This window comes from Haliotis rufescens, unplaced genomic scaffold (assembly GCF_023055435.1).
Source record: "Haliotis rufescens isolate VD_foot unplaced genomic scaffold, xgHalRufe1.0.p SCAF_1, whole genome shotgun sequence".
NCBI classification, from domain to species: Eukaryota; Metazoa; Mollusca; class Gastropoda; order Lepetellida; family Haliotidae; genus Haliotis; species Haliotis rufescens.
Window position 1 is genome coordinate 70613983 of NW_025963779.1, and position 72089 is coordinate 70686071.

The 72089-nt window shown below is 39.8% G+C and overlaps 2 protein-coding genes and 1 long non-coding RNA gene across 3 annotated transcripts; 1 reads left to right on the top strand and 2 right to left on the bottom strand.

Moving 5' to 3' along the window:
* The first annotated feature begins 768 nt into the window (after positions 1-768).
* LOC124119473 (multiple epidermal growth factor-like domains protein 6) lies at positions 769-39814 on the top strand. The gene is made up of 25 exons (XM_048381001.1): positions 769-888; positions 1167-1224; positions 1508-1612; positions 14600-14704; positions 15294-15398; positions 15712-17067; positions 19608-19695; positions 20799-21015; positions 26293-26373; positions 27586-27661; positions 27918-28022; positions 28320-29675; positions 29879-29966; positions 30148-30257; positions 30439-30770; positions 30987-31074; positions 32277-32353; positions 33049-33085; positions 33331-33428; positions 33974-34099; positions 35269-35420; positions 36015-36150; positions 36512-36625; positions 37133-37249; positions 37508-39814. Exons 1-25 carry the CDS (start codon positions 883-885, stop codon positions 37520-37522), a joined length of 5148 nt encoding a protein of 1715 aa, XP_048236958.1. The 5' UTR covers positions 769-882; the 3' UTR covers positions 37523-39814.
* Positions 39815-45828: 6014 nt separating this feature from the next.
* LOC124110743 lies at positions 45829-47032 on the bottom strand. Its single transcript, XR_007222335.1, has 3 exons — positions 46941-47032; positions 46242-46322; positions 45829-45958 (listed from the first exon to the last, which is right to left on the bottom strand). It is a non-coding gene; the product is annotated as an uncharacterized LOC124110743 (long non-coding RNA).
* A 2227-nt stretch (positions 47033-49259) lies between these two features.
* Positions 49260-51105, bottom strand: LOC125372072. The gene is made up of 4 exons (XM_048381008.1): positions 51062-51105; positions 50285-50429; positions 49956-50013; positions 49260-49489 (listed from the first exon to the last, which is right to left on the bottom strand). The coding sequence occupies exons 1-4, from the start codon at positions 51103-51105 to the stop codon at positions 49434-49436; spliced, it is 303 nt and encodes a 100-aa protein (XP_048236965.1). The 3' UTR covers positions 49260-49433.
* Between the last annotated feature and the right edge of the window lie 20984 nt (positions 51106-72089).

Here is a 72089-nt window from a genome sequence, read left to right on the forward strand (position 1 = left end):
AACACAAACGAAAAAGATGCGAAGTAAAAATATGTGAAATTAAGGTGCCCTTTAACAATCCAAGGTTCCGTTGAGTAATGTTAACGAGTCTTTCATTGGTAAATATTTGTCATTTAGCGAGACACCTGTTTAACTGGAATTCGAGCATTCACGTGAGTACACACAAGTGAAAGTAGAAATGTTTCCTTACGCTCGCAAGCTTGGATATTTCACTGAGATCTGACCACAACTGTCCATGTTGCCCTTGTCAAATACCTCAGACTAAATTAAACTTATTCCCTCTACGTATCTGTGTTTCAGTTTGATATGAACTATCTCTTCCTTCTGAACAACCTAGACTGAATTACACACACAAACAATCCGTCGGACACCAACTGTGATCCTTTTTATGTGTTACATTAGACTGAGGTAATATTATCAATTGTTAGAAAAATTTAAAGAAAAATTGTAAAGAAAATGTAAGGAAAAGCAAACTGTCAATGTGTTATAGCTGCTAATACTGCAGTAGGAAGCTTATGTATGGTATGGACCCCGACTGTTTATACAGACATTTTAACATGCGAGATGTATTCTTTTGATATTGTATATTACGAAGCGTTGACGATCCATCAAGTTGGTGCATATTTTGATGTATTTCATATGTACACACGCATGGCTATAAATAGTTTGGGTAAACCCATCATATTTCCGGGTACAGAGGTGGTTCTATTGTCGAATCTAAGTGAACAGGGAAATAGAATTATGAATCATCCTGACGGCTGTGTTGCAATGTGATGTACACACCATGAGGGAAGGCTGTTTCTAAACCAACATAATCACAGTGACGACTTAATTCACAAGAGAGGCAGAGAGGCTACATGTGATTTCAACAGGAGAAGAAACATGGAGGTAATATATAGTTAAGTTTATAACATCATCTAATGGATATTAATTATCTGAATGCAAAAAATAACAATTGGAATGGACAATTTTCAATCAAACCGTAGCATGTCAGTTAGACTAACATATAATCCCTGAAATAAATATACGCGACAAAAATATTATAATAAAAGGAGAAAGAAGTTCATTGCACGCGTTTATGAATCATTGTCAAATATAGTGATGATACCAGGTGATTGCGAAAGGGTAAGCGTATCGTTATTTCCTGTACTGTTTCTCTATTCCAGACACGGCTGCTTGCATATTGCTGGATCGTGATCATTGCAACATTCATAGCAGGATCTGGTACGTCTGCATTTTATCGTATCTGAGTCACTTGTTTATGACCTCTGCCCACCCTGATGTACACTAATATAGCAATTAATTAGAATCATTGATACCAAAAAGTTAAAACTTAATCAAGGGCCATAATTTGCCATTAACGGCGTCGTCATTGTAAACCAGAGAATGTTCCACAAAATTGTAACCCAGGACACCTCTGGTGATACAGTTGATACAGATGATATTTCTTTGTAACAGTACATGTGTACACCGCACTAGTATCTTCTTATATTTTGCCTTTGGCTAGAATCTTGTGTGGACACATTGGGGGATCAGTGCAAGAAATTGGATTGTTCACAACCAGGAATAGATGTCAGCTGTGCGAAGACGTGTGCCACTTGCCGAGAAGAAGGTTTGTCATAGAACTATGATTCCTTTATCTGTTTCTCGTTCCTTAAGTTAACCTTAACTTTGGTTAACATGCACAACTTAACCAAATGTTATGTATACAGAGTACACAATTCGGATAAGATCTTGATTGCTGTTGTTGTTTCGTATTTCTATATATGTTAACTTCTAAACACAATATATTGATGATATTCGTTGATATACAATATCTGCCGAAAACAGAGTTTAATAAGTATTCAATGCAAATGTCAATTACAGTTTCTTCATAATACTTTCCTAATAATACGACATTAATTGTGCAGGTTGTGCAAAAGGTTACTACAGGACAGCTGAGAGTATCTGTGAATCCTGTGCCAATCCGCCGCTATCGGTATCAAATCGTACTCACTCATACAACAGTTCCTGTCTGGAAGAGTGTCCCGATGGCAAGTGGGGACTTGACTGTAATACAAACTGCGGCATTGGGTGTACGTCTACTTGTTGCAGGTGGACTGGTCTATGCCATGGTGAATGTAAACGCTGCTACTGGGGTCCTAAATGTAATCATATACATGACGGGTGTAACTGTGACCAAACCACCGGGGAATGTATGTGTAAAAAAGGACGTTATGGAGAAACGTGTTACTCACAGTGCTCATCTCAATGTGGAGGCGATGTATGCGATACCACAGGTACGTGTTCGAGCGGATGCAAGGAAGGTTGGTCTGGCAAGATGTGCGATCACTCCTGTGTAAACTGTTTACTGAGCAAGTGCATGGCTGATGGAACCTGTACACATGGTTGCAAGGCTGGTTTCTATGGTAACTTGTGTCAGGTCGCATGTAATGAACACTGTAACAATATTATATGTAGATGGAACACAGGCGAGTGTGACGAGGGATGTACTGCTGGGTGGTATAGTGGCAGATGTGACATCAGATGTCCAGGAAACTGTGCTTCAGAATTGTGTAACAGAACTGATGGTGCATGTTCACACTGTAAGAATAGTTTCATGGGTTCTAACTGTAACACACCATGTCCACATAATTGTGGTACGAAGACATGCAAACAAAAGGACGGTTCGTGTGTCAAGTGTAAAGTTGGCTACAGCGGATCTCACTGTAACACACCTTGTCCAGACCAGTGTGCCACAGATGCCTGTGAACAACATGGAGCTTCCTGCACAGGATGCAAACCTGGCTATAAAGGTCCACACTGCGACACCCGGTGTCCAGATAAATGTTCGAGTTGTCACCAATCTGAAAATACATGTATCTCATGCAATGCTAACTGGTACGGGGGAACATGTGGCAAATCTTGCAACACATGTCTGAATGGTACATGCAACATAAATGATGGAGCCTGCCTATATGGATGTAAACCTGGTAGCTATGGACACCGCTGTAATAGAACCTGTAATGAAAACTGCTTAAAGACAGAATGTTTCCGTGACTCGGGAAACTGTACACACGGATGTAAGGACGGCTGGTGGGGGCCTCAGTGTAACAGCAGATGTCCGTCACACTGTGCCAGGTGTGATAGAGTTGATGCTGCATGTCTGGAATGTGAGGAGAACTACTATGGAGAGAACTGTAGCAGCAGGTGTTCACCCAGGTGCGGCAGCTGTAACAGAACAGGACACTGTCTTACCTGTGCTGAAGGCTGGGAGGGAGACAACTGTCATGGTAACGTTCCTTTTGTTAGCTCACCTGACAGAAGGAAACGGCGTTTGGGCCGAGACACCATTTCCCTCCACTGTGTTGCAAAACTAACGTATTTCTTAAGTATGTGTCTTTATGTGTAAGCTGCGGAAGTAATTCAAAGGTAACCTATCATTTATAGTTTCAACAAAATCATGAACGAGCTCCTGTGTTACTGGATTGCCTAGCAAAGATTCAACCGTCGCATAGCATTAGTATTGTTGTGCGGCGTTAACAACAAACAAACACTAACATTTTTATGTTGTGTAAGTTGCGGCTGCTACATACCTTTTAACTAACCCCTGGTGAATTTTTCAGTGATCAATTGTCATAATGTTCCTTAAATGTTGTAGGTGGCACGGGTGGCCCAGTCGTCTAAGGCGCCGCGATTCGCTGTGCAGAGGTGCGTCCCTTGGGCACGCCAGAAACCTATGATTGTGGGTTCGAATCCCGGTTCGCCCCGATTATGTTTCTAGGTTTGTCAGCACCATACCCGTGCTCGTGGGTTTCACCGAAGTGGTAAACGTCTGAGACCTGCATCACTTCGGGCTTTCCTCCCACATTAAGCTGACACGCCGCGATATAACTGGAATATTGTTAATGCGGCGTTAAACCCAACTCACTCACTCACTTAAATGTTGTAATCTTGATCAAACATTTTTTCAGCAAGAGTCGTATGAGGCCCTTTTAAATCTTGCTTGATCAAGGTTACAACATTCAAAGCCTTCTCGGGATAAGAGGATAAGCATTACTAAGTATAGATTCGATCCCCCGGGTGCGTCATACCAAAAGATAATACACTTGTTGTTACCCTGCATGGAGCTCGTCTCGGGATAAAACAAAAACTGGTAGGCATGGTGCCAGTATACTGTGTCTGAGTGGGATATTCATGTTAAAACCGCGGTATAATATCTCAGTGGGTAGTATTAGCAGCAACACACACACTTACATGGTCGTTGCAATAATCTTGAAAGCGAAGTTCCTTCCTGTTTCACACCACCACTAGCTATTTCTATGGAGGAACAAAACACAATATTATACGTTATCAGTCTTGACTGTCAGAAAATATGATTATTGATAAGATGATAGAGTTTCTAGAAGAGAATATATCTGTGTATAAATCACTCACGCCATAGGGCCACAATATATACCAACGGAAAAAGTAACTGTGCTTCATATAAAGCCGTGTAAATGTCATGTAATTAAACAAATATTTGGTCATTCGTCTGATCAATGTTTTGTCATAACAAATTCATTGACAAAACTCATACATGGTAACAGGAGACAGAGCGCCACGCCCAACGAGAGGGGTTGTGTAACAACTCAATTAACCAAGTCAGTTATCGGATGTGACAACTGTTTCCCTTGATACAGGGGAGTCAGCGGCGGCGCATAAAAAACACCAGGTGATTGAAAAAAAGCCTTTGGGATGTTGTTCTAAATGTCAACCAAAAAATTTTCCCAAATGATCAAGCATTACCGGCTGGTTTTGATCCCTTCGTCGCCGTCGTTTCACCACACCCGAGAGGTGTTCTGTGTGGAAGAGGTCAGGGGAAACAGTCGGCCATGGCAGTACAGCAGTGTTATACTGCCTCAACGTCTGTTGCATTACGTTGGCGGGCATTATCCTCCTGCAACATGACGTTATGTCAATGCATTTGCACAAAGGTCCTTACGCCATTCAGAGTTGACTTGTGTTCTCCCATGAGTTGTGATGCCACTCCATACCATTACAATTCTAAAACTGACGACGTTGAGTAACGCAAGCGTTGCTAAAACGTTCTCCTGGACGCCTGCAGACCCTTGCACGACCATCATAGCTGTCCAGATGAAACATGGACTCCGCTGTGAACAGTATGCTGTCCCAGTCCTGTCTTATGAAGCTTTTGAGGCTGTCTACACTAAGCAAGACGTGCCTGACGGTGACGTGAATCCACAATTTGGCTGTTTCTGGGACGTCGGAGCAGGATGTTGTGATCCCTCAACGGGTTGCGCACAGTTCTGCCACTAATTGGTCTCAATCCAGGAATTGTCGGAGTTGTTAAAGTGGCAGTTTGGTATCGATTCCGAAAACGCACCAATCGAATATGGTTATCTTTGTGACGTGACGTCATACCTGGTCGACCGGCCCGTGGCAAGTTGCCCCGCAGTAGATTACGTCTCCAAAGAGAATATATTGTGTTTCGATGTTAAAATGCCTGGCAGCAAACCCACGCCGCGTTGACGTTAGTTTTAAACAAGTATTGGCATTGCGTAAACGTTATTTACAGTAAACAAAAGTTGTTGTTTTTTAGCACCTGACAGCTAAACCATCACTGTATGCTGTTCACATTAAAAATCCACGTGTGAGAGTATCTTGCTCCCAACAAATACGCAAACATCGAAATTGTGCGCCGTGCATGAACATGTACGTGCAAATTAGGAATCACGACCTTAAAGTCGAGGAGATGTCTTCTATGTAATAAGAGAAGCATTATCTAATATCAGAATAAATATATTTTCATTAAACGTTATATGAAACACAGTTATTTTGATCGATTACAATACACACAAGGGGGACATCATGATTGTACAAGTCAATAAATGACGTTAGAATTATGACATATGAAATGAATTATTATTTACCGGCGGAATAAATCTTAAAAAGCATAGAATAACTCACTAAACGTAGACCTTCGACATAATAGGCAAAGACAAACAGTTAGACATTTTGACAACATTTCCCAGTGAAAAATCATAGTTTCAAATACATCTTAATATATGAACATGAATAGAACTTTTGTAAGTTCCGTGCCATTGATCTATCTCTTTTGTATCATATTTCAGCGTCGAAGAGTCTGCAGCCATCAACACTAATATGGACCTCTGTAGTTGCAATTCTGCTGCTTATCATTGTGGCCATGACCATTAAGATGTAAGTCCGGATCCTTACAGTGACAATATAGGATTAATATCTGAATTAACATCCTCTATTGTCCAATTTAAGAAATAAACAACGACCACAATATATATGAGATATTCCATGGCTGTTTCTAAAATCTGATTGGACGGCTATTATTAGCAGCGTGTCTCTCGAATGCCCTTCAAAACGAAGCCATGTTGGCGAAAGTGAGTGAGTATGGTTTTACGCCGCTTTTAGCAATATTCCAGCAATATCACGGCGGGGGACACCAGAAATGGGCTTCACACATTGTACCCATGTCGGGAATCGAACCCGGGTCTTCGGCGTGACGAACAAACGCTTTAACCACAAGGTTACCCGACCGCCCCTGCTGGCGAAAGGGTCCAAGGGATTTATCATACATATAATATAGTGGATACTTGAGGATGCTGTTGGGAAAAAGAAACTGAAAGCATGTGAATGATAACAGTTAAGGCATCCAAAGGCAACGGCGATTGGGTTAATGTTAAATATATCCTCAACGAAACAGATGAACTATATTTGTGTTCGTTCATTACACCAATATCGCTGTGTTGCGGTGCGGTCACATACATATACTATTTTGACTTGACGATTCCCTACCGACTGAGTAATTGTTATGGTGTTCATTATGTTGTAATTGGTATGTTTGTCAGTTGTTAATTGTATCGCCTCGTGTGCTCTATCATTAACATTGCTCTATAAAACGTTTTCTCATTCAAGACATGATTTAATCATGTTTGTTCATAACAAGGAATCTTGTTTTTAAACTATTACTGTTTCCCCTGAAAATGATGAACTGCTTATATTCGCGTTACTGTTTCAGGGCAATAGTTTGTCACATCCGATTTAATGAACACCCTCCAATTAATATATCCTGATACGACTGTTGAAGAACTTAGTACGCCAATATTTGCATAATAAAGTGTTTATCGCGCCTGTATCTTAGGGTAATTCATCGTCGACATGATTAAGGTTGAACCCTTTTCCAAATGTTTCAAAAATTTCAATTTAGACAATATTTGATGATATGCCAAAATAAGTTTTAAAATTTCGATATTTTTTTCAGCGTTTCTAAAAGGACAAGAGTGGTGTTCCTCTCCCCCCGTTTTGAGGACAATATTTACTCATCAGTTGATGATGTGTCACTGCATGAGTTGGCTGAACCACGAGACAGTACTGGATCTCAGTATGCAACAATCCCAGATGCTGCAGTATCGTTGGAAGACAGAGGCTACGAGCAGCTGAGACAGGCTTCCCCTTGCACGGGTTACACGTCTCTGTACTGAGGAGAGACAGTCTGATCAATTACATCATGTTCTTCTGGAAAATCTTACCATTTCAGTGCAGTTACATACGCGTATTATGGAAAGAAGCGTAATTGACTGTTAGAAGTCATGATTAATACATTTAATCCTCCATCTGTGTAGCCTAGTAGTAAAAGGTTTCGCCCGTCCCTGCAAATGCCTGGGTTTAATTCCCTACATGGGACAATCTGTGCAAAGCCCTGAGTAAGAAACTGACGAGCTAGACTCAAGTTGTTTATTATATTTCCAATTCTGGTGGATACATGAAAGGATGACACTGTTCTTTGAAATTATGTTTCTAAATTTGTCAGCACCATATCAGTGTTCATGGGTTTCACCAATGTGGTAAACGTCTTAGACCTGCATCACTTCGATCTTTTCTCCCACATGAAGCTGACATCATGATATAATTGAAAGACGTATCAAAACAGCGTTAAACCCAGCTTCGCTTACTCAGTCATTCATAAACATTTACAGTAAATTAAAGGAGCGCTGTTAATGTGAATATCTGTACATAAAATATGTAGTTTATTTACTCACTTATAGCTTTCTGTGTTATTGTTTGAGTGATTCAAGAGAATAAACATTTTGCTTCGTCTTCATTTTACTTTGTCAAACTTTATTATAATTTCGAATGGTTAAACAAATTAACATCTATACAGGCGAGCATGGCAATTTGTTAAGAGTATCGTGGCGTGATTTGACCACATGCATGGATTTACAAAACGTGGAACAAACGATTATTGTTGATATAAATGAAAACACGTTCCAAAAATATTAACAATCAACATTACTACTTCACTGTTAAACACACACTTGCACATCCTGTTGTGCAGTGTCGAGGAAGATTTGTCATATCAAACATCTATCATGTTACAAATGTGGTGACCTTGCCAGTTGACTTGAAGAAGTAATACACGTGCGTTATAATCGATTACTTCATTAAGTGATGCTGGGTATTTAAATACCTATATAAAGTTTAGTTAAGTATATTTCCGTACTCCTCCATAACTAAATGTACATCGGACAAGAGGTTCATGTTGGAAGGGAATAACATAATATTCAAATTAAGAGACACGATTATTGCCGGTTTCCAGGTCCATAATGGACATGTAGTCCACCCTGTGTATATGTATTGTGCGTTTTCAACGTGAAATATAGAAGCTTTAGCCAATCTAAATGTGTGGATTCTTCAGGAAAGGATGGGATGACGTCATTCTCTCCAGTTGGGACAAGTAACGGATGCCGTTTATGACTTAACGATAAGAAATAATGCTTGAGTGACTATTTCATTCAGATATTCCATTAAAGTTTAACTATGATTCATACATGTGCTGTGCCCTGTATTCGAACCGTTTGGTTTGGTTGAAGTCAGCTCAGCAATCTACCTATGTTGAGGGGATGACCTCTCGGTTACCAAAAGGCAAATACATCTTCACCATGATACACTACATCATAGTAATGTCGACACTAACTCGACACTGCCATGGAAACAAGATGCTATAACGTCTCTCTGGAAGAGCTTGGTGGGTCACGTGATTGTGGTTACCGACATTATGAAAGGATTCAGGACGAAGCTGACCCAACGGCTGGTGCAGATGAAGGTGACGGGTGGTATGATACAGTTGATGTTACAGACCAGAGACGCTGTGAGACGGGGCCAGCCGGGGAAGCCGTATGGTATACACAGCTAATATCTACATCTATATCTTATACCTGAAGTTTATATTAGGATTTGATTAAAATATGTTTCAGCACTGCTGTATGTAAACTTTGAATTAGTAAAACTCTAAAACATATTTGATTGCATTGAATTACAATATGTGTTTTCTTTCTTCTTAATGTGTTGTGTCAAATGTGAAAGACAGCATTGTATGCTTCATTACGTGGTATGTATACAGTTATCTCCCTTACATTGTATTTCCATTCAGCATGGCTGTGTCTGTGGTGTTGACTTCCTTTTCACCGTGATCTATTTTTACACGTGATATCAAATGGAAATACTTTAGAAAAAACCTTCATACCAACTGTCCTCAATTCTAAAGGATGCCTAATCTGTAAACAAAACGATATTTTGTACCAAATGACAGTGGTTTGAACAGGGGGTTGAAAAGATCCTAGTTTTTACCGAGAACTGTTCAAACCCCATTTGTTGTCAGCACACCATAACTGATCCATGACTATATGTCACTTTCTGTTATTTGTTAGTTGTTACTCACATGTAAATACTATTACATGAATATCTATTCTGACCAATGACATCCATCCATCCAGGAATAATGTGTCAGCTTTGAATTCTTTATCAGATGAAGGAGGCAGTCTCGACTTCCGTGTTACTCAGGCAAAGCGATCGACTTAAAGTTATGTGTAAATGTACCTCACACTCAGTTACTATATGGAAGTGGCATATATATATACATGATAAACATTGGTATAACAGTATGGGTTTGTTATAGTACAGTATTTCTCTCCTTCCTCTTACATATTTGTCAAAGAGATTATATTTGAAACAATTTGTATTTTGTAATATTCACATTTGTTATATTTTAACTTCATGTCTGTTTTTCTCAACCCTGCACTTATATAGAGATATTATACCTTTATGTAAAATAAAATACTTTCCGGCTGATAAACATCTAATTCAAACAACACACAACAGTAATTATCATGCAAGGCTTTACTCAGACAACAACAAACAGTCATTCATGATTTTGGATCTTGTGCGGTTCTCTCCCTTACACTGCTTGTGCATTAACAATGAGCGGTACTGTCTCCCTCTTATTATTGCTGTAAACTTCCAAACAAATGTCATGCATTACACGGTGTAAATAAAACACAAACTGAACAACCAACAAGATATTTTGATAACAAGTGGGCCAAATGTTACATGTTAACCCATAAGTCCCATAGCCAGTTTAGATAACTATTACAAACAGACCACGGAATAATTCGGTCTGGCTTTATATGGGTCTCAGCGAGGCTGTTTGTATATTATCAACTATTATTATTGTTTTGGGAGGGGAGGTGGGGGTGGGGGTCTTCTTTTTCATCAAATGCTACATGATATTTGCCTCAAATACTTCCCGTGAATATGCAGACTCTATTGGAGTATAAGGTTGGCATGCGTGTCGAGGACATGTTGAATCCGGTGTAAGAACGAGAAGCCGACATTGAAAAATGGCGCTGAATGGTATATACAAATTCGATACTAGTTCATGTGATGTCGCTCCAGGAACAGATTCATTGAGCTGATTTCTACATCTGAGACAGACATCCACATGTTTTTACATTTCCTGAGACAAAAACTAATGGGTAATATAAAAAACTGAAATCTTAAAGCTTATCTGTACATTGTGAAATATTTTTGAAAACACCTCACCAAGATCTACAAACTTAAGTCATAAGTAATTTGTAGTTATTCGTGTCTCATAGGTTAATCGCTGAGCACTCAGTCACCTGCACGTATCGTTGGATAAACAAACAGTTCTATTATCTACTGCTGCTCAAAAACATCTATCTTGCTGTATCTTTGTAAAGTGTTTAATGCTTTTATTTGTTTACTATTGTTGTTATTTTATGTTGTTTCTAATAATATTAATTGAATTGGTGACTAAATTCCATCAAATTGTGTGGACTCGTAAGTTTATTATAAAATATGACGACAATTTGTCCAAATATAAATTTGGCAAGAATATCGAAACATATTGTATCATAGCATTTCTGACAGTGTTGTACGTTATCCGTTTTCTTTAATACCCTAGAATATACATACATTTGTTTGTGAGACCGCCTCCGTGGCCTATAGTTTTGAGCCACCAAATGTCTGTTGAGTTTGCCCCAGTAGTCTGATAGCGAAGTATTTAGATTCCTTCGACTGCGAATAGTGTCACTCTCTAACTTTCGGCGGCATTCGACCGCATCCGTGGACGATTTTGCGGACAGAACGTTTTCCCGGAGGACGTAAGGTCGGTGGTTTGATCATGCCAAAAGACGTAAAAATGGTACTTGTTACCCTCTATGGTGTATGGTATGTAGGTATATGCGCGTGCGTGCGCGCGTTAGTGTGTACGTAGAAAAGGCAAAATGTTAATTTGTTGTACCTGCTAATACTGCAGTATGAAGTTTAAGGATTGTTGGGGCCTTGACTGTTTATACAGACAGTGTAACGTACGACATGTGTGTTATAATTATTGTATATAGCAAAGCATTAAAGTTCGATCTCATTGTTTCATGTAAATTACTAACAGGTGCATATAAACATGTATTTCAGAGGTAATATGTTAAACGGAATTATAACGCATGCGTAGCTATAAATAGTTGGGGTAAACCCATATTATGTCCGGGTACAGATGTGGTTCTATTACCGAATCTGAGTGAACAGGAAATAGAAATTATGATTCATTCTAACGACTGTAGTGCAGTGTGATGTACACACCATGAGGGGAGACTGTTTCTAAACCGACCTAGTCACAGTGACGACTAAACTCACAAGAGAGGGAGAGGATACACGTGATCTCGGACGGAGAGGGACCATGGAGGTAATATATAGTCACGTATATAACATAATCATATAGATATGAATTATATAAATGCAAACAATAGCAATTTGAATGTATAGAAACAGTGTTGAAATCTACGTTTCACAACAAAAGGAACCCTCACACTGTTTGGTGTTTCGTACATTGAGAAACAGTAGAATGTCAGTTAGATTAACATATAAATAAATATACGCGACAAAACCATTGTTATAATAAGGGGAAAAGAGTTAATTGTACGATTCCGACGATATCATAAGCATGATTTATGAATCACTGTGAAATATAGTGAAGATACAAGGTGTTTGCGAAAGGGTAACTATCCAACCACACCGAAGGGGATTGCATTTGACATATATGTACCAAAGATTAAATAAAACAACTCTGTAACAGAAACCTCAGAGCCTTCATATCTCCTAATTTTGAGTTGAGAATGAGATGAGTTAAGGATGATAGAGCTGAGAAGGGGAAGGTCTGTGGAATGTAATAGGGGTAATTGTCGTATGAGATATACGCTCTAGAGTGAGTGAGTGAGTGAGTGAGTGAGTGAGTGAGTTGGGTTTAACGCGGCTTTTAACAGTAATCCAGTTATATCACGGCGTGTCAGCTTAATGTGGGAGGAAAGCCCGAAGTGATGCAGGTCTCAGACGTTTACCACTTCGGTGAAACCCACGAGCACGGGTATGGTGCTGACAAACCTAGAAACATAATCATAGGTTTCTGGTGTGCCCAAAGGACGCAACTCTGCACAGCGAATCGCGGCGCCTTAGACGACTGGGCCACCCGTGCCCCCACGCTCTAGAGTACAAATCAATATGTTGAAAGGAAGTTGTATGAAGGCTGGCTGTTTTTCATCATTTGCCATTCTAAATTGACATATTCCTCATGCGATTTGTGTATACAAAGCAGAGACAAAACTTGGTGATGGAACAAACTATGACAGTTCTATTCCTAATGAATAACATTATAAATCCAAACTAGCTTTGTATCCATTTATTTTTAACACAGCTCCTTGGTCATGTTACCAGCATTTTATATAAATTAAAAATTAAAAATATAGGAAAACAAGCTTCCATCATCACAATCATCACGTTTTCATATAGACGAGAACATTTTCAGCTGTACTAGAAGGGAGCGGTTATTCAATTCAGCAGTGTGGTTACTGTCATGTGACCTTATTTCCCGCATTGTCTCTCTGTTCCAGACACGGCTGCTTGCATATTGCTGGATCGTGATCATTCCAACACTCAGAGCAGGATCTGGTACGTCTGCATTTTATCGTATCCGAGTCACTTGTCTACCCACCTTAATGTAAACCAACATAGCAATTAATCGGAATGAATGATACCAAAAAGTTAAAACTTAATCAAGGGCCATAATTTGCCATTAACGGCGGCGTTATTGTAAACCAGAGAATGTTCCACAAAAATGTAACCCAGGACACCTCTGGTGATACAGTTGATACAGATGATATTTCTTTGTAACAGTACACGTGTACACCGCACTAGTATCTTCTTTTATCATATAATGGGTAGGTTTCTCGGCAGGATAAAGCCAACGGATAAAAACGATATCCGTTGGGGTCATATGCGGATAGAGATGCAAATATCAAAGGTCAAGTAGGACTACTTTCACTGTTTATAAACAAACATGGCGTCGCCCTCGTCATTCGGCGATCGAGTCAGAATTAACCATCGTGAATCTGGATAAACTACAGGGATAATTGCTTTCATTATCCAACGAACAGTCTAATATAATAAATCAGTGTCTAACCGTGACGTAGCTAAGGCATTTTATAAGTTTTGGCAACTTTCGAGATATAAATTTCGAAACAATTTTGCGAGGGCACGAGGCCTAGCCAAGCGGGATCAGTAGCCAAATCTGTGCTTGTAGACCTCTGTGGCTTGAAACCTTCTCCACAAATCAAAATGGTTGGATTCGGCCGAAATATGTTTGAACTGTTACCTTGTTTCGATTTGTCGCTGTGTGTACATCCGACTACACTTCTAAACGTTATGAAAGGACAGACCGACTGTCAACAACGTCTGACCGTGGCCGTGACTCATAGACTAGGGTTAGAGTAGCTTCCCTTTGACAAAGGGCAGTTACTCTAGCGGACAGACCGATGGATTGCCACGAAAGGCAATTAAAAACAACTGTTGTTTTGCGTATAAGTTGCTTCGCCACTGTATATGAAACAGATTTCAGTTGGAACTATATTGGCTACTATCACAGACCTACTGACACATCACTTACCCTGTGACGTAATAAATATTAATGCGCCCATTCCAGGAAAACTCGCAATGTTTCGGTAATGTTTGTGAGAGAGGGAAAGCGATTTTAAAGCACAGAATTAAAGAATGACATTATATGATAAAGAGGTTATCACGCTTGTGTGTTTGGGGATGGTAAATATCCTGTATTAGGAATAAACACTATGTATTTAGCTCGCCAAGGCTCGCTAAATACAATGTTTATTCCTAATGCAGGATATTTACCATCCCCAAACACACTCGCGTGATAACCTCTATATATATTGCCTTTGGCTAGAATCTTGTGTGGACACGTTGGGGGATCACTGCAAGACAGTGGATTGTTCACAACCAGGAATTGATGTCGTCTGTGCGAAGACGTGTGCCACTTGCCGAGAAGAAGGTTTGTCATAGAACTATTATTCCTTTATCTGTTTCTCGTTCCTTAAGTTAACCTTAACTTTGGTTAACATGCACAACTTAACCAAATGTTATGTATACAGAGAACACAATTCGGATAAGATCTTGAATGCTGTTGTTGTTTCTTATTTCTATATATTTTAACTTCTAAACACAATATATTGATGATATTCGTTGATATACAATATCTGCCCGGAACAGAGTTTAATAAGTATTCAATGCAAATGTCAATTACGGTTTCTTCATAATACTTTTCTAATGATCATTGCAACATTCAGAGCAGGATATGGTACGTCTGCATTTTATCGTATCCGAGTCACTTGTTTATGATCTCTGCCCACCCTGATGTACACTAATATTGCAATTAATTAGAATCATTGATACCAAAAAGTTAAAACTTAATCAAGGGCCATAATTTGCCATTAACGGCGGCGTTATTGTAAACCAGAGAATGTTCCACAAAATTGTAACCCAGGACACCTCTGGTGATACAGTTGATACAGATAATATTTCTTTGTAACAGTACATGTGTACACCGCACTAGTATCTTCTTATATATTGCCTTTGGTTAGAATCTTGTGTGGACACATTTGGGGATCAGTGCAAGAAATTGGATTGTTCACAACCAGGAATTGATGTCGTCTGTGAGAAGACGTGTGCCACTTGCAGAGAAGAAGGTTTGTCATAGAACTATTATTCCTTTATCTGTTTCTCGTTCCTAAAGCTAACCTTAACTTTTGTTAACATGCAAAACTTAATCAAATGTTATGTATACAGAGTACATAATTTGGATAAGATCTTGATTGCTGTTGTTGTTTCGTATTTCTATTATGTTAACTTCTAAACACAATATATTGATGATATTCGTTGATATAAAATATCTGCCCAAAACAGAGTTTGATAAGTATACACAAACAGTCTCTCGAAATGCAAATGTCAATTACAGTGGCTTCATAATACTTTCCTAATAATACGACATTAATTGTGCAGGTTGTGCAAACGGTTACTACAGCACAGCTGAGAGAATCTGTGAATCCTGTGCCAAACCGCCGGTATCACATCGTACTGACTCATACAACAGTTCCTGTGTGCAAGAGTGTCCCGATGGCAAGTGGGGACTTGACTGTAATACGAACTGCGGCATTGGGTGTAAGTCTACTTGTCGCAGGTGGACTGGTCTATGCCATGGTGGATGTAAACGCTGCTACTGGGGTCCTAAATGTAATCATATACATGACGGGTGTATTTGTAACCAAACCGCCGGGGAATGTATGTGTAAAGAAGGACATTATGGAGAAACGTGTGACACAAAGTGCTCACCTAAATGTGAAGGTGGTGTATGCGATACCACGGGTACGTGTTCGAGGGGATGCAAGGAAGGTTGGTCTGGCAAGATGTGCGATCACTCCTGTATAAACTGTTTACTGAGCAAGTGCATGGCTAATGGAACCTGTACAGAAGGTTGCAAGGCTGGTTTCTATGGTAACTTGTGTCAGGTCGCATGTAACAAACAATGTCACAATAGTACATGTAGATGGAACACAGGCGAGTGTGACGAGGGATGTACTGGTGGGTGGTATGGTGGCAGATGTGACATCAGATGTCCCGGAAACTGTGCTTCAGAATTGTGTGACAGAACTAATGGTGCATGTTCACACTGTCAGAATAGTTCCATGGGTTCTAACTGTACCACACCATGTCCACGTAATTGTGATTCGAAGACATGCGAACAAAATGATGGTAGATGTGTCAAGTGTACAGTTGGCTACAGCGGATCTAACTGTGACACACCATGTCCACACCATTGTGCCACAGATGCCTGTGAACAACATGGAGCTAACTGTACAGGATGCAAACCTGGCTATAAAGGTCCACACTGCGACACCCGGTGTCCAGATAAATGTTCGAGTTGTCACCAATCTGAAAATACATGTATCTCATGCAATGCTAACTGGTACGGGGGAACATGTGGCAAATCTTGCAACACATGTCTGAATGGTACATGCAACATAACTGATGGAGCCTGCCTATATGGATGTAAACCGGGTAGCTATGGACACCGCTGTAATCGAACCTGTAATGAAAACTGCTTAAAGACAGAATGTTTCCGTGACTCGGGAAACTGTACACACGGATGTAAGGACGGCTGGTGGGGGCCTCAGTGTAACAGCAGATGTCCGTCACACTGTGCCAGGTGTGATAGAGTTGATGCTGCATGTCTGGAATGTGAGGAGAACTACTATGGAGAGAACTGTAGCAGCAGGTGTTCCCCCAGGTGCGGCAGCTGTGACGGAACAGGACACTGTCTTACCTGTGCTGAAGGCTGGGAGGGAGACAACTGTCATGGTAACGTTCCTTTTGTTAGCTCACCTGACAGAAAGAAACGGCGTTTTGGCCGAGACACCATTTCCCTCCACTGTGTTGCGAAACTAACGTATTTCTTAAGTATGTAAGCTGAGGAAGTAATTCAAAGGTAACCTATCATTTATAGTTTCAACAAAATCATAAACGAGCTCCTGTGTTACTGGATTGCCAGTAAAGATTCAACCGTCGCATAGCATTAGTATTGTTGTGCGGCGTTAACAACAAACACATATATATTAATGTTGTGTAAGTTGTGGCTGCTACATACTTAACCTTTTAACTAACCCCTAGTGAAATTTTCAGTGATCCATTGTTATAATTTTCCTTAAATGATGTAACCTTGATCAAACAACTTTTGAGCTAGAGTCGTATGAGGCCCTTTAAAATCTTGCTTGATCAAGGTTACAACATTCAAAGCCTTCTCGGGATAAGAGGATAAGCATCACTAGGTATAGATTCGATCCCCGGGTGCGTCATACCAAAAGATAATACACTTGTTGTTACCTTGCATGGAGCTCTTCTCGGGATAAAACAAAAACTGGTAGGCATGGTGCCAGTATACTGTGTCTGAGTGGGATATTCATGTTAAAACCGCGGTATAGTATCTCAGTGGGTAGTTAGCAGCAACACACACACTTGCATGCTCGTTGCATAATCTTGAAAGCGAAGTTACTTCCTGTTTCACATCACCACCAGCTATTTCTATGACTGTCAGAAAATATGATTATTGATAAGATGATAGAGTTTCTAGAAAAGAATATATCTGTGTATAAATCACTCTCACTCACTCACTCACTCACTCCCTCACGCACTCACTCACTCACTCACTCACGCCATAGGCCCATGACATATACTAACGGAAAAAGTAACTGTGCTTCACATAAAGCAGTGTAAATGTCATGCTATTAAATAAATTGGTCATTCGTCTGATCAATGTTTTGTCATAACAAATTCATTGACAAAACTCATACATGGTAACAGGAGACAGAGCGCCACGCCCAACGAGAGGGGTTGTGTAACAACTCAATTAACAAAGTCAGTTATCGGGTGTGACAACCATTTCCCTTGATACAGGGGAGTCAGCGGCGGCGCATAAAAGACACCAGGTGATTGAAAAAAGCCTTTGGGATGTTGTTCTAAATGTCAACCAAAAGATTTTCCCAAATGAGCAAGCTTAACCGGCTGGTTTTGATCCCTTCGTTGTCGTCGTTTCACCTCACCCGAGAGGTGTTCTGTGTGGAAGAGGTCAGGGGAAACAGTCGACCATGGCAGTACAGCAGTGTTATATTGCCTCAGCGTCTGTTGCTTTATGTTGGCGGGCATTATCGTCCTGCAACATGCATTGCACAAAGGTCCTTACGCCATTCAGAGTTGACTTGTGTTCTCCCATGAGTTGTGATGCCACTCCATACCATTACAATTCCAAAACTGACGACGTTGAGTAACGCAAGCGTTGCTAAAACGTTCTCTTGGACGCCTGCAGACCCTTGCACGACCATCATAGCTGTCCAGATGAAACATGGACTCCGCTGTGAACAGTATGATGTCCCAGTCCTGTCTTATGAAGCTTTTGAGGCTGTCTACACCAAGCAAGACGTGCCTGACGGTGACGTGAAACCAAGATTTGGCTATTACTGGGACGCCGGAGCAGGATGTTGTGCTCCCTCAACGGGTTGCGTACAGTTCTGCCTCAAATTGGTCTCAATCCAGGAATTGTCGGAGTTGTTAAAGTGGCAGTTTGGTATCGATTCCGAAAACGCACCAATCGAATATGGTTATCTTTGTGACGTGACGTCATACGTGGTCGGACCGGCCTGTGGCAAGTTGCCCCGCAGTAGATTACGTCTCCAAAGAGAATATATTGTGTTTCGATGTTAAAATGCCTGGCAGCAAACCCACGCCGCGTAGACGTTAATTTTCAACAAACATTGGCATTGCGTAAACGTTATTTACGGTAAACAAAAGTTGTTGTTTTTTAGCACCTGACAGCTAAACCATCACTGTATGCTGTTCACATTAAAAATCCACGTGTGAGAGTATCTTGCTCCCAACAAATACGCAAACATCGGAATGGTGCGCCGTGCATGAACATGTACGTGCAAATTAGGAATCGCGACCTTAAAGTCGAGGAGATGTCTTCACGACTTAGTCTATGTATTAAGAGAAGCATTATCTAATTTCAGAATAAATATATTTTCATTAAACGTTATATGAAACACATTTATTCTGATCGATTACAATACACACAAGGTGGACATATGGATTGTACAAGTCAATAAATGACGTTAGAATTATGACATGTGAAATGAATTATTATTTACCGGCGGAATAAATCTCAAAAAGCATAGAATAACTCACTAAACGTAGATCTTCGACATAATAGGCAAAGACAAACAGTTAGACATTTTGACAACATTTCCCAGTGAAAAATCATAGTTTCAAATACATCTTAATATATGAACATGAATAGAACTTTTGTAAGTTCCGTGCCATTGATCTATCTCTTTTGTATCATATTTCAGCGTCGAAGAGTCTGCAGCCATCAACACTAATATGGACCTCTGTAGTTGCAATTCTGCTGCTTATCATTGTGGCCATGACCATTAAGATGTAAGTCCGGATCCTTACAGTGACAATATAGGATTAATATCTGAATTAACATCCTCTATTGTCCAATTTAAGAAATATACAACGACCACAATATATATGAGATATTCCATGGCTGTTTCTAAAATCTGATTGGACGGCTATTATTAGCAGCGTGTCTCTCGAATGCCCTTCAAAACGAAGCCATGTTGGCGAAAGTGAGTGAGTATGGTTTTACGCCGCTTTTAGCAATATTCCAGCAATATCACGGCGGGGGACACCAGAAATGGGCTTCACACATTGTACCCATGTCGGGAATCGAATCCGGGTCTTTGGCGTGACGAACAAACGCTTTAACCACAAGGCTACCCGACCGCCCCTGCTGGCGAAAGGGCCCAAGGGATTTATCATAGATATAATACAGTGGATACTTGAGGATGCTGTTGGGAAAAAGAAACTGAAAGCATGTGAATGATAACAGTTAAGGCATCCAAAGGCAACGGCGATTGGGTTAATGTTAAATATATCCTCAACGAAACAGATGAACTATATTTGTGTTCGTTCATTACACCAATATCGCTGTGTTGCGGTGTGGGTACCCCTCGGACGTCACACACATATATACTATTTTGACTTCTCTTAAACGATTCCCTACCGACTTAGTAATTTTTATGTTGTTTATTATGCTGTAATTGTTATGTTTGTCAGTTCTTAATTGTATCCCCTCGTGTGCTCTATCATTAACGTTGCTCTATAAAACGTTTTCTCATTCAAGACACACATATGATTTAATCATGTTTGTTCATTACAAGGAATCTTGTTTTTAAACTATTACTGTTTCCCCTGAAAATGATTAACTGCTTATATTCGCGTTACTGTTTCAGGGCAATAGTTTGCCATATCCAATTTAATGAACATCATCCAATTAATATATCCTGATACGACTGTTGAAAAAATTATTACGCCAATATTTGCATAATAAAGTGTTTATCGCGCCTGTATCTTAGGGTAATTCATGGTCGACATGATTAAGGTTGAACCCTTTTCCAAATGTTTCAAACATTTCAATTTAGACAATATTTGGTGAAATGCCAAAATAAGTTTTAAAATTTCGATATTTTTTTCAGCGTTTCTAAAAGGAGAAAAGCGGTGTACCTCTCCCCCCGTTTTGAGGACAATGTTTACTCATCAGTTGATGACGTGTCACTGTATGAGTTGGCTGAACCACGAGACAGTACTGGATCTCAGTATGCAACAATTCCAGATGCTGCAGTATCGTTGGAAGACAGAGGCTACGAGCAGCTGAGACAGGCTTCCCCTTGCACGGGTTACACGTCTCTGTACTGAGAAGAGACAGTCAGATCAATTACATCATGTTCTTCTGGAAAATCTTACCATTTCAGTGCAGTTACATACGCTTATTATGGAAAGAAGCGTAATTGACTGTTAGAAGTCATGATTAATACATTTAATCCTCCATCTGTGTAGCCTAGTAGTAAAAGGTTTCGCCCGTCCCTGCAAATGCCTGAGTTTAATTCCCTACATGGGACAATCTGTGCAACGCCCGGAGTAAGAAACTGACGAGCTAGACTCAAGTTGTTTATTATATTTCCAATTCTGGTGGATACATGAAAGGATGACACTGTTCTTTGAAATTATGTTTCTAAATTTGTCAGCAACATATCAGTGTTCATGGGTTTCACCAATGTGATAAACGTCGTAGACCTGCATCACTTCGATCTTTTCTCCCACATGAAGCTGACATCATGATATAATTGAAAGACGTATCAAAACAGCGTTAAACCCAGCTTCGCTTACTCAGTCACTCATAAACATTTACAGTAAATTAAAGGAGCGCTGTTAATGTGAATATCTGTATATAAAATATGTAGTTTATTTACTCACTTATAGCTTTCTGTGTTATTGTTTGAGTGATTCAAGAGAATAAACATTTTGCTTCGTCTTCATTTTACTTTGTCAAACTTCATTATAATTTCGAATGGTTAAACAAATTAACATCTATACAGGCGAGCATGGCAATTTGTTAAGAGTGTCGTGGCGTGATTTGACCACATCCATGGATTTACAAACGTGGAACAAACGATTATTGTTGATATAAATAAAAACACGTTCCAAAAATATTAACAATCAACATTACTACTTCACTGTTAAACACACACTTGCACATCCTTTTGTGCAGTGTCGAGGAAGATTTGTCATATCAAACATCTATCATGTTACAAATGTGCCCGTGGTCACCTTGCCAGTTGACTTGAAGAAGTAATGCGTTATAATCGATTACTTCATTAAGTGATGATGGGTATTTAAATACCTATATAAAGTTTAGTTAAGTATATTTCCGTACTCCTCCATAACTAAATGTACATCGGACAAGAGGTTCACGTTGGAAGGGAATAACATAATATTCAAAATTAAGAGACACGATTATTGCCAGTTTCCAGGTCCATAAAGTCCACCCTGAGTATATGTATAGTGCGTTTTCAACGTGAAATATAGAAGCTTTAGCCAATCTTAATGTGTGGATTCTTCAGGAAAGGATGGGATGACGTCATACTCTCCAGTTGGGACAAGTAACGGATGCCGTTTATGACTTAACGATAAGAAATAATGCTTGAGTGACTATTTCATTCAGATATTCCATTAAAGTTTAACTATGATTCATACATGTGCTGTGCCCTGTATTCGAACCGTTTGGTTTGGTTGAAGTCAGCTCAGTAATCTACCTATGTTGAGGGGATGTCCTCTCGGTTACTAAAAGGCAAATACATCTTCACCATGATACACGATATCATAGTAATGTCGACGCTAACTATTGGAGTCATGACATTCAGGTGCCTTGAGGTCTCAATGCAAAATGTCATAGGCATTTTCTTGTTATATAACTTACTTTAATATTAAGCCAAATAAGAAGACACTAGAATAACGAAATCATATATTTTAAAACAAATTGATCTCTTTTATTTTTGGGAGAAGAATTTGAGAACAATATTGCTAGAGAGTTTCTATGAAATTACTAATCATGGAGTTACTTTACCTTGATTTCACATATCGATTCTGTTTAAGGTGCCCAGCGAGAAGAAAAGAAACTGGCCTTATTCATTCAACATTTGTTAATCCGTTGATTCAAATATACATATAAATTGTCAATGCAAAAGAATAATCATTATAGATTATCTGCCGCAGAATCGCGTTAAAACTCAATTGCATGTTCATTATTTGACCGAGTTTTTTTTAATGTTTCTGTATAATTTAATATCTTGTTAACCAGATCATCAAATGAACACTATGTTTATGTGTGACATTGCGCTTCTGAAACATATTATTTCATTGTCATCTGAATCACGTACATAGGTAGTGTTCTGTTCAGGTGGGGTATGCCTACCACCTGTACAAAACGATCTGGCCGTGGAATCAAGATGCTATAATGTCTCTCTGGAAGAGCTTGGTGGGTCACGTGATTGTGATTACCGATATTATGAAATGATTCAGGACGAAGCTGACCCAACGGCTGGTGCAGATGAAGGTGACGGGTGGTATGATAAGTTGATGTTACAGACCAGAGACGCTATGAGACACCGGGGCCAGCCGGGGAGGCCGTATGGTATACACAGCTAATATCTACATCTGTATCTTATATCTGATGTTTATATTCGGGTTTGATTAAATATGTTTCAGCACTGCTGTATGTAAACTTTGAATTTGTAAAATTCTAAAACATATTTGATTGCATTGAATTAGAATATGTTTTTCTTTCTTCTTAATGTGTTGTGTCAAATGTAAAAGACAGCATTGTATGCTTCATTACGTAGTATGTATACAGTTATCTCCCTTACATTGTATTTCCATTCAGCATGGCTGTGTCTGTGGTGTTGACTTCCTTTTCACCGTGATCTATTTTTACACGTGATATCAAATGGAAATACTTTAGAAAAAACCTTCATACCAACTGTCCTCAATTCTAAAGGTTGTCTAAGCTGTAAACAAAACGATATTTTGTACAAAATGACAGTGGTTTGAACAGGGGGTTGAATAGATCCTAGTTTTTACCGAGAACTGTTCAAACCCCATTTGTTGTCAGCACACCATAACTGATCCATGACTATATGTCACTTTCTGTTATTTGTTAGTTGTTACTCACATGTAAATACTATTACATGAATATCTATTCTGACCAATGACATCCATCCATCCAGGAATAATGTGTCAGCTTTAAATTCTTTATCAGATGAAGGAGGCAGTCTCGACTTCCGTGTTACTCAGGCGAAGCAATCGACTTAAAGTTATGTGTAAATGTACCTCACACTCAGTGACGATATTGAAGTGGCATATATATATACATGATAAACATTGGTATAACAGTATGGGTCAAATACTTCCTGTGAAAATGTAGAAAATCATTCCTCGATTGGAATATGGATTATGCTTAATCTTTCAAACTGGGATTTGGCGATGCTGGATCCTTCAATGTATATCTGTTTACGGATTTGTAGGAGCTTTGGAATCCCGTACAAGATATAAATGGACACGTCTTCAGGTTTTAGGGTCAAGTAAAAAATTGCTGATGTATGGTTTTGGCAGATTCTTCCCCAGTCAACTTACTGGCTTTGTATGTGGCTTCTTCCTAATTCTTTGATCATGTAACGCTTCTCCGTACCTCGTTAAAAGCTTCATGCAGGTTGGTTGATCACATTTACATAACTCACTTTGCTCTTCTTGAAAGCCATTTGACATGTCGGGGGCAAATAGACCTTTCATGGTCGAAGTCGCCTTAAAACTCTTATAAAAACCCAACCAACATCGTGAACATGAATTGCAGTCTAAAATAGTAAATTGGAAGCGTTTTTTAAAAATAAGAACAGGAGAAAACGTCGGGATGTATCACTGTCGCCAGAGTCAAACGGTTTTCGTACTGAAACTAAGTACACATGGATTACGCGCGATTGCCTTGATCTGCATGCTCGAGTTTAGTTACCCGATATGATACGATGCGCTCTTCACGGATGTGATATTTCACTACATATACAAGACACGGAAATAACAAGGTCTTAACATTCACTATGTACTTATTCCACTCAGACAATTCCCCGAGTCCCAACCATGTCTCTTATTTCTTACTTTCTTTACTATTTCTAACCGTTTACTTTCTCACATGTAATCACGGAAACTGTTATCAATAGAAGAAATGTAAAAGTTAACATCGCTGAATTATGTACTCAACACATTGCATTCCTTGTAGCAAGTTCAGAATTAATAAAGGCTCTATTGGAGTGTAAGGCTGGCATGCGTGTCGAGGACATGTTGAATCCGGTGTAAGAACGAGAAGCCGACATTGAAAAATGGCGCTGAATGGTATATACAAATTCGATACTAGTTCATGTGATGTCGCTCCAGGAACAGATTCATTGAGCTGATTTCTACATCTGAGACAGACATCCACATGTTTTTACATTTCCTGAGACAAAAACTAATGGGTAATATAAAAAACTGAAATCTTAAAGCTTATCTGTACCTTGTGAAATATTTTTGAAAACACCTCACCAAGATCTACAAACTTAAGTCATAAGTAATTTGTAGTTATTCGTGTCTCATAGGTTAATCGCACCTGCACGTATCGTTAGATAAACAAACAGTTCAATTATCTACTGCTGCTCAAAAAAATCTATCTTGCTGTATCTTTGTAAAGTGTTTAATGCTTTTATTTGTTTGCTATTGTTGTTATTTGTTTTTGTTTCTAATAATATTAATTGTATTGGTGACTAAATTCAATCAAATTGTGTGGACTCGTAAGCTTAAATATGACGACAATTTGTCCAAATATAAATTTGGCAAGAATATCGAAACATATTGTATCATGATAGCATTTCTGACAGTGTTGTACGTTATCGGTTTTCTTTAATACCCCAGAATATACATACATTTGTTTGTGAGACCGCCTCCGTGGCCTATAGTTTTGCGCCATCAAATGTCTGTTGAGTTTGCCTCAGTTGTCTGATAGCGAAGTATTTAGATTCTTTCTACTGCGAATAGTGTCACGCTCTAACTTTCGGCGGCATTCGACCGCATCCGTGGACGGTTTTGCGGACAGAACGTTTTCCCGGAGGACGTAAGGTCGGTGGTTTGATCATACCAAAAGACGTAAAAATGGTACTCGTTACCCTATTTGGTGTATGGTATGTAGGTATATGCGCGTGCGTGCGCGCGTTAGTGTGTACGTAGAAAAGGCAAAATGTTAATTTGTTGTACCTGCTAATACTGCAGTATGAAGTTTAAGGATTGTTGGGCCTTGACTGTTTATACAGACAGTGTAACGTACGAGATGTGTGATATAAATATTGTATATAGCAAAGCATCAAAGTTCGATGTCATTGTTTCATGTAAATTACTAACAGGTGCATATAAAACATGTATTACAGAGGTAATATGTTAAACGGAATTATAACGCATGCGTAGCTATAAATAGTTGGGGTAAACCCATATTATGTCCGGGTACAGATGTGGTTCTATTTCCGAATCTGAGTGAACAGGAAATAGAAATTATGATTCATTCTAACGTCTGTAGTGCAGTGTGATGTACACACCATGAGGGGAGACTGTTTCTAAACCGACCTAGTCACAGTGACGACTAAACTCACAAGAGAGGGAGGGGATACACGTGATCTCGGACGGAGAGGGAGCATGGAGGTAATATATAGTCACGTATATAACATAATCATATAGATATGAATTATATATATGCAAACAATAGCAATTTGAATGTATAGAAACAGTGTTGAAATCTACGATTCACAACAAAAGGAACCCTCACACTGTTTGGTGTTTCGAACATTGAGAAACAGTAGCATGTCAGTTAGATTAACATAAAAATAAATATACGCGACAAAACCATTGTTATAATAAGGGGAAAAGAGTTAATTGTACGATTCCGACGATATCATAAGGATGATTTATGAATCACTGTCAAATATAGTGAAGATACAAGGTGTTTGCGAAAGGGCAAGCGTATCCAACCCCACCGAGGGGAATTGCATTTGACATATATGTATCAAAGATTAAATAAAACAACTCTGTAACAGAAACCTCAGAGCCTTCATATCTCCAAATTTCAGGAGTTGAGAATGAGATGAGTTAAGGATGATAGAGCTGAGAAGGGGAAGGTCGGTGGAATGTAATAGGGGTAATTGTCGTATGAGATATACGCTCTAGAGTGAGTGAGTGAGTGAGTTGGGTTTAACGCCGCTTTTAACAGTATTCCAGTTATATCACGGCGTGTCAGCTTAATGTGGGAGGAAAGCCCGTAATGATGCAGGTCTCAGACGTTTACCACTTCGGTGAAACCCACGAGCACGGGTATGGTGCTGACAAACCTAGAAACATAATCGGGGCGAACCGGGATTCGAACCCACAATCATAGGTTTCTGGCGTGCCCAAAGGACGCAACTCTGCACAGCGAATCGCGGCGCCTTAGACGACTGGGCCACCCGTGCCCCCACGCTCTAGAGTACAAATCAATATGTTGAAAGGAAGTTGTATGAAGGCTGGCTTTTTTTCATCATTTGCCAATCTAAATGGACAAATTCCTCGTGCGATTTGTGTATACAAAGTAGAGACAAAACTTGGTGATGGAACAAACTATGACAGTTCTATTCCTAATGAATTACATTATAAATCCAAACTAGCTTTGTATCCATTTATTTTTAACACAGCTCCTTGGTCATGTTACCAGCATTTTATATAAATTGAAAAATATAGGAACACAAGCTTCCATCATCACAATCATCACGTTTTCATATAGACGAGAACATTTTCAGCTGTACTAGAAGGGAGCGGTTATTCAATTCAGCAGTGTGGTAACTGTCATGTGACCTTATTTCCCGCATTGTCTCTCTGTTCCAGACACGGCTGTTTGCATATTGCTGGATCGTGATCATTGCAACATTCAGAGCAGGATCTGGTACGTCTGCATTTAATCGTATCCGACTCACTTGTCTACCCACCTTAATGTAAACTAATATTGCAATTAATCGGAATGAATGGTACCAAAAAGTTAATACTTAATCAAGGGCCAAAGTTTGCCATTAACGGCGTCGTCATTGTAAACCAGAGAATGTTCCACAAAATTGTAACCCAGGACACCTCTGGTGATACAGTTAATACAGATAACATTTCTTTGTAACAGTACATGTGTACACCGCACTAGTATCTTCTTATATTTTGCCTTTGGCTAGAATCTTGTGTGGACACATTGGGGGATCACTGCAAGACAGTGGATTGTTCACAACCAGGAATTACAGTCAGCTGTGCGAAGACGTGTGCCATTTGCCGAGAAAAAGGTTTGTTATAGAACTATTATTCCTTTATCTGTTTCTCGTTCCTAAAGCTAACCTTAACTTTTGTTAACATGCACAACTTAACCAAATGTTATGTATACAGAGTACACAGTTCGGATAAGACCTTGATTGCTGTTATGGTTTCTTATTTCTATATAATGTTAACTTTTAAACACTGTTATACACTATCTGCCCAAAACGAAGTTTAATAAGTATACACAAACAGTTTATCAAAATTCAAATGTCAATTACAGTGGCTTCCTAATACTTTTCTAATGATACACGACATTAATTGTGCAGGTTGTGCGAAAGGTTACTACAACACAGCTGAGAGAAACTGTGAATCCTGTGCCAATCCGCCGGCATCACATCATACTGACTCATACAACAGTTCCTGTCTGGAAGAGTGTCCCGATGGCAAGTGGGGACTTGACTGTAATATAAACTGCGGCATTGGGTGTACGTCTACTTGTCGCAGGTGGACTGGTACATGCCATGGTGGATGTAAACGCTGCTACTTCGGTGCTAACTGTAATCAAACATATGAAAGGTGTATCTGTGACCAAACCGGCGGGGGATGTATGTGTAAAGAAGGACATTATGGAGAAACGTGTGTCTCAAAGTGCTCACCTAATTGTGAAGGTGGTGTATGCGATACCAAAGGTACGTGTTCGAGGGGATGCAAAAAAGGTTGGTCTGGCAAGATGTGTGATAAGTCCTGTACAAACTGTTTACTGAGCAAGTGCATGGCTAATGGAACCTGTACACAGACTTGCAAGGCTGGTTTCTATGGTAACTTGTGTCAGGTCGCATGTAACAAACAATGTCACAATATCACATGTAGAGGGAACACAGGCGAGTGTGACGAGGGATGTACTGCTGGGTGGTATGGTGGCCGATGTGACATCAGATGTCCAGGAAACTGTGCTTCAGAATTGTGTGACAGAACTGATGGTACGTGTGTCAAGTGTAAAGTTGGCTACAGCGGATCTCACTGTGACACACCTTGTCCAGGCAATTGTGCTACGAAGACATGCAAACAAAAGGATGGTACGTGTGCCAAGTGTACAGTTGGCTACAGAGGATCTCACTGTGACACACCTTGTCCAGACCATTGTGTCACCGATGCCTGTGAACAACATGGAGCTTCCTGTACAGGATGCAAACCTGGCTATAAAGGTCCACACTGCGACACCCGGTGTCCAGATAAATGTTCGAGTTGTCACCAATCTGAAAATACATGTATCTCATGCAATGCTAACTGGTACGGGGGAACATGTGGCAAATCTTGCAACACATGTCTGAATGGTACGTGCAACATAAATGATGGAGCCTGCCTATATGGATGTAAACCTGGTAGCTATGGACACCGCTGTAATCGAACCTGTAATGCAAACTGCTTAAGGAGAGAATGTTTCCGTGACTCGGGAAACTGTACACATGGATGTAAGGACAGCTGGTGGGGGCCTCAGTGTAACAGCAGATGTCCGTCACACTGTGCCAGGTGTGACAGAGTTGATGCTGCATGTCTGGAATGTGAGGAGAACTACTATGGAGAGAACTGTAGCAGCAGGTGTTCCCCCAGGTGCGGCAGCTGTGACGGAACAGGACATTGTCTTACCTGTGCTGAAGGCTTGGAGGGACACGACTGTCAGGGTAGTTATGTTAATCCTAACCACACTGAACGTCAAGAATCATGCTAACATCATGTATGATATAATATACTTTTAAAAAAGTATTTTAAAAGTAAAATGTTATTGTGTGTTTGATCACTGTCAGTTTCAGTGTCCTGGTCACATATTGATAGCACGATATTCTTTGTTTTTAAGAAAAAAAAAATAATGTGATTTCTTTATCAGGATCAACTCGGATGCAGATGCTCTGGATTGTCATTCCTTGTCTTCTGATTGCGATTCTTTTCGTTTTGGCCTTCTTTGTTTTGAGACGGTAAGTTGGACTCTCGTGTCACTCTGGTGACAACAGTGTTGGCTCTATTATGATATTTGATACACGCCGATTCCGTTTTTATCGTTTCTGAGATACAAAAGATGATGTGTTTAGAATAATTTCTATCAATTTTCGCAAGTGATTTTTTCTCATCCGTTTGAATTCATTTCTTATGTTTCAGAAGTAATATGAAAGTCCAGGGCAAAATCAGAAGTCGATGTTTCGCATATTCTTCAAAACAATCAACCGTTTTAGCTATAGACAATCCAACGTTTGAAACCACTCCTAAGGGTAACCTGCAGACACATAGTTCTTATGATCCTCTCTGATCACAATGAAAGAGTTAAATGTTAAAACCGTTCTTGCTTAATAAGAGAGCTCTCATTAAATAATTATTATTTTATTGCTGAGGAACCGGTACTTATTGAACACAGTAGTACAACCATCTAACAATTTCAATTTCATCGCCCAGGATGCCAAACGCCTGTTGATGCGGTCGCACCTGAGATACAACCCCTGATGAGCGGCGGGAGAGAGCACAGTGCCGCCTCTACTGAAATCAGAATGAACGAGAGACAGAGGACAAGGTCTTCCCTCTCACACTCTCTAACATCCAGTTATACCTTAAAATCTGATGTTTCGCGGCCTCGAACAAATTGTACATCCGGTCTTGTTCCGACTCCACACCGCCCAGCCGACACGTCGTATCCGGAATGTGTGTGGTCAACGGAAGTCCCAGTTCAACACCTCAACTCCTACGTTGCAAAGATGAAAATCGATGAAGGTTTAACTAAACAGTTTTTTGTGAGTATTTTACACAATTATTTGAGATTGAAGAAGCACAATGGTTTGTTTGGTCAGCAGTATTGTCTTCAACATCACACGTTCAGACAAACCGTTTATCATATTGTGTATCAGATAACATATGTTTTTTGGTATCGTAATAATTATATGATGCTGCAATTTCATGGTACCTTATATGTTAATACATAATACTTGTCATTAACTTTATATTTCAAGGATCTTCCGTATGGTAAACTTGGTTCTTGTGACGAAGCTGAAATGCCAGGAAATGCTTTCAAGAATAGATACCGAAACATATTACCATGTAAGTATAATAGCACTGATTTCATTCTAATGGTTTGACCATGTGTATCACAGAATGGTGAACTACTTTGAAACAAAACATTAATTATTAGCAAAGAACGATATAATGATAATCCAGAAAATGTTCTCTCAGATCATTAAAATAACGAAGTAATGATCCTTTAACACTGGGAACACTGTGTGTTAGCATGGATTGAAATAATTTTGATATACTGCATCAGTCATTTCAGACTCACACATTTGGAATATGCTAATTGTACCAGAAGATTATTTTTAGAACATTTAGATTGTTTTTATTGATTGTTTTTTGAAAGTTGAAAGGGTTGTCATATGAATTTTTTTATTACATATATTCGATTTGTTTGTTGTCTAACTTCACTCTCAGCAATATTACAACTATATGACGGCGGTCTGTAAATAATCGACTCCAGACCAGATAATCCAAGGATCGATGCCATGAGCATCGATCCACGCATGTGGGATACACTCGCGAAGATCCGAGTTAGAATAAGTCTTCAGCAACCAATGCTTGCCGTAGGTGACGACTGTGCCTGGCGTAAGGTGCGACTAACGGGATCGGGTGGTCAGGCTTGCTTATATGGGTGATGCATGTCATCGCATCCCAATTGCGTAGATCGACGCCGATGATGTCAATCACTGGATTGTCTGGTCAATTTACAGATTGCCATCATAAAAGCCGGAATATTGCTGGTTGCGGCGTTAAACAACACACACACACACACACACACACACACACACACACACACACACACACACACACACACACACACTCACTCACTCACTCACTCACTCACTCACTCACTCACTCACTCACTCACTCACTCACTCACTCACTCACTCACTCACTCACTCACTCACTCACTCACTCACTCACTCACTCACTAACTAACACGCACACACACACACACACACTAACACAAACACACAAACCTGAAGGCCATGGCAAAATTCCCTTGTTTTGACTTTCCCGATCCCAGCAGAAATTCAGCTAAATGTGCATAAAGGAACATTTCAGCCAACATTTGGGATACGAAGACATTCAATCTACCAAATCACCGAACCTGACACCCGATACAGTTACGACAGTTCTTACCCAGACGCTCCACGGGTGCAGAACATTTAACAGTTTCAGGAGGAATCGGTATACATTAGAATATAAATTGCTTTCTTTTATTGTTTCAGACGATCACTGTCGAGTCAAACTGGGGCCTGTCCACAACATTCCTGGTTCCGACTACATCAACGCTAACTATATACACGTAAGTTTATATTATTCAATGTAAACAGCAACAATATATATTCTTCTATGTACGACGTGGAGTGGGGCAAATGTTTAAAGGTTTTGTTAACATAAACATCAACGAGTATTTTTTCGAAAAAGCATGCTTTTCATGAAATCTTTATTATGTTGCTTTCTTTAATTTGGTAATTTCAAGTACTTTTACTCTGAGGAATTCAGGATGGATCCGAATAGGAGGTGAATATAAACCTTGTAGTTCTTGTGTATATATTCCATCATATACCTTCACTTCCTTCAGGGGAAAGGTAATGAATTTACAAGGACATGTATAATCAATGACTACAATATATAAGTACTTTGTGGCAAATATATAAATGGTGGAACAACTTGGCTTCGGTTAAAAACATTTCCGTTGATATAATAGAAAGAGTTGAATCCAGCATTCGTATGGTTACAAATGAGATCTTCAGTTGATTTGATCAAGGTCCAAAAAGGTTTTCGTTTCGTATTCAAGTTAACGTCCATCATTTGCATTCAACCTCCCAATCAATTTCTAAATAGAGATTAAAAATGTTTTTCAGACTGTCTGACAATGTTCTGTATGTTAATCCACATATACACAGTGGCATATTGAGCTAAATAGTACCTAATTCATAGTCCGGTTTTGATAAATTGCAATGTAATTTAACCTCGAACACGATCCCGTTATTTCAGGGATACGGCCGCCCGAGAGCATTCGTTGCTACACAAGGTAACTGTGTGTTTATGCTACCTATTTCCTTACTTTCGGTTAGCATTTCCTTTCCGAAGTTTCTCTGCATATCTATCTCGTAGCCATCCTGGCCACATTTCTTCTGACATTACTGCAGGGTCATATAAAGTGTGTTTGTTAAACCGTAGTTTCTGTTTCATACGTTCTGTTATCATGAAATTTAGTCACCTCAAGGACACTTTTGAATATGTTCATGACGTAAGTCTATGCACGTGTACTTTCAGGTCCATACGGTGATGTCGTATGGGATTTCTGGAGAATGATATGGGAAACAGAAACGAGTAAAATAGTCATGTTGACAAACTTTGTTGAAAACAGAAAGGTAAGATTATACCAACACAAAGCTTTAATAAAAAATAGCTGAAATGATGTGATACTGTAACAATAGTGGAATGGACTGTTTAAAGTATTTTACTTTGGGTCAATAGTAAAACTAGAAACATCACTTTTGCGTATATGCGTATATGATACTCTTAAAAAATCGGTATGCATAGAGTCTACTAGGTTATGAATCGAAAGTCCATCTACTTGTGTATCCCCCTATTTCTAATTAGCGGTAGCTTTGGGACAGATGTAGTTGATCCTTCGTGCTGTAAATATAATGAAAGCGACAAAACCCTTTCGATATTCATAAGACATCTTTGCTCAAAGCAGAATCGATTGTAAAAGGCAAAAAAGCTGTGTAGGGATCACTGAAAATCAGACACCGGGTGTCCGAGAAAACACACACTAAATCCTTTGTCAGAAAAACATATTGCTTTGTATTACTAATGTTTTGTTTGTAGAGAATCCAATCTGTCATTCTTTTAACTTAGTTCCTGCATGATTACGTCGCCCTTTTATCACGCACCCCTCCATGTTTTCCAGGCTAAGTGTGAGAAGTACTGGCCCGACTTCGGCCACCCAGGTTCCAACTACGACGATGTCCATGTTCAGTGTGTGGCCGAGGAGGAGATGATGGACTACACAGTCAGGACGTTCTCAATACACAGGGTAAGGTCTGTTTCAATTGAGAATGGCAAAATGCAAAAGTATACAAAAATGTCATCCGCAGTGTGTTGAGTAGCAGCTCTGCAGAGTTGGATGAAGTCGTCCGGCCCGAGCTCTGAAACCGAAGGCTTTTTGTTTGCTGCTCAGGACCAGTCACTTCCCACTCGAAACCGTCAATGTGTGATTTTGCATGAAATCATTTATATCATTGAATTCTTTTTTCCTTTTGACACTAATGTGATTGACAAGATTCAGCAAAAACATAGCAAATATGTGAGCCTCGTCATTGAAATATCATGCTTGCATCCCAAGTACAAAGTTGTCCGAATTCCCATTGTCCTTGGTGCCGTAGGTTTGTTACCTCCCAATCTGTTGACTGACATTGGGAGAGTACCCGGGTTTGCTACCAGGAATACAGTCATTCTGACAATCTTGGTAATGCAGAAGGCTGCAGTATTGGGGAGTCTTTACATTCTCCGAAAAGTTCTTGGTGGTTTCGACAACGCAGTCCCATTCGTTGTCTGGGCTGCGAGTAGAGGGGGCAAGGGCCCTGAGCTGATGATGAGCCTAACCAGCCTGACTGTGCCAGGATCTCCCAAACCCTCTTTGTTGCATTTATTTATTTTAATCTGTATATAATAATAATAAAACTTTCAATAGTCATGCTAAATCTCAACTAAAAGCAGAGTCGATTGTGACAGTGAATGTTTCATATTCCTGGTCATAACTCTGCATAACCTTGTGACCGTGTGCGTGTATTTGTTAGTGATTGTCATTGAGTGCACTCATTTCCTCGCCTCAATAACCTAAACGAAATGTTACAATTACATAGGCCAACGTCATTATGTCATGTCAACGTTATCACTACCAGTACTATTCACAGGACGAACGACTATGCTAAAGTAGTACTACGTGGCCTGAGTTTGGGCTTTCCTCCCTTACTAAGCTGATAGGCCGTGACATAACTAAAAAGTCCAAAGCGAAGTGATTCCAAACTTACTGACACCATTTGTAGTTTTAGGTTATGATTACATACATTAGACACATATCCATACGTGAAATAACATGCACATTTGTTTGTATTCCTTTGGTAATTTGGATATTCCTGGTACACCAATCCATCCCTGTTTAACCGTGTTCATTTTACGGATATCTGACGTTACGATTCTCAGGATGAAGAACCGACTAGAACGCTGAAGCACTACCACTTCACTGCATGGCCTGACAAAGGAGTACCAGAGGATGTCGGGATGCTGGTGGAGTTCCACAGACTGGTCAAGAACGCACCTTCAAGAAGTAAAGGCCCAGTAGTTGTCCACTGCAGGTACGTCAAAGCCGTAGTGTACACGTGGGACGTATTACTGTTTGGAACGTCCATACCAAATCAGTAGAGGTGAAATGGGGCTTAACGTCGCTTTCAAGAATATTGCACTTATATAGCACGTGTGTGCGTGTGCGTGCGTGCGTGCTCGCGCGCGCGTGTGTGTGTGTGATTTCATAATCACAGGGGCGATGGGGTAGCCCAGTGGTTAAAGCATTCGCTCGTCAAGATGAAGACCCAGGTTCGATTCCCCACATGGGTACGGTGTTTGAAGCCCATTTCTGGTGTCCCCCGCATTCACTCACTCATAATCACATGGACCAGACGTCTAAAAGCGTAGGTATTGGCTTTGTGGAGTTGCGACCCGCTAGCGCGCCAGAATCACAGGTTCGTATCCCAGAATCGCTCTGGTTATGATTCTTGGTTTGTCAGCATAAGCCCATTCACGTGGGTTTCTCCACATAAATGACTGAGACTTACGGGTTTCCCTTCCACAATGAGTTAATACGCCGTGGTATAGCTGAAATACTTTTCAAAGAGGCATTAAACCAATATGATCAGATGTTGATATTACACAGCAGTGAATGTTGTTTTCAGCGCTGGGATAGGACGGACTGGGACGTGGATCGCTCTGGACTATTTGATTGGACAAGCCAAGGCGGAAGGTGTGGTAGATGTCTATGAGTGCATTGTCAGGCTCCGACACCAGCGTATGGATTTGATACAGACTGAGGTGAGGTATTTTCTTCATATAAAACCTGACATATACATTACATGACACGTCATTGTGGTGGCACGTGATCCTGTGTACAACACACAGGTCACAAACAAGGTGAAGTTAATCAACATTGTTTGCGTAGAGTAACTGGATGGGTGTCCGCGCCCGGCATTGTGACTCCCGAGGGTTTAGCCCATGCCGTGATTGGGTACCCGGTAGGATGAGAGATGGGATTTGAGCATGCTTTAAGGTGTGAATACATTATTATTATTATTATTATTATTATTATTATTATTATTATTATCATCATCACCATCATCATCATTATTATCAAAACTTTTAACAAATGTGTACATAGTAGCGATTTTTCTTACAGGCGCAGTACATATTTCTACACGATGTCCTTGTAGAGGTTCTCCTATCATGTGATAAGAAGAAGCCGATGTGTAAGGGTAAAGACAAGGTTAGCGATGACTACGCAGTCGTGCAGGTGAGTGTCATTATTGTACCTTCGAAAGTAATGGAATGTCGTCAAGGAGGAAATAGCATATTAGCTTTTACTCAGGACTCACTATTCGGCAAATTTGACTTTTTGACTAATTGTGTGACAAATGCACTCGTCAGTGTTGGCCTGGGATTGTTCGAAACCACAAGTAAAAGCGACCAAATACTTTCCATAAACGCAGAGTCGATTATACGATTCCGATTATATCTAGAACATGTTTTTATGAATCACTATGCAAAATGTGATACCCGGGGTTCGCGAAGAAATATTTACTCGTTCACTTTCTTGTAAATTCTTACTTGTCTCAAAATTGCCTGATATTGATTCTACTATCCGCTCACGCTTTAAACCTTACGTTGCCTACTCCTGCGAGGAACCCCTTCCAGCTATCGGAAGACTTGATATATATATTATTTTGTACCGGTTGTATCATGTGCGAATGTCAAGAATGATAGAATTGTGAGATGTTTATTATCTTGTATCCTGCTCCAGAAACGGAAACGGAATCCAATTTTGGAACAAGAAAACGACAAGTATAGGCATCGCATTCAGTTACCTTTGCCAGAGATCCCCTCCCTCGCTGTCGACAGCTTTCAAGATCAACCACGGGTAGGAACATGGGCAGGGTTCAACTCTCATACGATAGTTTCAATTGTAAAATATTGTTTATTATCATTTCACCAGCAAACATACGGAAATGACTCTCATGACATGCAATAAGAAAATAACAAGAACATGGTTTAGGACAAGAGTAACTGCCTTCAGCGGTGCACACTGACAGTTTGTACATATATACGCAGATGGATTAACTTCAGGTTTTGGGAAACTTAAATTTGTGACGGAAATTTATACATATTTTAATTGCAGGACAGGCGCAGCTGACGACCGCGTGATGAGGGCTGTTGAGGTTCCTGAATACGGATATTATGTCTCAAAGTTGTTGTCAACAGTAAAATGTAATCATACTTACCCATGTGCATTGTCCGGAGGTGTTAATATCATGTGTACATTACATTCATTAACTGTGTAAATAGAGGTTCACCGCATACAAATTACTTCTACATAGTGAGTGAGTGAGTAAGTAGGGTTTTAGTCAATATTACAGCAATATCCACGCCGTGGACACGTTGGCTTCACACATTGGAATCGAACCCAAGTCTTAGGCGTGACGAGTAAACGCTGTGGGGTGTGATTGGAGGGGGTTCGAATCAGCGAACTTCTGCTCCCCCGGCAGACGCCCTATCCACTACACCAAGGAGGCGGTTTCGTATTTCGGAATAGGGTAATGATTGATTAAACCTCGATATTGATGAATTGTAAAGACGTGGGGTGTATCAATTAAAGTCAACAGTTACACTGATCAGTAGAGATAATGTTTCATCGATTGTACCCGACCTATGAAGCGCCTATGGTTTCTATGGCTGTATCTATCAACAATGACGTTTCTACTGACCCGTTAACGTTTACCCGAACTACAGGAATGTGCGTGGAGCGCTACACTGGAAATATTTCCTTGTTAGGCGACAGTGAAACAGAAAGTCAACAAACCCGTGTGTCGCGGTAACTGGGCCGTGTCAGTGTGACCTTGTTACAGCGTTATGTATACTCCAGACTGGGTAGTTAGGGTGCACCGGTAAATAACAGCTGATCATCTGTGTGGACGCGAGTCAACAGTTCACACGTATTCATTGTTTTCATATGACATACATACGGTATTAGAAGAGCATATGCATATACAATATGAAAGTATAACATTCAAAGGACATGCAGTGTAGCAACATAGTTCATACAATATGTTATTTAACTTTTTGCATAACAACTTGGCATCATTTTTTTAACAGTCCTATTTTTGTAGTGGTATAGACAGACAAACTTCAGATTGTTGGGATATTTACGATAATATAATGGGATACAAGTATGTCTCTGTTCTTAAAACAACGGGCAGATTAATACTATTAGATAATGAAATTCATCCCCCATGTCACTCGTATCACATAGTGGACGTAGTCTATTTGTTATTCGTACTTTGTTCCATCTGCCTTTTTCAATGAAGTCAATTATTTGAAGTTCGAAAAAGACATATTGGTGTTCTATATACATTATCCAAAATTTTAATATAGGGTTCAAAATATTTTAAGATTTAAATAACTTATATGTGGTACATTTGAAGTATTTTCTATTTCGTTTCTCAATTATACTTGTAGATATTGATCATGTAATCTTGTAGAAATAACATTATTTGGCGAGAAGGTAGTAAGACCATTTGGGGATTGCCATGTGTCACTGACACCCAAATCATTCAGATTATGCTTCACAAAGTTAATCCATTAATGTGTATAGTGTTCAGATTCATAATCTGATAATAACATGTTATATACAATATAAGAAAACGTATTAGATGACATCGTTTTTTACTAAATAGTATGATCTACCACCCACGCCTTTGTGATACGATGCCATGCTCTAAACCCAGTCACTGTGCCTGACCACCTGATCCATTTGTTCTCATACATGTAGGTTGCTGGGTATCGATTCTAACCCTGTATCTTCACCGGTTGTATATATTTGTTGGTGATTTACAAGCAATTTAAATAATTAACTTATTTTATCATCATATGTGTTTAAATTGTAAATATATGTAAACGCATGCCAGATTCATGTATTTTGTATATTATGTAATTTTTGATATTATATAATTTTTATATTTGAAACTTTTCATATTATGTACCTTTGGATATTATGAAACTTTTGATATTATGCGATATTCTTGTGTGTAAATAGTAGTCCCATACATTCTGTTTAATCACTCCTTCTCTGTTAAAGCTAAGTAATCTTGACAGCTTTCATAGAATATCTATTACAGTAAAAAGCCTTCAAATGTAAATCATAAAGTCATGTATCTGAACATAAAAAATAAACAGTCCATTAAACAAACATGTTAAAAGCAGATTGAAACCCGTTAATGCAAATGATCCGGATAATTAAATTTCGGTTTAACCAATCATGATTGAAATCAATGTCCCTTTATCATGCATTGTGTTCCCAATAACATCGTCTGGAAGAAAGGGTTTCCGGACCATCGAGGTTTCACTGTATTAAGACTTTTTAACCTGTAACATATTTCTAAAATTACAATCATGTACATTGAATAAAGATACCAGAATGTTGTCGAAATGTTTTCGCTTTTCACTAATTTCCACTTTCTATTTCCGTGGATGATTGAGGTGTCTGGTATAATTAGAGTGATTGAGTGAGTATGGTTTTACGCCACTTTTAGCAATATTCCAGCAATATCACGGCGGGGGACACCAGAAATGGGCTTCACACATTGTACCCATGTCGGGAATCGAACCCGGGTCTTGGGCGCGGCGTGCGAACGCTTAAACCACTAGGCTTCCCGACCGCCCCGGTATAATTAGACTGACAACAGGAGTAATTGAATGTCATTGAAACGTGCATTTAATGTACCCTCGTGACGATGCAGGCGGAAATGAGGTACACTGGTTTAGTAATGAATATTGATGTTGAACTTTGATGCATGATGCATTCGTATTATACTGTGAGACAGCCGGGTGTATGTGCACTTGCTTTATGACTCACGCTGACGAATGTTTGATTCGTCTGATGAAAGGCAAATACACCGCTGGCACAACACGTTCACTTCCTTGTATACAGTTTAATGTGTGCCTCACGACATGTCCAAACCATGTTTTTCAACCCGAAGTGGTTGTGAAACGATGTATGACTCAGTACGAGAAGCTTTGTTTCTCATAGCATGTTATTCAGAATTAAGAATATTCACACTCTCAATTTACAGCATACCCTTGCCTGTGCATGTATTTGGAACGAGTGCTACCTTTAGGGCAGGATACGCTAAACTTGTCGCGAACACCTGGTGTCACTATTTGACTGTGATTCATAAACACATGCACATGATATAGTCAAAATAGTACATTCGACTTTGCTTTTGGCAGAGATTCGCTTTTATTTACCCTTTACTCAATATTTCCGCGTCTCAAGTACGTATCTTTTCACTGTAGAGTGTAACAGTTTTTAAATTAACAACTCAAAAGCAAATACAAATTATCTCCCTTGCACCGTCCCCAAAGATGCAGGCGGCCAGGTGTTTGCAAATACTTGGTGAATGCCACGAGCAAGCGAGTCATTGTGTTTTGACGTCTTGATAAATTCATAGTGTAGGTAACATCACATTAAGCCTCGATGTTTGTGTTCTAAAATAGCAGAATTAGCAAGATGCTGATCTGATCTAAATGATCCACATGTATAGTCCAACAAGATGACACGATAGGCGTATACGTATGTTATTGAGAAATAAATAATTGTATATTATCAATTTTTTAAATCGCAAGAAACCGTGTTCTTTATACTTATATATAGTGTAACAAATTGTATTATTCTCCTAAAAATAAATTGTTTTGGTTTAAAAGATCATTGAAATCAAGAGATAAATATTTTACGAATCTTCACAGAATTTTCTATCGTTTGAATATGGCTGTTGCTTCACCTGGGGGCACGGGTGGCCCAGTTGTCGAGGGCACCGCAGTTTGTTGTACACATTTGCGTACTTGGGGCTTTCCATAAAACTACGATCGTGGGTTCGAATCCAAGATTCGCCCTAGTTATGTTTCGAGTTATCTTCTAAAACCTGCATCACTACCGATCGATGGAACAGCATCACTGGAAAGGGAATATGCCTTCTTCTTGAAACAAGCCCGGAGCGCTATTTCAAACACTCATGTTGTAAATTGATAGTTCCAAAGTTGTGCCTTAGAGTTATGTGTGGCAATAGTATATGGGTTTGGACAATCATCAACGCGCCCCGGAAACTTGTCACACATTTAATTAAGTTTCATACGTTACTCTCACATTATTACAAGTGTCCTCCAGATAATTATTTAACTGAAACCGAAAATATAAACACATATTTCCATGTTAAGAAGCATAGGTTACAGGTTCATTATACGATTTGATACATTGTTCCATAGGTGGATTATTCTTATAATCGGTTACGGAGAAATGCTCCTCAATAATTAAGCCTGCTTTACACCAAGGTGTATCATCTAAATCATTGTAGGTGATGCACTCGTACACTTAGTTGTTTCAGGGCGGCGGAGTACCCTAGTTGTTAACGTTCGCGCATCACACCGAGGACCCGGGTTCTATTCTCCACACTTTGGTATTCCCCGTGGTGATATTCCTGGAATACTGCTAAAAGCGGCGTAAAACCCTACTGAATCACTCACTAGTTGTGTTGCCTTTCATTTGAGTTTTGATTCTATAGGGTAGAAGAAACGGTATTCACCATGTTGATATCTACATGTCGATAGTCAGAAAGGAAACTGCATTCTAAGTGGGTACAAACCGTGCACTTAAATATGACGACATATGATAAGAAACTACATCTACATTATCTCACTTTCTGTTAAATAGAGAAAGTGATTTCAAATGCATTGAGCTGTTAGTATATAAGCTCTCTCGCAACTTCATGATGCATTTGATTTAAGTCTGTAACATTGTAAAGTGGTTGAAGCTTAGAAACGTAAAACATTGTGGCCATTGAAGGCGATTGCGGAGCGTGTGATTTCAGCACTTTTACTACGAAAATTCAATACTTTCTATAAATATTATGAATTTTTCTCTTCGGAAATTTACATTCGCAACAAATCACAATCATATTTTCCCAACTTTACTCGCCCTTTAATATAAAGTGGGGATTATGAGATTGTGCTAAAGTAGCTGGTTGGCTTGAGTGAGTGCATGAGTTTGGTTTAACGGTGCTTCAGTTCTGTCACGGAATATCTTCAACAATGTGTGTGTGTGTGTGTGTGTGTGTGTGTGTGTGTGTGTGTGCGCGCGCGCGCTACATGTACATACACGATCTCGTTTTCACCTCTCCCACGGCGATAGCCGAATACGAGTATGCCGGCGTCGCGATGAACGTTACGCTCAGAAGTGTGTTGTGGAGCCGTTTCGGAGAATCAGTGTTATGGTGTGGGGAGGAATCATCGAGAGACATATGACTCGTTTGCAAGTGCTCAATGGCAATTTGAACGGGCAGTATTACTGTGACGAGGTCAATCAGCCTATCGTTGTGCCGTTTTTGAATCAACATTTTATAGCATGACAACACCCGACCCATGTCGCCCGGGTTGTTCAACAAGCACTCGGACAGAACAACGTGAATGTGATCCCATGGCCTTCTCGCTCTCCAGATCTTTCTCCAACTGAGCACATGAAATGGACTACAGTACAGGAACTGAGAGACAGGCTGGTGGAGATATGGGATGTCATCCCACAATACTGTGTTAGACGTTTCATCCGTTAAATGCGAACGAGATGCATTGCATGCACCCAAGCGAGAGGGAGACACACGCTACTAGCGCGTGAATTGACAATTCTGTTCTTGCATCTTTCTCTTGTCATAACTTAATTTCTGTGCAAGACATGTGTCATTAAATATGTAAAGTTGTTTAACTGGTCAATTGTCTTTTAGAAAATATGAATTCTTTCATATGTGTGCGTCTACTTTGATCAGGTTCTTGTTTTATATCGTGTCACAGAAACTTTTGTTGCTGAGTATATTTTGTATTTGTTTAAGATTCAAACTGTTTATTCTACATATGGTCAAACGACACCTTTTTAAAAATAATTACAATAATCTAATAATGTGAGGCCCAACTCCTTCGTTATTTGCCTGGCGCTTAAAACGTTTGAAAGATTTACTCTTGTTTGTTTGTTGTTGAACGCCGCACTCAGCAATATTCAAGCTATGTGACGGTGGTCAGTAAATAATCGAGTGTGTGTGTGTGTGTGTGTGTGTGTGTGTGTGTGTGTGTGAGTGAGTGAGATGCCGATTTATAGTGCTAGCACACTGAGATACCATGCCGCAGTTTAACATGAATACCCCACTCAGACACAGTATACTGATTCCGAGCCGACCAGTCCTTGTTTTAGTCCTTTAATGCCGTGCGCCAGACAGGGTAACAACAAGTACCATCTTTTAACGTCTTTTGGTATGACGCGGCCGGTGATCGAACCCCGGACCTTCCGCTCTCCGGGCGGACGCTCTACCACTAGACCACGGAGTCGGTGGAACCTTTTAGAATGAAAGTATGAAGAAATATTTTGTTTCTATGTTGAGAAGTTTTGCCATTATATGGAGAAAGGGCCTATGTAAATGATTTACTTGCTTGATTAGTTGCTGCAAATATGGCTGTGGACCGTGTTAACGTGACTTGTGTCGATCATAGTACCGCATTGTGCAGTGCTACGATAGAATGGTGTCGACAAACCATAAATAGTCATCAGGGTGAATCAGGGATTCGAACCCACGATCACATCCTGACACGGCTAATGGACGCCTCAGCAAATTGCGGTGCCTCAAACCAATATACCTAATTGCCCTTGTTACGGTGACAACATAACACAATATTGTTCATTTTAAAATTTTATTAAAATTATTTTCCAATAAGTATGAACAATGACAATGAATACACATATTTACACAGTCGTGTTTTCTTAAACGTTGCTCTCAATCAGGTTTGTACAGGGTGAGTATACAATCATCAAGTTGAGATTACGGCACTGTACAGAAAATATACATCTGAGAGGGTAAGGCCGCTTTTAGCAGTATATAAATCCATCTGAACACCATGGAAGACGTCATGAATGTGGGGATCGAACCGTGTTCTTAGGCTTGGTTGGTTGGTTTGTTGTTTAACGCCACAGTCAGCAATATTCCAGCTATATGACGGCGGTCTGTAAATAATCGAGTCTGGACCAGACAATCCAGTGATTGACATCCTGAACATCGATCCACGCAATTGGGATCGATGACATGCATCAACCAAGTCAGCGAGCCTGACCACCCGATCCCGTTAGTCGCCTCTTACGACAAGCATGGGTTTAAAGATCTATTCTACCCCGGATCTTCACGGGTCTCTTAGGCTTGGAGGAGAAAACACTTTCACCACTAGGCAACCATACAACCTCGCGATTTTGTGAGGCTAAACGTAATATTGTAAAGTACACTGTGAATACACAAAACATGTGTGAATTGCTATGATATATGAAATACAATCACCACTATAATCAATATTAGTATCACTTGTTTTGGTATTTACACTGACAGCGGTAGAATATGACCCGGAACTGTAAAAGACCGCTTGTCTACAAAGTTGGCTTAGGCTGGGTATCCCAGGGTGTACCGATACTATGGAGAACCCCTGGCTTGTTAGAAAGGTTGTCAAATGAATACATCCAGAGCAGCATGGCTCAACCACATCTGTATATATCCATTCTCTTGAACTGTAAACACCACTAACATGGCGGAACCCAACGTTGACCCACAGCAACAAAAAACTGAGCGTTGAAATTCAAAACAATTAGTGAAATTCAAATATTTACGTTTGCTTTAATTTTTAAATATGCATTATTTAGAAAGTCACTTGGCTGAACATATCCAGTGTAGCATGGCTCAACTACGCCTGTATATAGCCACCCTCCTGACAGAGACCGAAAGAAAATGTCACATAAACATGTTTCAGAATCCAATGATTATTTTCCTAGCAGTTATGATGTGGTAATGGCGTTATGTGATACTGTCCATCCTTATACCACCCAACATAAGTTTTGAATTGACGAAAGAGAAGGCCCACTACCTGGTTGTAGAATAAATTCAGTTACCAAGGATGGGTGTCAGTACTATTATACCACAGTTATACAACAGCACTGACAATGATAATACTGAAAGATGTGCTGTGTTCACCGTCACAACCCAACACAGGTGTGATGCAACCTGGTCCTTAGTCCACTTCAGTCTTTGAGAATGTATACAATGCAATATGTACAACATTCTGACTTGATGCAGTCAAAATAGAGGCCCAACGCTAGTAATTAAACATTTTTGTTTGATGTTTAACGCCGCACTCAGCAATATTCCAGCTATATGACGACGGTCTGTAAATAATCGAGTCTAGACCAGATAATCCAGTGATTGACATAATGAGCAACCAAGTCAGCGAGCCTGACCACCCGTTACTCGCCTCTTATGACAAGCATAGCCGCCTTATAAGGCAGGCATGGGTTGCTGAAGAGCTGTTTTACTCCGTATCTTCACGGGTTAGTCCTTGAGATTACGCGGAGTAAGGAAAGGGATAAAGACTAGTCCACTCCAGTCCTTGAGTTCCGATACATCGCGGAGTAAGAAGTCCATTACGACAAGTCCAATCTGGTCGTTGAGGGTTCGTATACATATAGGGAGGTAGGAAGCTTGACCTTGAGACTTGGAGGAAAAGCCTGTTGGACAACGTTTGCTTGATATCAATTCAGAGGATGGATGTTTGAACATACTTGTATACAGGCACGTTTCTGTTATATACATGGGGACATTTTGCACATTATTTGCGCAAGACAGTATAAAGGCGAAGATTAATTTGTGTGTTATACTATCCTGCTATGCCTATATACGTTTTTGACAAGTGATGTTCTTTTCCAATTTTCAACAGAATCTTGACAATGTATATTCTACAGATGTTTGTATCGATTCATTGTTTGCATAACTCAGCATTCAGATACTCACCATTGTCCATAAGCATTTGTGTAGTTGACAGGAGAGTCAGGTGTGGGAGTCATGAGTAGGTTACAGCTGCGGTAATGGGACCTGTTCACATACAAATTGTGATTAGATGTTGAGTCATATGGAATGGAATGGAAACTACAGGTAAGATGTCTTTTTTTCTTCGAATAGCCTACAGAGATACAATAAAGATGCATAATTTTCAAACATCAAAAATAAGATAGCTACACGATATGAACAATGAAGAACGAAGCGTGATTTATTTCACAATAAATTATTGTTCTATCATGACGTCATTTCTGGAGATTCGAACATGGCCTCGCAACATGATGACGTCGTAAATTGGACGACGTTATTTTTTATAGGGAAGTATCCCGTTAGTTGTTTCCAATAATCTGGGCAAAGTCGGTAAGCGCGATGGCCGAAGGATCGCATCTAAAAGTGGGCGAGATATGACAATCGACACTGAGAAAGGTTGATATAATCGAGAATTGTGAGAATATCCGCGAAAAACAAAAAAATAACCCCCCTTTTCATAAATAAATTTGTTAGACATGGCTGAGGTCGGATTGTATTCAGGGAGTCATTATTCAAATACGGGTAAATATTTGTAAAGCTTGTACATCGTATTAACGTCCTTCAAAAGGCTGTTCATAATGTTGATATCTCATAAGAAAATAATGTATATAATTTGAAGCTCACCTTATGAATTTGTTGTGTTGAAAATACATCCATCTTAATGGACTTGGAATCTGTGTACCCATCACGTGGTATCTGATGCAATCAAATGGCAGTGGTAATGCGACCTGTACATGAAGACATTGTGATGAGATCTAATTTCCTATACACCAGGAACATTCATTTAGAATAGCGTAGACCAGAGGAATGTTCTGGAAAAGAAAATACAGATGCCATGCCCTGTATCTACGAATAAATTTAAGATATAATTAAGATAATGCCTTTCAAACATCAAATAAAGTATATAGTTTGAAACTCACCCTGTGAATATGTTGTGCTGAAGATGCATCCATCTTTGTGGTTGACTTGAGATCACGTGGTATGTGGTGAGATCACGTGGTATGTGGTGAGATCACGTGGTATGTGGTGAGATCACGTGGTATGTGGTGAGATCACGTGGTATGTGGTGAGATCACGTGGTATGTGGTGACATCAGGCGAGGACCGTCCTCCAGTTCAGACATACAATGTATCCAGCAGTAGGTCCACTGGGGTAGTATTGCTCATATAGCACATCATGACGTTATTCACAGACGGGCAAACGACGCTACCCCTCATAATGCCAATGGCATCGAACATGGTTAGGAATATACTCCGTCTTTAATTTCAAGTGTCAAGAATACTATTTGAAATAAATTGATGCCATAGCCAAGGGTAAATAATACTATACAAGAAATACTCGTGTGATAAGAGCTACTCATTTTAAAGTAAGTACAACCTTTCTGCTTTATAATCCTTCGAAAACGTCACTGTCAAAAGACGCTAACTAGGTGAGGTGAGGTGAAATGGGGTTTAACGTCTGGTCCAAGATTATTGCACTTATATAGCGACGTGCATGCACGTGTATGTGTGTGTTGCTGCTTGTACTAGTCTGGACTAATGTCGATTTTTAGTGCTAGCACACAGATACCATGCCGCAGCTTAACATGAATACCCCACTCAGACACAGTATACTGACTCCGAGCCGACCAGTCCTTGTTTTAGGCCCTTAATGCCGAGCGCCAGACAGGGTAACAACAAGTACCATCTTTTAACGTCTTTTGGTATGACGCGGCCGGTGATCGAACCCCGGACCTTCCGCTCTCCGGGCGGACGCTCTACCATTAGACCACGGAGGCGGTCTAGACGCTAACTAAATACCACTACCCGAGAAGATGCTTGTGAATACAACCGAGTAACCGTTCAACTAGAAGGTGTTAGCGGGTGTTTCAGGTAGGAGAACGAGCCATGAAACATAAAACACCCCTCAACACCTTAAAGCCGCCGAGTCACCAGGAAGTACACATGACCCTCCAGGTGTTGTAAGTGGACGATCGTCCAGAAAATCAAGACTGTATGTAACGCTTATGGGCGATGTATCTGGTCAGTGAGCAATAGTGGCACACGAAATAAACACTGTGCGTTGCCCCAGTTGGCAGTAGTGACATAAGACGAGCACGAGTACAATAGCTGTTATTAACAGTAAACTATTGATTCCAAGGTATTGCTGTGTAGGTAGAACGTTTACGTTGGACACTGAGGCACCAACATGTTGAGGTGAAACTGAATTAAACATGAAGATATGTTCATACGGCCAAAATACGGTGCTGGGATACCTTCGTTATCTGGTACATTATAGGAAGCAATGAACATGTACATGTCCACTTGGTTCAAACATTTCAACAGAAAAATAACCTCTGTAGGCTGCCCTTAGTCGGAACATGGGTATAGAAATGAAGTATAATTCCTGCACATGAAGCGATGTAATTGGCAGGTGTTAGGGAAGGTAACATTGACTGTACCAAACCTGAAGAAGAAAGAGTATTTTGTTGAACAGAATAATTCAGTGGCTTTTTAAAACGTAGATAATTCAATTTGAGTTGCAAAATAGTTTCGATAATGGACGAACGGATACTATCGACACTTGTTCAACAAATATATACATAGAAATAACGTCATTTATATCTTGAACTAAAATTAAATGAAGTTCTACTTACCGTATGTAGCGGAGAAACGCCTAGTTGACGTGGTTGCTGAGGCTGGCTAGCTGGCTGACAACAGAGTAGGGCGACTCAGGCTGGTTGGCTGACAACAGAGTAGGGCAACTCAGGCTAGCTGGCTGACAACAGAGTAGGGCGACTCGGGCTGGTTGGCTGACAACAGAGCAGTGCGACTGAGGCTGTCTAGAGTAACAGTAGGGTAACCGAGGCTGGTTGGATGGCTGGCAGCAGAGTAGAACGACTAAGGATGTCTGGCAACAGAGTAGGGCAACTCAGGCTAGCTGGCTGACAACAGAGTAGGGCGACTCGGGCTGGTTGGCTGACAACAGAGCAGTGCGACTGAGGCTGTCTAGAGTAACAGTAGGGTAACCGAGGCTGGTTGGATGGCTGGCAGCAGAGTAGAACGACTAAGGATGTCTGGCAACAGAGTAGAATGACTGAGGATGTCTGGCAACAGAAGGGCGACTGAGGATTATTCCTTAAGCTGAACAGGACGCCTGTGTGATGAAATCATCTTGATACTTTGTGACGACACCTGGAGTGAACAGAAAAGTGTTTCGTTAACATTCATAAAATAACAGCTGTTGCAGTTATTTATAAATACTAATTTTAGAAAAATATCATCTGTCTAGTTAATACTTCGACAATTCTACGTGAAACGACTGCAGATTAACACGTGTCCTGCTAACAAGCTATTCAAAGCATTCAATTGTTAGAATCAACATGCATTCATTGTGTACCATTTCATATGCTTTAAACCGCACTCAAAGCATGATATATTGGGAGTGCCTTTTCTTCCCTAGAATCTCCTGGGGTAATATATAAGTGGTAGCAGTAGTTGACATTTAGGGCAAACTGAACCGGGAACAATGTAACTTATATGTATTAAGTATATTCCAGCAGTAAGTTGAGTGGGGGAGTTGGTGATGTGATGGATTACCTCCCTTTCTAAATGCGAGAACTGGATCAAAGATGACATACACACATGACGGTCAACTTACTCTCCACTCCTCCCAGCGCCATCTTGAGAACTCCAGCTGGTTTTCGCACTCGGCCCCTCTACAATGAAAGAAAACACAATGCATAGACCTTCTTCTCCTGTCCAAGACACAATCTACAGACACAAAGCAATAGTGATGTTCTCCCTGAAGTGAGTGCTGGACTGTTGCAGTTGTAACGTGTGTCAGTTAAAGGCACCTTACACCTTCAGGTCAACTATGTTACTTGTGGCTTACAACATTAGCAACGACCCACAATAAATGGGTACTGGGTTTCAATCAAATTCGGTATATTATTTGTTTTGAAAAAAGATAGACTATATGAAACTCACGGAAGTCCTCTGTGCTTCGTCCAGAAGACGTAGCAACTCCTCGTATGACTGTTTGTTGCCCTCGTTGCTGTTGGCGCTGTTGTCGTTGCCTTTTCCGCCTGACCTGGCGTTCTGTTCTTTGCCTGGCCTCGTCAGGTGTATGGTTCTGAGTGAGAAAAGTCATTAAAAATATAAATGAACAACATTCATGACTGTGTATAATTATATGTTGTATTAATAGCTGCTAATGACATAAGATTACTTAATAGTTGTGATAAGGGATAGTGTGTGGCAAGTTATACAATAAAAAAACTATTTTCAGTTTCAAGTTCAACCTGTCAGATCCGTTTTCCCCTTAAGTATTTATAAGAAGTTATCTTGAACTTTAAATTATTATATTGTATTCAACTTTCTCTGGCAATGACAATTTTTTTATCTATTTTGAAATGTAAATGCAACTTTCTTATCTTATTTATTATTATTACATTATTATATATATTCATATATATAAATGTTCTTGTGTGAGTGGGTGAATGTTGTTTAACGCCGCAGACAACAATATTCTAGCTCTATCCCGGCTGCCTTTCATCCGGACCAGTGACAAACGAGCAACCAGCATGAGGTAGCAGATAACTCACAAGGGGAACTATTTTAGAAAAAGTATTATTATATGTGAAGAAGCCTTAAAACATTGACTTGAGCTAAAAGCCAACAACTCAGGTTTATGGCGAGATTTAGTTTCAACATGAGTGAATCTTTAATGACTGCCAGTTGTGTTTAAGTAGTTGAATAGCATACTTACTGATGGCACCGTCTGGGTCGCCAATGTAATCGTGGTTCATGCTGTTGCCGATGTTGATGCAGGTGCGGTTGTGGATGCGATGCGGATGCCGATGCCGATGTCGATGTCGATGCCGATGCCGATGCCGATGCCGATGCCGAGGCGGAAGACGATGCCATCGTCGATGTCATCAGCGGCAACCTAAACAAAGGGAATGCGTCTTATATTGCGTTATATATGTATGCACAAGGGATCAGATTGACGGCAATCACAGCTGTTATGAACCCATGGGACATGTTTTATTGTCATGGAGATTGATCTTTACCATATTATAAAAACAGCATATCCCCTTTCCCACACATAACACCTATAGCTCTAGGTAACTACACAACGCCTAGGAAGTAATGAACTGAAGATCAATCTTTACCATACTAAAAAACAGCATATCCCCCTTCCCACACACATCCATACCTATAACTCCAGAAGACAACACAACGCCTACATGAAGGTAATAATGTTAAACCTAAACATATTCATTGTGGTTGACTTACATTTCCTTTCAGACGCCGGTTTTCTTCTTTTAGTCCCTGATATCCTCTTGTAATTTTCGGTTTTCCTCTCGGAGTTTCAACAATTCCGCGGATGGAGAAACCTGTCAAACATAAACAAATGTCAAATATTGCCAAAACAATGAACTTACACATACTGCCGGGGAAAGGAAAGTAGACAACCATGCGTGATGGTGGCTAACAATGAAACAATCAAGGGACGGTTTATTCCATGGTGATGTTTTTGATACAGGTATCACAGTTGTGTTCATGACCAGAACTGTAGAAAACCCCGTGCTATGACAGTACATCAAACTTCCATTTCACTTTCAACGCGACGTTTTGGTGTATATGTTGGTACATTTTACAAGCAAGTTAAACAATAACTGGATAGGACATGGTCATGTATATATTGCTACAAAAACAAAGAGTTAAACCAAATCAATATATAGGATAACACATGGTGACCGTAACAAAATATTGCCCAGTAGATCTGATGTCATACACCATACCATTGATGGTACAAGAAAACTGAATCACAGACTTTGGAACGCTGGGGTAGCGTAACGAGTAGAGTGTTCGCCTGACACGCAAAACGACTTAGGTTAGATCCTTCCCCGCCGTGATATTGCTGGAATCCGCTCACTCAGAAGCGTAATAAAAATAAATAGATTCAGACATGAACGATAGCATCAATGACAGTAAGCATGTCAAGTAGAACGGGTATCGAGACGTTGGTTGAAGAGGATGAACTCTATGAAGTTAATGTGTTTATTTACATCCACTGGAGTCGCCCCCGATGCCGTGCCCCAGCTGCCTGCCTACTCTCGGATGGTGTGACGAAGGGCGTGGTCACCATTGGGATGGCAAAAGGCGTTGACGACGATGATGATGTTACCCTAGAGGATGCCGGAGTAGTGTCCTGTTGGACCTGAAGAGTTGCTTGTGGAGTGGCCTTGGCTGAAGGCTGTACAAAAGTCCGCAGAACGTTCAACATGATGGAAAGCGAGTAAATGTAGCGAAGTGAAACGACAACCGTGATGCATCCTGGGAAGTATCCGTGTTATACACTGGCCGATTTACACCAATTAAGCCAACAAGCCCGTGCCCGCGGCCTTATGGGTATTCAGTATCAATCAACTGATAGAGAATACATGGGCTATCCTTTTGTCAAATCGCAACCCTCAAAACAATGGAATCTGTAGATGGACATGTCGAGCACGGACTTCTCGTGAAACACGCCATGCTCTTGATATAGAACACATCGGGACACATTTCTACACACTGGAAACCAAACTAAACCTCCAGCGCATAACTATAACGAATATATTTTCCTCAATGTGTGTATATCTTCTCATTTTCTATAAACGTTCATTGTCAACACGGTGATTCTTCAATATTAACAAAAGCCATGTTGGTCTTAAATTTTACATCTCACTGTTGGTGTGCAATGATTCCTCTTACTTGACGTACATTATGGTACATTATTCAATGTTGACAACTTAACTACAAAGTCAGTTAAATCCGACTTGGTGTTGATGGAACATTTGTTTTATCATATAATCTACAGACAAAACAAAAATGACGAAAAACGTCAGGCACAAGCAGGGTCCGATCCTGCGCAGAAGGTTCAAAAGGCTCACGAATATGTTCTACTGCAACGGTGACATGGACACAACTTTGATAAGAAGAAAATTGTTGTATTTATAGACGAGTGATTTGGTAGCTTTTCGTTAAAAAATACGTATAGAACTAAAAGTACTTTTGTTCTTGACCAGGGCGATGTTTGTTCATGAATAGCCGTCAACATAGACATTAAGTGTATTATGATCGATAATGTGTTCGATTTTGTTTTATATGAATTGTCTCAAGACCCAAGAACTTGCATTCCACAACCCGAGTCGACAAAGACAACTACATGTTACCTTGATGACCTAGATACGCATAAACAATTATTACCTTGATGAGATACACCGTGCGGAGACCACGTGTATATATACAACAACATGTAGCTCTGATGGTATACACCCTACCAAGACGTGTATACAACAACATGTAGCTATGATGGTATACACCCTACCTAGACTTATATACAACAACATGTAGCACTGATGGTACATACCCTACCTAGACTTCTATACAACAACATCTGGCTCTGATGGCATACACCCAACAAAGACTAGTATACAGCAACATGTAGCTATGATGGCATACACCCTACCTAGACTTGTATACAACATGTAGCACTGATGATATACACCCTACCTAGACTTGTATACAACAACATGTAGCTATGATGGCATACGACCTACCTAGACTTGTATACAACAACATGTAGCTATGATGGCATTCACCCTACCTAGACTTGTATACAACAACATGTAGCACTGATGGCATACACCCTACCTAGACTTGTATACAACAACATGTAGCACTGATGGTATACATACACTCTCCCTAGACTTATATACAACAACATGTAGCTATGATGGCATACACCCTACCTAGACTTGTATACAACAACATGTAGCTATGATGGTATACACCCTACCTAGACTTGTATACAACAACATGTAGCTATGATGGTATACACCCTACCTAGACTTGTATACAACAACATGTAGCTATGATGGCATACACCCTACCTAGACTTGTATACAACAACATGTAGCTATGATGGTATACACCCTACCTAGACTTGTATACAGCAACATGTAGCACTAATGGTATACACCCTACCTAGACTTCTATACAACAACATGTAGCACTGATGGCATACACCCTACCTAGACTTCTATACAACAACATGTAGCACTGATGGTATACATACACTCTCCCTAGACTTATATACAACAACATGTAGCTCTGATGGCATACACCCTACCTAGACTTGTATACAACAACATGTAGCACTAATGGTATACACCCTACCTAGACTTGTATACAACAACATGTAGCACTGATGGTATACGCCCTACCTAGACTTGTATACAACAACATGTAGCACTGATGGTATACATACACTCTCCCTAGACTTATATACAACAACATGTAGCTATGATGGCATACACCCTACCTAGACTTGTATACAACAACATGTAGCACTGATGGTATACATACACTCTCCCTAGACTTATATACAACAACATGTAGCTATGATGGCATACACCCTACCTAGACTTCTATACAACAACATGTAGCTATGATGGTATACACCCTACCTAGACTGGTATACAACAACATGTAGCTATGATGGTATACACCCTACCTAGACTTGTATACAACAACATGTAGCTATGATGGCATACACCCTACCTAGACTTCTATACAGCAACATGTAGCTATGATGGTATACACCCTACCTAGACTGGTATACAACAACATGTAGCACTAATGGTATACACCCTACCTAGACTTGTATACAACAACATGTAGCACTAATGGTATACACCCTACCTAGACTTGTATACAACAACATGTAGCTATGATGGCATACACCCTACCTAGACTTCTATACAACAACATGTAGCTATGATGGTATACACCCTACCTAGACTGGTATACAACAACATGTAGCACTAATGGTATACACCCTACCTAGACTTGTATACAACAACATGTAGCACTAATGGTATACACCCTACCTAGACTTGTATACAACAACATGTAGCTATGATGGCATACACCCTACCTAGACTTCTATACAACAACATGTAGCTATGATGGTATACACCCTACCTAGACTGGTATACAACAACATGTAGCACTAATGGTATACACCCTACCTAGACTGGTATACAACAACATGTAGCACTAATGGTATACACCCTACCTAGACTTGTATACAACAACATGTAGCACTGATGGTATACGCCCTACCTAGACTTCTATACAACAACATGTAGCACTGATGGTATACATACACTCTCCCTAGACTTATATACAACAACATGTAGCTATGATGGCATACACCCTACCTAGACTTGTATACAACAACATGTAGCACTGATGGTATACATACACTCTCCCTAGACTTATATACAACAACATGTAGCTATGATGGCATACACCCTACCTAGACTTCTATACAACAACATGTAGCTATGATGGTATACACCCTACCTAGACTTATATACAACAACATGTAGCTATGATGGTATACACCCTACCTAGACTTGTATACAACAACATGTAGCTATGATGGCATACACCCTACCTAGACTTCTATACAACAACATGTAGCTATGATGGTATACACCCTACCTAGACTGGTATACAACAACATGTAGCTATGATGGCATACACCCTACCTAGACTTATATACAACAACATGTAGCTATGATGGTATACACCCTACCTAGACTTGTATACAACAACATGTAGCTATGATGGTATACACCCTACCTAGACTTCTATACAACAACATGTAGCTATGATGGTATACACCCTACCTAGACTTCTATACAACAACATGTAGCACTAATGGCATACACCCTACCTAGACTTGTATACAACAACATGTAGCACTAATGGCATACACCCTACCTAGACTTCTATACAACAACATGTAGCTATGATGGTATACACCCTACCTAGACTTCTATACAACAACATGTAGCTATGATGGTATACACCCTACCTAAACTTCTATACAACAACATTTAGCTATGATGGTATACACCCTACCTAGACTTCTATACAACAACATGTAGCTATGATGGTATACACCCTACCTAGACTTCTATACAACAACATGTAGCTATGATGGTATACACCCTACCTAGACTTCTATACAACAACATGTAGCTATGTTGGCATATACCCTACCTAGACTTGTATACAACAACATGTAGCACTGATGGCATACACCCTACCTAGACTTCTATACAACAACATGTAGCTATGATGGCATACACCCTACCAAGACTTGTATACAACAACATGTAGCTATGATGGCATACACCCTACCTAGACTTGTAGACACCAACAATTAGCTATGATGGCATATACCCTACCTGAACTTGTATACAACATGTAGCCCTGATGGCATACACCCTACCTAGACTTGTATACACCAACAATTAGCTATGATGGCATATACCCAACCTAGACTTCTATACAACAACATGTAGCTATGATGGTATACATCCTACCTAGACTTCTATACAACAACATGTAGCTATGATGGTATACACCCTACCTAGACTGGTATACAACAACATGTAGCTATGATGGCATACACCCTACCAAGACTTGTATACAACAACATGTAGCTATGATGGCATACACCCTACCTAGACTTGTAGACACCAACAATTAGCTATGATGGCATATACCCTACCTGAACTTGTATACAACATGTAGCCCTGATGGCATACACCCTACCTAGACTTGTATACAACAACATGTAGCACTAATGGTATACACCCTACCTAGACTTGTATACAACAACATGTAGCACGGATGGTATACATACACTCTCCCTAGACTTCTATACAACAACATGTAGCACTGATGGCATACACCCTACCTAGACTGGTATACAACAACATGTAGCTATGATGGTATACACCCTACCTAGACTTCTATACAACAACATGTAGCTATGATGGCATGCACCCTACCTAGACTTCTATACAACAACATGTAGCTATGATGGCATACACCCTACCTAGACTTCTATACAACAACATGTAGCTATGATGGTATACACCCTACCTAGACTTCTATACAACAACATGTAGCACTGATGGTATACGCCCTACCTAGACTTCTATACAACAACATTTAGCACTGATGGTATACATACACTCTCCCTAGACTTATATACAACAACATGTAGCTATGATGGTATACACCCTACCTAGACTTCTATACAACAACATGTAGCACTGATGGCATACACCCTACCTAGACTGGTATACAACAACATGTAGCACTAATGGCATACACCCTACCTAGACTTGTATACAACAACATGTAGCTATGATGGCATACACCCTACCTAGACTTGTATACAACAACATGTAGCTATGATGGCATACACCCTACCAAGACTTGTATACAACAACATGTAGCTATGATGGCATACACCCTACCTAGACTTGTAGACACCAACAATTAGCTATGATGGCATATACCCTACCTGAACTTGTATACAACATGTAGCCCTGATGGCATACACCCTACCTAGACTTGTATACACCAACAATTAGCTATGATGGCATATACCCAACCTGAACTTGTATACAACATGTAGCCCTGATGGCATACACCCTACCTAGACTTGTATACAACAACATGTAGCACTAATGGTATACACCCTACCTAGACTTCTATACAACAACATGTAGCACGGATGGTATACATACACTCTCCCTAGACTTATATACAACAACATGTAGCACTGATGGCATACACCCTACCTAGACTTGTATACAACAACATGTAGCTATGATGGCAAATACGCAACCTAGACTTGTATACAACATCTAGCTCTGATAGTATACACCCTACCTAGACTTGCATAAAACAACATATGAATTTGTGTAGGTTGGTGATGGGAGACAAGTGACTGAGTGTAGGAAGGGAATTGGGAGACATGTGACTATATGTAGGAATGGGATCGGTGATCATGTGACTGTGTTTCCGATCGAAACTGGAGACTGTTGATACATCATGTTATTGTAGAGGGAGAAACACTCCCTCTGGTGGTAACGCCTATGCACACATTCCACCTTTGATGAGACGGGAACACCGGATGTTAAGGAAGGATATTAGTCACTGCTGAACCATTTTTAAAGCGGTGCGTGGATTCATTAACTAAAGCTATCTTATGTTGGAGCATACGTGACGATTGCACGTGACACACGATGTAATGGAATCGCCATAAGGGAACTCTGAACTCAAATGGTCATGAGATCACCTTGTAATTAAACATTATACCACGAGCGGATGACTTAACCATTATGCTTTGACACATCGACAGGGAAAACCTGTGCTGCATAAAGACCATAGGTTGAGACAAGCAAATCAGCTGTAGCACTTGAACATCACAGAGTGTTTCAACAATGACGAATTCAATTCAAGGTGTGGTTTTGACGTTATTTGTTTGCTGATGTCTTCCATGAATCTGTTTTAAAGCTTTGCTGAGGCCCTTGATGAAACCTTGATGACCTTGATGAAACAACTTTTGCTATAACAACAATTGATATTGTCGATCGTACAAATGTTTTAGCAGATATTTCTTCTGATTAGGGAAAAGGTGCTGTCGCTTTTATTTATGAGTGTAGCAACGGAGTCTGTATATATATAATTAACTATTACGTTTGATTTACTTGACCTCTGACTCACTCACTCACTCACTCACTCACTCACTCACATACATGGGACAACCTGCTGCACACAGTATGGGGCGTAACATTCACCCCAACGTCTGTAGACGTCGGGACTCGTTAGTAAACAGTACATTTCTCCGCCTGCGACCGGGGATCGAACATAAGTAGTGGTAGTAGTAGTAGAGGTAGTAGCAGTAGTAGTAGTAGTAGTAGTAGTAGTGGCAGTAGTAGCAGCAGGTGGTTAGGTAATTGTAGTAGTAGTTGCAGTAGCAGCAATAGAAGTAGGTGTTCATGTAGAAGAAGTGGTGGTGGTACTAGTTGTAGTAGTAGTAGTAGTAGTAGCGGTAGTAGTAGTAGCATGTGCTTATGTAGTAGTAGTAGTAGTAGAAGGTGCTTACGTAGTAGTAGTGGTAGTAGTAGTAGTAGTAGAAAGTGCTTATGTAGTAGTAGTAGTAGTAGTAGTAGTAGTAGAAGGTGCTTATGTAGTAGTAGTAGTAGTAGTAGTAGTAGTAGTAGTAAAAGGTGTTTTTTTAGTTGTAGTAGTAGAAGTAGTAGTAATAGTAGTAGTAGCAGTAGTAGTAGTAGCAGGTGCTTATGTAGTAGTAGTAGAAGTAGTAGTAGTAGTAGTAGTAGTAGTAGTAGTAGTAGTAGTAGTAGTAGCAGGTGCTTATATAATAGTAGAAGTAGTAGTAGAAGGTGCTTACGTAGTAGTAGTGTTAGTAGTAGTAGCAGGTGCGTATGTTATAGTAGTAGAAGTAGTAGTAGTAGTAGTAGTAGAAGGTGCTTACGTAGTAGTAGTAGTAGTAGTAGTAGTAGTAGAGGAAGTTGATTATGTAGTAGTAGTAGTAATAGTAGTAGTAGTAGTAGTAGTAGTAGTAATAGTAGTGAGTGAGTGACCGAGTATGGTTTTACGCCGCTTTTAGCAATATTTCAGCAATATCACGGCGGGGGACACCAGGAATGGGCTTCACACATTGTACCCATGTCGGGAATCGAACCCGGGTCTATGGCGTGACGAGCGAACGCTTTAACCACTCGGCTACCCGACCGCCCCTAGTAATAGTAGTAGTAGTAGTAGAAGTAGTAGTAGCAGTAGTAGTAGTAAAAGGTGCTTTTGTAGTAGTAGAAGTAGTAGTTGCAGTAGTAGTAATAGTAGAAGTAGTAGCAGTAGTAGTAGAAGAAGGTGCTTATGTAGTAGTAGTAGTAGTAGTAGTAGAAGGTGCTTACGTAGTAGTAGTAGTAGTAGTAGTAGAAGAAGTTGCTTATGTATTAGTAGTAGTAGTAGTAGTAAAAGATGCTTATGTAGTAGTAGTAGTAGTAGTAGTAGTAGTTGTAGTAGTAGTAGTAATAGTAGTAGTAATAGTAGTAGTAGTAGTAGTAGTAGTAGTAGTAGTAGTAGTAGTAGTGGCTGTAGTAGTAGTAGCAGGTGGTTAGGTAATTGTAGTAGTATTTGCAGTAGCAGTAATAGTAGTAGGTGGTCATGTAGAAGAAGTGGTGGTGGTACTAGTTGTAGAAGTAGTAGTAGTAGTAGTATAAGTTGTAGTAATAGTAGTAGTAGCAGTAGTAGTAGTAGTAGTAGTAGTAGAAGTAGTAGTAGTAGCAGATGCTTATGTAGTAGTAGTAGTAGGAGGTGCTTACGTAGTAGTAGTAGTAGCAGGTGCTTATGTAATAGTAGTAGTGGTAGAAGTAGAAGGTGCTTACGTAGTAGTAGTAGTAGTAGTAGTAGTAGTAGTAGTAGTAGTAGTAGTAGTAGTAGTAGTAGTAGTCGTAGTAGTTGTAGTAGTAGTAGTAGAAGTAGAAGAAGTAGCAGTAGTAGTAGTAGTAGTAGTAGTAGTGGTAGTAGTAGTAGTAGGTGTTTATGAAGTAGAAGAAATAGTAGTGGCAGCGGTGGTAAGAGGGCAGTAGTAGTAGTAGTAGTGGCAGTAGTAGTAGCAGGTGGTAATGTTATTGTAGTAGTAGTTGCAGTAGCAGTAATAGAAGTAGGTGTTCATGTAGAAGAAGTGGTGGTGGTACTAGTTGTAGTAGTAGTAGTATAAGTTGTAGTAATAGTAGTAGTAGCAGTAGTAGTAGTAGTAGCAGATGCTTATGTAGTAGTAGTAGTAGTAGAAGGTGCTTACGTAGTAGTAGTAGTGGTAGTAGTAGTAGAAGTAATAGTACTAGTAGTAGTAGTCGAAGTAGTTGTAGTAGTAGTAGTAGTAGTAGAAGTAGCAGTAGTAGTAGTAGCAGATACTTATGTAGTAGTAGTAGAAGAAGGTGCTTACGTAGTAGTAGTAGTGGTAGTAGTAGTAGCAGGTACTTATGTAATAGTAGTAGTAGTAGAAGTAGAAGGTGCTTACGTAGTAGTAGTAGTAGTAGTAGTAGTAGTAGTGGTAGTAGTAGAAGTAGTAGTAGTAGTAGTAGTAGTAGTAGTAGTAGTAGTAGTAGAAGTAGTAGTAGTAGCAGTAGTAGTAGTAGTAGTAGTAGTAGTAGTAGTAGTAGTAGCAGTAGTAGTAGTAGTAGTAGTAGAAGTAGTAGTAGTAGCAGTAGTAGTAGTAGTAGTAGTAGTAGTAGTAGTAGTAGTAGTAGTAGCAGTAGTAGTAGTAGTAGTAGGTGGTGGTGGTGGTTGTGGTGGTGATAGTAGTAGTAGTAGTAGTGTGGCAGATATGAATCACCAAGTATATAGGTTCTTGTCATTTCAGGTTGTAAGAAATGTGATTGTTTATAGCTTATCTTTTATGCCATCATCTGTGAGCGTCAGCCTATAGTTATTTTTAGATCTTTGTCACGTCTATTACGGGTGTAATGGGTGACAGGTTGTGGTGTTGTGTCATTGCCTGTGTTGTGTTCTTTGTCTTGCGCGGCCCCTTGTGTTGATTGGCTTGTTTTAAAATGCTAAAAGATACTTGCACGTCAGCCATTGCTCATCGCAACAATCAGAGCATGTCACCGATCACATCTCAGAGCACATGTAGGAATAAACAAGAGATCTAAAGGTAAATATAATGTTTTTAGTGTTGTATATAAATTAAGTACTGAGTAGTAATGGTGTTGACGTAAATTAATTATTCTAGTGCATCATGTTTGCTAGAATGTATCATTGTGTAGTTTTTTGTGCAATGACGTTTATGCATAAGTTTAATACTGTTCAGCATTATTATTCATAACGCATTGTGCTTTAAAGCGCTAGTTACGGTGTATATATGGTTGAATGAAAGAATGGACGAATGATAGAAGTATGACCTGACAGTTCATAAGATTATCGTCATGAAGTTCATTAGTAATGTATACAATACCACAGTCAACTATATGTATATATATGTGCGCATTTAGAATATTCTGAGTGTGGTTTGTTTAGTTTTGTAGCAGGGCTATATTGCTCCCGAGGACGTGAAATAACCGTATCCCCCTCCCGAAAGTAATATATTTGTATACGCATATTGTCCCTCAATCCTCGTAGTAAAACATTTCATTTTATTTTTTTATTTTTTTTATTTATTTATTTTTTGGGGGGGAGGGGGAAGGGGGATACGGGTGGAAGTCTTAGCATATAGTTCTCTATCTTTAGTATCCAATGTGTTTGACGTTCATTGCAACGTGTGCGGCGTGAGTGTGAAGTATTTGTCTTGTGTTTGTATTATCAAGGAGTTATCGTTCTTGGGTGGTTGCCTGAATCAAAATGTGTTTAAGAAATGTCATTATTTCTGTACAGTATCATTTATTGCGTATGTTTTCTAAGGAATGATATTAGCCTGACTCCTTTTGTAATTGAAATGGTAGCCTGCGTCTGGTCTTCCTGTACACCAACACAATCTCGGTTACAGTAGTAGTAGTAGTAGTAGTAGTAGTAGTAGTAGTAGTAGTAGTAGTAGTAGTAGTAGTAGTAGTTGGCTCGGTGTCAGACTCGGTGACTAGGTTGATGCATGTTATATTTTCCCAATTACGTAGATCGATGATCATGAGGTAAGTCACTGGGTTGTCTGGTCCAGACTCGATTATTCATGGCTGGAGTATTGCTGAGTGCTGCGTTATACATCAAGGAAACAACCAGCCACTGGTTTAACTGTTCCGATTACTCACAGTCGAGAATGACAGTGGAAAACGTCTTTGAAAATATTTTCTCAAAGGGAACATCATACCACCTTTTGCTAAATGCAACCCTTTCACAAGTTGGAATATATGTACGACCCATGTAATCACTTTTCTTGAACAAATTATCAATCTTTACAAGAAGATGGTGGTGTGTTTCTGTTTCATTGAATATGGATTTGTGGCGTTTTTAGCAATACTCCCGCCATGTCACGGCTGGGGACACAAGAAATAGTCTGCACAGATTGTACCCATGTGGGGAAACGAACACGGGCCTTTGGCGTGACGATCGAACGCTTTAATCGCTAGGCTACCCAACAGCCCTGCTTCTATAGAATGCCATAACACATTATACAGTTAAATACATTGACTAATGTGACATGCCAGCCAGTTCGGAAAATCATAAAAAGCATAGCTTCTCTGACAGCACTGACTCATTAGTGTAGCAACCGCGCGTGGATTATGGACGTTGAAACATGGAGCAATCTATAAAAAAAACACCTTCAAGATAAACTGAAACATTGTGTGGGCAATGGTTTTACATGTTGATTTCCATTGTCTGGGAATGGTTGTCACTCGTATAGTGCACGTCAGACATGTCCAGCAGGAGCCTTGTTGCATAACACTGTCCGGTCGGGGTTGGGGTTTGGTGACGTCACACGCGGGACCCCATTGTTTCAAGACGCTTCTGACTTGACGATGTGCTGGAGCTTCAGGTGATCAGTGCACACTTTCAGCTGCTTGTTACTGAACACACAAATACTCCCCCGGCACGTGCTTGCAATTGCAGTCAGATTTCGCGATCTTTAGTTTCGTTTTTATCTCGTCATTTTTTACTGAAAATGACAAATGAAACACTCGTCGAATTAGAAGATCGTCCACTTTCGCCAAGGTACATTTATATATGAAGTCCATTCAAATTATGATTATTTTAAAATAGCAATATTTTATGCTGAGGTCGGGCAAAGCGCGCAATGTTTCATTTTCGTACGTCAGCTGGCATAACCCAGCATTTGTATGTTTGAATATAAAAACAATGTTTATACGAAACACTTGAAATTAGGATTGGTAAATATTTATAGGTCGATCATTGTATCCCCCAAATTCTATAACATGACACGTTAGATTAACCCTGATATTCTCATTTCCGCAACAGACATGATGACCTCGATAATTTAAATTTTATTCTGTCTAACGTTTGGATAATAACTTTACTGAAATGGTTGATAATATACCATTGCGTTGTTATTTTCTTTTGTCGATAAAACAATACGAATTTATAATCAGTTAAAATTAATATATCGGAGATATGATTATTACAATTAATTTTCACAAGTTTAACTATTTAGACAGGTTACTAATATGAAACGCATCTAGCCTTCCATAACGTATTTTTACACATTCTATGTTCGCCTTTGTCTTAACAACAGGTATTAATATGCAAAATATTGGTTCAAATGTCCCTTGTTTAACTAGGCATGCACCGACCGTTTGAAATCACCAACCCTCTCTACAGCGCCATATGCTAAAATCAATCCAGCAAGCAGGGCTAAGAAGTGTTAAAACATTTGCCCTGTCCACAAGTGTCATAGGTTCACACATTTAATTTAATCGCAAGTATGATGGGTTTATACTTGGATGTTCATGATAACAAAGTGTTTATTTTTATTATTGAAAATATTTGTTTGTTTGTTGTTTAGAATTAACGCCTAAAATCCCATCTATATGACGGGAGTCTGTAAATAATCGAGTCTGGACCAGACAATCCAGCAATATTGACATCATTAGCTTCGATCTTTGCAATTGGGATCCCATGACATGCATCAACCAAGTCAGCGAGCCTGTCCACCCGATCCTTACGGCAAACACATGGGTTGCGGAAGACCTATTCTCTAACCGGATCATCACGGGTCAAAGTGCAAAAAAGAACCTTTTTAATGGTAGATCTAGTCGCAAAGATTATTCTTTTGACATCGGTTTCATTCCCGTCAAAGGCAATTAAACGCGTACGTGCGATCGTGGGGTCCGTCGTTTTGAACAGCGCGCTCTCCTGAACTCGCCTCAGGCTACAGGTTAAGGCAGCAACCATTTGTTTTGGGAGGGGTGTGGGGATATTTTCTAAAAATTATAATCTAGCCTCTGTTTTATTAAAACAAAATGTGCCCTTATCTTGCAGACGGTATTGTTGAAAGGTCTGGGTGTCAAATTGTATGTTAATGTGTGTGTTGGAAAAGGTTATTTAGCTCCTAAACATTAAAAAATGCATATCTCGAACCAAAATCAAGCTTCCACTCCCCCCACACCACCCTCCTCCTTCACTTGATATCAGATGGTTGCTCCCCTAATGGCGGGTACGTTGAAACATATCCATGCACACCTGCATCGTCGTCGTTTATCGCTCTGGTCAATGGTAAATTCGCATTCTAGATCTATCATTTTCCAGTAGCAATTATGTTCTCCATCTTTCACTTGGTTTGACCTGCAGGTCGGATCCCAGGGACCAGAGGCATCTCAGATACCCCCAGCACCCAAGGGACCACAGACAGGACCTAGACTCCCTCATCGTCATCGAGGATATCGTCCACGTCGTCAACATCTTTTGCCACCCCGATGACGACCACACAAACAGCAACTAGTCGGACAGCAGTGGCACGTCATCGATCGGGGGGCGACGCTAATGAATGTGAGTAAACACAGTAGTTTGTATTTAACATTTCTGCTTCAACCCATTCATCACTTTCTACTATAGATTCTAGCTCTATAGATTTACATGCCAACTTGTTCTATACATGCCGGAAGGGGCGGTCGGGTAGCCGAGTGTTTAAAGTATTCGCTCGTCACGCCGAAGACCCGGGTTCGATTCCCGACATGGTTACAATGTGGGAAGCCCATTTATGGTGTCCCTGCCGTGATATTGATGAAATATTGCTAAATACTTCCGCCCGTATCCCGACCACGATTTATATATGTAGCAAGTCCATACCATGTTTAGATAAACGGTTTGGATGTTTAAAACTATTTTACCATCGTTTGTTGAAACCCAGTCTTGCAACAACCTTTACTCTTCCAAATTCGACCGCCTCCGTGGTCTAGTGGTAGAGCGTCCGCCCGGAGAGCGGAAGGTCCGGGGTTCGATCCCCGGCCGCGTCATACCAAAAGACGTTAAAAGATGGTACTTGTTGTTACCCTGTCTGGCGCTCGGCATTAAGGGGCTAAAACAAGGCCTGGTCGGCTCGGAGTCAGTATACTGTGTCTGAGTGGGGTATTCATGTTAAACTGCGGTATGGTATCTCAGTGGGCTTGCACTATAAACTCGGTATTATTCCGGACTAGTACAAGCAGCCACACACACACACACATCGCTATATAAGTGCAATAATCTTGGACGCGACGTTAAACCCAATTTCACCTCACCTCACCTCTTCCAAATTCTGTTGATTCGTTCTTGCACAACAAGCGGTACTAGTCGCCTACCGTCAACTCCACGAATTGACCACATTTCCATTTTTTTTAAAGACCCATCACACTTCTTTATCTCAAATATGAAACTTTATTAAACAGGCAGACAGACAGACAGATTTATTCAGTAATCAGGCCTCCAGCCCATAATACATGTTAACATAATGTAGATCATACATGCTTATATACTTTGGCGTTATGTTAAGACAAATAGTTTCAGAATACGTTAGAACAGTCATGAGTTACGTATATTCATAACTTTAGATAGAAAAAGTCCAATGTGTTTTAAAGTTCTTGTGGAGTTTGTTGACATAAGGCAGCACAGTATCTGTCACAGATTGACAATACATGATACTCATCCTTAATTAGAGTTAAACCTTTGGAGTGGCAATACACGCACACACCTTCTTCATATGGGATTTTAGAATGTCTTCCAGTTTCAACTGCAAGTTTAAAGTTGTTACACCTGAACATACATATTAATCTTTTATAATAAGCAGAGATTTCACATGATAATAAGTATTTTTCTACATTAAGGAGAGATTTGTACTGTGAGTAATATTTGCATTTAGATGAGAGCTCTATGGAAAGATGCCAGTTTTGAGAAAGACAGTCATACAGCCTCTGTTCAAATTTCATCATCAATAATTTGCTATCACCGCATTCCAGATTTATCCAAATAAAACCAAATCCATGTTGAAACAGGATATTCCTGATGTGTGATGCCCATGTGGTTTTACCAAGAGTCATCAAGAGACTTGAGCATACAATAGGACTGATATGGTAATCTTTGAGGCTCCATATGGATCACTCTGCACCAGTAACTCACTGCTCTGGACATATAATGATATTGAAGCGGCACTCTCCCACATTCTCCTAGAGCCATGTCGTTATTACTATATTTATTAAGTTTCAAATATCTTTTGCAAAATCTGTGATGCACTTGCTCAATAGTATTACAGTAGTTAATTCCCCATACTTCAGATCCATAGCATAAAATGGGAGTTATCATTGAGTCAAAAAATTTAAAAACTTCTCCAACAGGAATATATCCAAACTTTTGTTGAAATTGTTGAAGTGAGAATAAAGCTTTAGTGGCATGAGTGGCTAGACATATCTGTGTTTTAGTCCATGAAAGTTTCGTTGTGAAGAGAGTTCCCAGATATTTATAACAACTCACTGTTTCTATTTGTTCACCTTTAAAATACCATTTCTTACATTTTCTCAGTGGGCCACCATTCCTACACACCGCTTATTGAGATTTATCTTCATTCCTGTTGAATTACAAAATTCTTCTAGTACATTAATTTTCTGTTGAAGTTGATTTGTCGAGTCTGATACAGCTGACACATCATCTGCATACATCAATGCAAATATATCTTGAATATCACTAGTTATAAAACTTCCTCTTCCACTCTTTTCCTCCAATTTTATCACAAGTTGGTTAATGGAAATCAAAAAAGATTTGAGGTCTCACTATACAGCCTTGATGGGTACCAGTGCTGCATTTGAAATAATCCAACAAACCAGAATCTGTCCTCACACAAGCAGAAAGTTTGGTGTACATAGATGTAATAAAATTTAAGAAGTTTCCTCTGAGCCCTACATCATGAAGACTTTGAAAAAGAACATCATGATTTATACAGTCAAACGCTTTACTAAAATCTATGAAGATGCAGTAAAATCTCCCCCCTTTCTTCAAAAGATATTTTGTTATCATTGCTTGCAAAGTGAAAATATTGTCCGCTGTTGAATATGTAGATCTAAAGCCGGCTTGCGTTTCTGATAGTATGTTGTGACAGTCACACCAGTCTTTGAGTCTATTGTTTAACACTGCTATTAATACCTTACAAAAGGAGTCAATGAGAGATATGCCTCTATAGTTTCCAGGCTCCTGCACCGATCCACTTTTATGAAGCGGACATATAATGCCCTGACCCCAAAGATCTGGGAATGTGTTAGTAAAAAACATCTGATTAAAGAGTTTTGGAAGTAGTGGAGTGATATAGTCTCTGGTTGACTTCACAAATTCATTTGCAATCCCACCTGGTCCAGGACCCACTTGCACAAAGCGATCTTAGCGCTAAGATGATCGTAATTCCCATACTTTAACATAGGCTTACAATAGTCTTAGTGCTAAGATTGTTTTGTGCAAGTGGGCCCAGGAGTTTTATTATTTTTCAGACTTCTAATGCAGTGATAAACTTCTTCTTCTGGAATAGGTTTGTTTAATTCCAAACATAGTATATCTTCTCCAGTGTCACATTCTAATTGCAGCTCTTGATTAGGGAAAGATGAAAAATTATAAACTGTAGGATTAAGTAAGTTCTTAAAATAGTTATACCATGTGCCAGTGGTGATGTTGTTGATGAACTACCTTTTTGTCTCTGATTCTTCAATAGCTTCCAAAATTGCTTAGGGTCTGAACAGGAAGAAGATAATAAATCTCTTTGCTTACTCAGATATATGCTCTTTTTATGTGAAAATAACTTCTTAAAATACCTTCTTTCCTTCCGATACACATTTAAAGCTTGGTCAAAGTCCCTATGATTTCTAAGTGCACAGTATTTCTTTTGTTTCACACATTCCAGTTCATCATCCCACCATGGCGGTTGTTTATTCTTAATACTGTGAAATGTTTTTTTGTAAACTTTTCCAAAACCTTCTCCTGCCTTATGGTACATATTCACAATTGCATGAATGGCTTGATTAACACTGACATTAATCAATGCTGAAAATTCATCATAATTTTCAAGAAAAATACTCTGAAACTTTGTTAAAAAGTCGAAATGTCTTTCTTCATTCCATGTGTATTACATCCACTCTTGTGAGTCATCATATGTAAGATCATTTTGGCTATTGATATTGTGCTGACAGTCATCATTCACATTTTCTTCCATATATTGAGGGTTTGTTTGGTTAAGGTTAATCTCACATGAAAGAGGAAAGTGACAGGATTCATCTCTGTCAAGTACTTTAAAGTCAAATATGGAAAGAGGTCAGACGAAGCTAACACATAGTCTACTACACTTGCTCCATTATGGGTAATACAGTTGAAGTTACCAACTTTACCTCCAAATAAACGCCCATTTAGGGCATGAATACCATAGGTAGCACACATTTCAGCAAGCTGTAGCCCATAGTTATTATGTCGCATGTTGTCTTTAGACTTCCGAAGCATATCAAGATTGTCTGATGGATAGTCTTCACTATCATCATGGATAAATTCAAGTGTATCTGATGGGATGAATCAAGAAAATCTCTCATCCTTGCATTAAAATCACCAGACAGAACTAAATGATGATTATCATGAGTAGTAAAAGTAGTTTCAACATAGTGTATAAGGCGATCAATACCATCCATATCCATTGTGTGATAGATAGGAGAACTCTCGGGAGAAATGTAAACAAAAAAGATGACAGTGTCTTTTCTAAATTCAAAAGCTGTTGTCTGAAACTGGAACACCACGCAGTCTTTAAAGGATTCATATATTCTTCTGATGATCTTATTTTTCACTAATGACCCTTTGTTGAACACTGTCACACCACCACTATATCTCCCTAATACTTTAGCTTTGGGTCTAGCACAGCTGGAAGATCGGTAACCAGTCAAGAAATTTACGAAATCGTTGGACTTTCTCACAAAAGATTCACAAAAACCTATTATGTCAAATGACGCACAAAAAACCTTAAATTCAGAATCATCAGGAAGACTTACATATTTATACAATCCTTCAATGTTCCACAATAGGATACGGAGTGTTTTGTTTCGGCCTTCTCCTCAATCACGATCACTATTTAGAGTGCTCTCCCTTGGCAGAGCTGTACTTCCAGGCCCACGAGATGTAAATAAACCTACGTGGGCATCTCATGTCACATTTCCTTGTCTGTTGTCGTGTGATCCTTTACGTTGATTAGATACACAGACGTTTGTACCACTGATTCTGTCGTAGGCATAAACTTCTCCACCTATTATGAGTTTATCATGACGGATCTTCGGGTTTTTACCCTCTTTTAAAGCCTCCGAGAATAGACCACTGAGTGAACGTCGGGCGTCTCTAACTCGCTTTGTAAGGTCCTCTGACACTCTCACACCTTGGTTAAAGTTGTTATTCCCTTGTTGTTTATCTTTCACCGACTTAAGTATCTTGTTTCTGTCTCCTGTGGATACGAAGTTTGCAATTATCAGGGTGCGTGATTTGACGTTTCGTAGTCTGTGCGCTCTTGTTATTAATATGCTATCAGTAATATTCAGTGTCTCAATCATGATCTGACGCACTTTCATTTCTGAAAGATCCCAAGTCTCACCTTTTGTCTTCAGCAATACCATGGAAAATCAGGTTATTTCTTCTTGATGTAGATTCATAATCGTCCATTTTATCTTCCATACCGAGCATACATTCACACAATTTTGCATTATGTGCCCGGAGTTCCGTGATTGTCTGATGATTTTCGTTTACCCGCGACGCCATGTTGTCTACCTTCATGTTGAGACTTTCAAATCTATCATTTACCTTCTTCAAATCTGATTTTATGTCCATGGGAGTATTCATAATGTCATCGTTAGTGAATTTACTTTGAATCGGAGTCACATTATCCACATTTGCAGCCAGTAGAGTAGACTGCCGAGTTTGTAGGCCGGGGTTAGATTCCACTTCACCACTAAAACTATTTTTCCAACGTTTGTTGAAACCCAGTCTTGCAACAACCTTTACTCTTCCAAATTCGACAGCCTCCGTGGTCTAGTGGTAGAGCGTCTGCCCAGAGAGCGGAAGGTCCGGGGTTCGATCCACGGCCGCGTCATACCAAAAGGCGTTAAAAGATGGTATTTGTTGTTACCCTGTCTGGCGCTTGGCATTAAGGGGCTAAAACAAGGACTGGTTGGCTCGGAGTCAGTATCCTGTGTCCGAGTGGGGTATTCATGTTAAACTGCGGCATGGTATCTCAGTGAGCTAGCACTATAAATCGGCATTAGTCCGGACTAGTACAAGCAGCCACACACACACACGCGTGCATGCACATCGCTATATAAGTGCAATAATCTTGGACGCGACATTAAATCCAATTTCACCTCACCTCACCTCTTCCAAATTCTGTCGATTCGTTCTTGCACAACAAGCTGTACTAGTCGCCTACCGTCAACTCCATGAATTGACCACATTTCCATTTTTGAATAAACCCCATCACACTTCTTTATCTCAAATATGAAACTTTATTAAACAAATATGTTTGAACCACAAACGTATATACAGTCTGTAAGATGAGTACATTGCTTTACAGAAAGGAAACATGTTGGTTTGGAATACGTCTTCTTCGCACACCAGAAAACCAGTTCATCCATTTCAAATCCAAATTAACACTCAGCAAACGTGCAAGAAGACAGAAACAGTTAATTAAACATCATGAATGATGTACCATGTCAATATTGTCAACATTATGAAATAGTTATTTAGACACATTTAAGTTAGAAAGTGTCATGATAAAAGACTGTGAACTGCTCCTTTGGTTTTCTGTAGCATCAAACAATCTGGATTTTAGTTGGTACCATGTTAACATTATTAGAGATCTTTAACCTGTATTATCAGTGTTGGAGATAGTTAAGAAATAAAAATATTGTTTTTAAACTGAAGACACCAC

Excerpts from the sequence above, each read along its gene's own strand:
- LOC125372072 (XM_048381008.1), bottom strand. The coding sequence starts at position 51,105 with ATGAACCACGATTACATTGGCGACCCAGACGGTGCCATCAGTAA. Across the intron at positions 50,430-51,061 it reads CCAGACGGTGCCATCAGTAA|AACCATACACCTGACGAGGC; the intron begins GTATGCTATTCA and ends TTTCTCACTCAG. Across the intron at positions 50,014-50,284 it reads ACGAAGCACAGAGGACTTCC|AGGGGCCGAGTGCGAAAACC; the intron begins GTGAGTTTCATA and ends CTTTCATTGTAG.
- LOC124119473 (XM_048381001.1), top strand. Across the intron at positions 19,696-20,798 it reads GTGGCCATGACCATTAAGAT|CGTTTCTAAAAGGAGAAAAG; the intron begins GTAAGTCCGGAT and ends TATTTTTTTCAG. Across the intron at positions 35,421-36,014 it reads CCAGTAGTTGTCCACTGCAG|CGCTGGGATAGGACGGACTG; the intron begins GTACGTCAAAGC and ends TGTTGTTTTCAG.